At 45.8% G+C, this 72,089-nt stretch overlaps 1 protein-coding gene across 2 annotated transcripts; it reads right to left on the minus strand.

Moving 5' to 3' along the window:
* Positions 1–25,905: 25,905 nt before the first annotated feature.
* Positions 25,906–43,594, minus strand: ZFAND2A (zinc finger AN1-type containing 2A). 2 transcript variants are annotated; one of them, XM_088452019.1, is made up of 9 exons: positions 43,418–43,594; positions 42,741–42,821; positions 39,394–39,488; positions 34,778–34,900; positions 34,280–34,431; positions 34,051–34,167; positions 32,234–32,294; positions 30,845–30,921; positions 25,906–26,796 (listed from the first exon to the last, which is right to left on the minus strand). In XM_088452019.1, exons 2-9 carry the CDS (start codon positions 42,793–42,795, stop codon positions 26,757–26,759), a joined length of 720 nt encoding a protein of 239 aa, XP_088308145.1. In that variant the 5' UTR covers positions 42,796–42,821; positions 43,418–43,594; the 3' UTR covers positions 25,906–26,756. The 2 variants fall into 2 exon arrangements, with proteins under 2 accessions (XP_088308145.1, XP_088308144.1); XM_088452018.1 differs by having other exon boundaries at positions 43,399–43,594.
* Positions 43,595–72,089: the final 28,495 nt, after the last annotated feature.

The raw sequence follows: 72,089 nt of genomic DNA on the forward strand, positions 1-72,089 counted from the left end.
TCCCATGCAAGTGGCTCCCAAATGTTCGTACATCACACGCTCCAGAGTATCAGCATTTTTTCACAGCCAAAAAACCCCTAGGCCAAAAGTTTCTTATTGAGAACTTCTGCAAAAACGATTAAGCTAAACTCTCATCCCTAGGGTCAGTTATGTGGTGGTGGACAGCGTTGCACTTCTGTTTGTCCACATTTTATAATTGGCAGCCATCAGCACTGGTTTGGCCTACCACATGAACCATAAATAATTTGACTAGGTCCTGAACCACCAACCCATGGCATCCCTGCAAGTGCCCCGTGGCACCCAGTTTGGAACCACTGTCCTATGCAATACAAACAGCTGGATTTGTTGAAAATGCATGGAGTTCGTGGAAGCCCAGGGGCACGCCAGCACAGCACTCCACATCTCAGCCTGCAATGGATCTACATCAGCCTCCCAGCGCTGTCTGAGAATCGGCAGGTCATCAGCGTGATGGGCACACAGTATAAGAAAGTACAAACAGGAAAGAGCCTTACAAGAACTAAGTGTAAAAAGAAAATTAAGTGAGGATTCCGTATAATAGGGGGAGCGTCTGGGAATTGGGCCTGTTCAAGCTGTAATTATCTGTAAAACATCCCAGAAGGTGACCCAGATTCCTTCCGAAGATGTGTAAATGGTTTAAGTGTCCTAATCACAGCTGACCTAGTGAAACCACTCACCACTTTCTCCACAGAGTTCTCATTTGCAGCAAGTCAAGTTTACCCAAGCCTTTAGCATTCCACAGAGGGGTAGCCGGGTCAATAACGTTAATGCCTAATGCCCTAGACACTAACTGGGAGCTGTATCAAGTGGTGAAAAGAGTGGAGAAGTGGACCAGTGGAGAAGTTATCCACAGCAACCACTCAACTACCACCTATCAATTTATAGAATGTACCTGATAACTGCTGCCTCAAAGCTGATTGGTTGTATTGAGCAACTTCTCCTCTGACTCACTTCTCCCCTCTTTTCAATGCTTGATACTGTACATCAACCCCTAACTGCCAGATTTTCACAGCCTAATTAACTAATGGAATCTCCGACTGTAGCTTCCCACCACTCAGTACAAATCGGAAAGGGGTGTGACTCTGGGTCGCATGAGCCAACTTAAGAGTATGGACATAATCACCAACAATGTCTTGTAGCCAGGGGCGTAAGTGGGCTAGCTGAGCAGTGATAAAGTCTTAATAAAGTTCTTAGATAAGAACAAAAAGAAGAGCGCTCATCAAGCTGCACCCATCCTGCCCGAGTATTTTTCCTTCGGTATATACAGTGAATGGTATAAATTTTGTAACTACATTTTGTCAGAACAGATCGATCTATGCTAATAACAGCCCCTTCCACTGGAGGGTAAGCCGAGTGTCGTGTGTCCTGGCCACTCCACTTCATAAGTGCAGTATACTGTTGAAGGACTGCAGTGAGGCTACTTAACAGTTGGTTGTCTTTGCGTTCCCCACGGGAGCATACTGTATGTACCCTTATTAACTCACATTGTCGTCTTGGAGTCCTATACCCTACAATACATCACTGGACTGATCTGTTTGTAATGCACTGGTATCCTGTGCAATACAAACAGATCAGTCCAGTGATGTATTGTAGGGTATAGGACTCCAAGACGACAATGTGACAGACCGGTTTACAAATCAGTTCTAAACTTCTAATACCATCAGAGATAAAGAAGTTTGGTACCTGGTTATTACCTATTGGAGTTGCTCCCCCTAACCGCCAGACCCCCTCTGATTTCTGGACACAGGGCCTGATTCAGCAGTGCACTGCTAAACGCAGATTCCCGATGGTCGGGAATCTGCGTAGGCACCTGACCAGTTCTGCACATGTGCAGAACGGGTCTGTGATACCGCACGCAGACTAGCAGCGGACTGTGATTGATTGACAGTCTGCTGCCATTTGTGGGCGGTGAGGGGGCACTGACAGCCTCCTTTTCCAGAAACGGCGGCGTGTTGCCTCTGTTGACGGGGAGGGAAGAGGCCAGGATCTCCGTCGGCTGACAGAGATTTCCGGGTCTTTTTCTCTCATCTGTGGCAGCCAGCTTGCATGACCCCATGGGTCACTTAGCAGGCCATGGTTTCCTCAGATTATCCGATGCTGCGCTGTACAACGCAGCTCGGATAAGTAATGCATGCAGGAGGCGCGATGTCTCCTGCTGCATTACCATAATTGCAAGGACGGAATTGCAAAGCTGCCTGCGTGAAGAAATGTATTTGGATATGTATTCTGTGGCTTATTTCCACATCAATGTTTTTTACCATCACTTTTCACCAAACTCCATTGGTGGAAAGTTTGTTGAAGTTGCTTTCTGCCTGGGGTTCCTGTGTCCAGGAGGAGCTGCACCACTGATGAGGTTCTTGCAGGTGTACTGTTGAAAGTGGGAGTCTAATGCTGGGTACACGCTAAACATTGAGTGTACTCAGCGATGCGCCCGATTAAACCCCCACCCGGCACCAATGGGCCGACATATACGGCGGCCAGCACGTATAAGTCGATCTGGTGCCCGACCACCTAATATGTCAGACCCTGCCATATCCAGCTGCATGGGATCATCAGTCATATTGAGCTGCATGTAGGGCCAACCTGACGATGCGACTGACAACCCCGCGGGAGCGCACAATGGCTGTTCTTGTGGGTATACACTAGACAATTTTGACGATATGTCGGGCCGGTCCTTCGGATTGGGCTAAATATCGTCTAATGTGTACCCAGTTTAAGTCTTCACAGGTCCATGTTTTTATAAGCAAGTATGTATGTTCCTAGCCAATATGCATTTGATGACAATGACGTACCGTCAGCTCCTGCCAGAGCCCAGCTGTAGCTACTGAAAGAGAAGATTGGGGAGAGGATGCTGGAATGGGACAGGTGACTAAACCTCCCCATCTGTAGCTCATCTGTGGGAATTTATTATATAGGGGTTGTGTTCTTTCTCACCCACATGTTAGTATTGCATTTCTGGTATCAATATTTCTATGTTATTAGTTATTACCTGGCTAATTGGAATCTATCATGCATATATTGGCAGGCAGGTTTAAATACCAAGGCTTGGCCATCTAGATTGGTCATCTATGGTTATAATATGTATTGTGCAAGGTAATATCTGACAGGGCTATAGAACAATGTAATCTGTGGCATAAGGAATGGGACACTCATATGACTTACTGGGAAGGTCTAATCGGTTCACTCACCGTATACCCTTCACCATTATTATAGGATGATAGAAATTTATATTGACAACCATAATATCCATTGTGTTCAAATCATTTAATGGAAATCTTCTGCCTTTATCACATTTAACAAATCTATTTATCAAAGGCTGCTACAAAAGGACACCTTACAGAGTGACATGTTGGAAATTACATATAGGGGTGGTCAATGCATTTGCAGGGAACCTCCTTGCCAATAGGAACGATGCCCAGCAATGGTCACTCCATGTAGGAGCTTTGTGTTTTGTACCATCTCTGAGCTGGTGGAAATCAGTTGTTGTCCTATACTAATATTGGGGCGCGCTTTGCACCAGTAGGTTTGGCAGCTAAATTAAAGACATTTAAAAAACAATGCATTGCAAACTGTAATAACGATGGTCCCCATGTTTCCACACTCCCATAATTGATATGTGATATGAAGCTAAACCAACCAAACTTTATTTTAGGACATGATTGAAAAGTGGTAGGGGGTTAGACATCCATGTGAAGTTTATATTAAAACACACTAGGGGTGAGCGGGTTCGGTTCCCTGAGAACCGAACCCACCCGAACTTCGGGGATCCGGGGCGATCCGAGCCCAAGCTCGGATCTCCCTGTCTGCCCCGGATCCCTCTCCCGAGGCAAAACCTCGAGATCTGCTGTCGGATCTCGAGGTTTTGCCTCGAGCGGCCATTTAAAAAAAAATGCCTTTGCCTTTAATGGGCAAAGTGCTGATTGGCTGACAGAGCCGTCTGTCACGGCTCTCAGCCAATCAGCATTATGGTGCTCATTTGCATGTAGCACGGACTCGTGAGATCCGTGCTACATGCATCTGTGTGACTGACAGTGACACAGAGCACAGATGGGTCAGTGAGTCCCGTCTGTGCTGCTGTGTATTTCAATGACACAGATGCACGCACGGACCAGGAGATCCATGCTACTTGCATCTGTGTCATTGACACAGAGCACTGATGGGTCCGTGAGACCCGTCTGTGCTGCTGTGGTAAGAAAAAAAAAAAAAAACCTGTGTAAAAAAAGAAAAAAATGGCGTGCCCCCCCCCCCCAAAAAAAGAGCAACCAGCCCCGGGCATTAGTGACCCAGTGCTGGGTGTGCTTAAATACAGGGGACAAATGACATAGGGGTCCCCTGTACTTAAGCACAACCAGCACCGGGCTAGTCAGAACCAGCGCTGGTTGCCAAAATACGGGGGACAAATGACGTAGGGGTCCCCCGTATTCTGTGCAACCAGCTCTGGGCTCTGATCCGGTCCTGGTTCTGGAAATACAGGGGAAAAAATTAGTAGGGTTCCCCTGTATGTTCCAGAACCAGCACTGGACTTTTTCTAGCGGGGGGCTGATGCCACAGCCAGGGGAGCCCTTTCACCGGGCCCCCCAGCCGCAGCATCAGCCCTGACCGCTAGTCAGCCCAGGCCGGGGATCCCTGGAGAGCTGGGGACCCCCCCAATAAAGGGGTCACCCTCTCCAGGGCACCCCAGGCCCAGGCTGATAGCCCGGGGCTATCCCCGCCACCCCTGGTGGCGGTGGGTGGCGGGTTGATTGTGTGGTGTGGTGTAAATAAAGAATATCAAACATTGTCTTTACAAGTAGAACTGCAAGTCCCAGCTAGCCTGCCCCGCATGCTGGTACTTGGAGAACCACAAGTACCAGCATGCAGGGCATTAAGGGCCCACTAGTACCTGTAGTTCACCTGTAAAAAAAAATGTTTAAAAAAACACAGGGCACACACACCATGACAGTATAAGTTTATTAAACATACATACACACACACACACATGTACACATACTCACCTATGTAACATCGTCCACTTGTCCGGTAAAGTATCCATAGGGGACCTGTGAAAAAAAACATACTCACCATCTCCTATGCAAGGTTCTGTCCTCTTCGTTCCAAAGTAGGCATCCCCGGACTTGGCAAAAAAACAAAACGAAAACGCGATCCACGAACTTAGTACCGTTCTATAGAACGGTACTTCCCGAATGAGAGCTTAGCGGCGGGGTATCACCATGGAAACCCCGCTGCTAAGCGTTCATTGGCTGAGAGAGGTCATCTCCCGTCTCTCAGCCAATGAACGGCTCCCTCCATTGTAGTCAATGGTGGGAGCCGCAAGGTTATTAAAGTTTACCCTGCGGTTCCCACCATTGACTACAATGGAGGGAGCCGTTCATTGGAGACGGGTACTAAGTTCGTGGATCGCGTTTTCGTTTTGTTTTTTTGCCAAGTCCGGGGATGCCTACTTTAGACGAAGAGGACAAAACCTTGCATAGGAGATGGTGAGTATGTTTTTTTTCACAAGTCCCCTATGGATACTTTACCGGACAAGTGGACGATGTTACATAGGTGAGTATGTGTACATGTGTGTGTGTGTGTATGTATGTTTAATAAACTTATACTGTCACGATGTGTGTGTCCTGTGTTTTTTTTAAACATTTTTTTTACAGGTGAACTACAGGTACTAGTGGGCCCTTAATGCCCTGCATGCTGGTACTTGTGGTTCTCCAAGTACCAGCATGCGGGATAGGCTAGCTGGGACTTGCAGTTCTACTTGTAAAGACAATGTTTGATATTCTTTATTTACACCACACCACACAATCAACCCGCCAACCACCGCCACCAGGGGTGGCGGGGATAGCCCCGGGCTATCAGCCTGGGCCTGGGGTGCCCTGGAGAGGGTGACCCCTTTATTGGGGGGGGTCCCCAGCTCTCCAGGGATCCCCGGCCTGGGCTGACTAGCGGTCAGGGCTGAAGCTGCGGCTGGGGGGCCCGGTGAAAGGGCTCCCCTGGCTGTGGCATCAGCCCCCCGCTAGAAAAAGTCCAGTGCTGGTTCTGGAACATACAGGGGAACCCTACTAATTTTTTTCCCCTGTATTTCCAGAACCAGGACCGGATCAGAGCCCAGAGCTGATTGCGCAGAATACGGGGGACCCCTACGTCGTTTGTCGCCCGTATTTTGGCAACCAGCGCTGGTTCTGACTAGCCCGCTGCTGGTTGTGCTTAAGTACAGGGGACCCCTACGTCGTTTGTCCCCTGTATTTAAGCACACCCAGCACTGGGTTACTAATGCCCGGGGCTGGTTGCCCCATTGTTTGTGGGGGTTACACTTCATTTTTTTCTTTTTTTACACAGGTTTTTTTTTTTTTTTTTTACCACAGCAGCACAGACGGGTCTCACGGACCTGTCATTGCTCTGTGCCAATCACACAGATGCATGTAGCACGGATCTCCCGGGTTCGTGCTACATGCAAATGGGCACCATAATGCTGATTGGCTTCCTGTCTGCCACTGCAGTGCCACTCCTAGATGGGCCACGTGTTTGTGCCGCCCACTTGTGTCGCTTAGCATAGTCATCCAGCTACCTCGGTGCAACCTTTTGGCCTAAAAACAATATTGTGAGGTGTGAGGTGTTCAGAATAGAGTGGAAATGAGTGGAAATTAATGTTATTGGGGTTATTAATAGCGTAGGAACAAAAAAAGGCCCATTTTATGTGATTTTAGCGTTTTTTTTTATTTTTTAAGAAAAAATCCAGATCCAAAACACAAAACCCAGAACCCAAAACACGGAAGGGTGGTTTTGGCAAAACCAATCCAGATCCAAAACACGAAGAAAGATCCAGATCCAAAACCAAAACACAAAACACGAAAAGTGGCCGGTGCACACCCCTAAAACACACACACATGTTGTATTGGGTTCTTCTGAGAATGGGGAGGATATGAAATGGACCATCACAAGGAGATTTGTGGTCTGCTTCGGGTGCTGTTGTAATGACTTCTGGACACTGTGAAATTCACATTGTTTCATGTAGCTGTACCCAGGGTCACCGAGAAGTGAATGGGGCCCTGGTACTGAAGGGCCGCAAACCAAATCAGTGAGCTGTGGTCACGCCCCCTCCAAATAAAAGAACAAATACTATGTGCTGCGCTGCAAAGGAGGCCATTTGTCCCCCTCAGCAGCACTGGTCTGGGCACCTGCAACAAGCCACCCCCCCTGTCTGCGCCTCTGACTATATCAAACAGGAAATGGAAGTGTAATTGGAGAAAAAAATATATCAATCTGTCAAAGAACCTGTGATGTTAAACTGCAATTCATAACATAAAACAGGCACAGTACTCAAATGAGGACCTGACGAAGGTGAGCTGGACGGCAATTCCACCTTACAAATATGGTGCCTGATCTGTGGCATTTATTGCAAAGTGATAGTTTACTACATCATAAATATTATAAGCTTACAGAAGAGGCGTCACCACACTTCTCGGGGGGGAGGGGGGAATCAGACAGTTATGTGACAATCTCATTGTATTGTAGAGATTCCACTATTTAAAGAAAAGGGCCCTTCAGCTGTACTCTCGGTAAGTATCATCGTAGGGTACATATACAAGGATATAAGGATATACATATACAAGGATAATAAGAGGTTAAGGTCCTTAAACGAGCTGACCCCACAGATTGCAGAACGTTAAATCTTTATTAAAAAGAAGTAATTTTGTTTAGAAGATACTTTAGTGGCAAGGCTTGTCTGATTACATATTCTATTCATCAATGCAGTAACATGTTCAAATGTTTTCTTTAGAATCACCATGTTCATCCAGATGGAAAATCTAGTGCAACAAAATCCGGGTAAGTACCATTTTACTACATTACTTTTTAAGCAAGCAGCTTTTCAGCAATAAATGTACAGTGTTCGTTCTCTTGTTGGTGGTGTTTGTTTGAGCAGACCGGCTGAAGCACAAGATTTCATGGGAAAATCAGAGTTGAATAAAATAATTTTTGAACCTGAGGATGACATTGTTGAAAGCCATGTTGAAATGTATCCCAGAAACAATGAGGACAACAGCTCAAGCCAAGAAGACATACTAGAAGACAAAGAAGAAGATCACCTACTGGGTCCTGACTTCTCCATCAATAGGATGCTTTGTGATATTTTATACGGTTCCTCAGCACAAAAGTTGGAAACATTAGAAAACGTAAGTATCGGAGACACATTTGGGCACTTTGGTTGTCCTCTGTTCATGGACAGCTCTAATAAACACGAGACAAGCCTGTCACTTTCTGCTGTCTCCCCGGTGTCTGGATATTACAGTGATGATTCTGATGGATCTCCAGGGCATTCTCATTCATGGTGTGAATGGTCTGGTACTAAGAGAAACTTTTTGCCATATGCACCACCGGTCAGTCTTAATGAGAGCTGCTCACATGTTTGTAAAGGGGATACACACATGAACTCAGGCTACTGCAGCTTTGGTAGTGCTCTAGCAGAAGCTATATTGGACAATTGACATAACAGCAAGACATCACATATCAAACCTTTTGCTTGGATGAACGGCTACATATTCATACTGTGAATCTCCAATTTCACAACATTCCAAGGGTGCTCTAATAGATTGAGATCTGGTGACTGTGGAGATCATTAGAGTGCACTGAACTCATTGTCAGGTTTGTGGAACCAGACCGAGATGATGCGTGTTTTATCCTGCTGGAAGCAGCCATTAGTAGATGGGTAAACTATTGTCATAAAGAGGTGTACAAGGTCAGGAATAGTGCTATGGTAGGCTCTGGGACTTATATAATGCGCAATTATTATTACGGGGCCTAATGTGTTCCAAGAACATGTTCTCCAAACTATTACCCTGCCACCAGCCTGAACCATTGTCACAAGTCACAATAGACCCATGTATTCCTGTTGTTTACACCAAATTACTCTACCGCCTGCATGAAACTGAAATTCGGAAGATCAGATAACATTTTCCCAATCTTTAACTGCCCTGTATTGATGAGCCTGTGCCTACAGCAGCCTCAGGCCCTGTTCTTAGCTGACATGAGTGGAACCTGGTGTGTCCTTCTACTACTGTAGCCCGTCTATTCCAAGGTTCGATATGCTGAGCTTTCAGAGATGCTCTTCTTCATACCACTATTGTATCCTATAGTTAATTGAGTTACAATTGCCTTCCTGACACCTTGATTCAGTCTGGCCATTCTCCTCTGACCAATCTCTGTGTGTGTGTGTGTGTGTGTCCGCGAGCTTTCATAACCAGTATAGGCGTCTATCAGTTTTGGACGGCCATTCATCAATCAGTGTATGGATGTCCAGGCTGCTGGGAGCTGTCTACTGGGGATGATGGCATTCCAGAATCCTGAATGTTATGGAAGCATGTTTGTGGGACTGCAAGAATGGTCATTTTTTTGGTGGTCACCAGACATATTGTCGGAAATTCCTTCAATATGTGCTATATTGTGTCTTAAGATGCTCTCTATTGTATAGCTGTATCTAGGATTCTGTCTGAATTGTATATTTGTTATGAATGCCGAATGATCATAAGTGCCTGTACATCAAATTGATACATATATGATCTATGTTTATTCTGATGACAGTTTCTGCTGGAACTCACAGGGGGTATTTGCAATCCAGAATAACTTCAAAGCATTGTTCTGCTCCTAGATAGGTTTGCCACCTAGGGGTTATGTACTAAGGTCGGTTTTGCAACCCACTCATTTACTAAAGGCCCAACCAAGGAGAAATCGATCAAATGACTGACTTCAGAAGACATCACTGGCTTACTAGCGATGATTTCTTAGTTTTACTAATAAGCTTTTCATATACCAGATATTTAAAAAACTTTTTTCAAACAAATATCTCCTATGATCGATATTAGAAGTAGTTAAACATCTATTTATAAATAGGAAGGCATATTGCAGAGAATGGGAGGAAATGCCTAGTGTCACATAGCTCTGGTTGATATATATATATATATATATATATATATATATATATATTGGACAATTTACACTAGGTTGATTGAGGATAAAATTGGTTCTGTAGGATGATCACAAGAAAGGATCTGTAACATTTTACAATTTTCATGCTTAATATTCAACTGAAATGAAAGATATTGTAAAAGCTGTTCTCTGCCCAGCTGACCCCTCACAAGGTTCTGTGCATGACATCGCTCAGAGGCATCACCAAGTCTTTACGTGGCCCTGTAGCTGTTTGCTCAGGGTCAGTCTTTTTGGGAACTGACCACCTTCCATGCTAGTCCTAGGCACAGTATAGAGAACTAATTGTCACAAGAAGAGTATGTCCACAAATTAACCTCCCTCTAACCCCTGCTTTCTTTTGTATCTCCCAAATGGATATATAGTAATCTGTTTTTGTTATAAAATATCCAGATCACAGGATCTTTAGAGTATAATTTTACACCTTAATAATAGTCAGGAAAAAGGTCAAGATTACATCCTTATGTAGTGGTTATAATTACCGTCCTTAGCCCAGAGCTGTAAATAACAGGACCCCGTCTGGCTGACTGGTAAGTATACATGGTGATCCGGAGCGTCCTCCGATTAATCTCATGGCCCCAGTGTATACAGCTCTTACCAACCACGCTCAGGGGCAATAACCGGCATTTGAGAACCACTCACAGACACCAACGTTTACCTGGATTCTGGTCGCACCATGAGCCACATAAAGGGCCGTATTCAATTTGCCTGCGATAAGCCGTTTTCAGTGAAAAGTTTCTGCTGATGACGTAATTTCGATAGGCGAGAACTTATCTCCGTATTCAATGCCGAAAGACTTTTCGCCGGTGCGAAAAGTCTGCGCCTTGTAACCAGAGGAAAAGATTTGCCCCTGAATGCAGGCGAAAAAAAGTGCAGAATTGGGGGTTTGGGGTGCAAAGTTGCGGGAACACCCCTGCAGCCTTGGGACAGTCCCCCAAAGGTAAACTGCATCAAAAAAGTTTTTAAAAAACTTTAGATCACCCCAAAAAAGTACTTTTGTTTTGGGGGCGAAAAAGTTCAAAGTTGGGGGGACAAACTTAAAATCTAGCGAAATAGACTCCAGAGGTTTATTGATTGCAGGTGCATGCCGAAGGTGCATTTTTTACGTTTTTTAAAACCTCACTTCAGCGATTTTTAACCATGCTTAAACCAATTTTCATGTACCCCAAATTTGCTGGGACTACTTATTTTTGCAAAATAAACTGCTAAATGCTATTCTTCACCACTTGTGCAAAGACGCTAAATAGCAGCTATTTAGAGCATTTAAGCACAACAAATACCTTCAGCAGGTCTATTCGGGGGTATCCATAGTGATCCCCCATGTCAGTACATCTTTTGGGGGTATCAGGCTGATTTCCCCAAATCTGACAGCACTTTTTGCCTGTTTGAGTTTCGGTGGGACGCGTTTCCGCATCCTTTGGAATTGAATAGGGCGAAAAGCGGGCGCGCTTACGAAAAGTGTTTTCTCCAAAAACACGCAATGTCGGCGGAAAGTCCGGCAGGCGAAAAGGACGGGACTTTTCGTGGCTAATTGAATATGGCCCCAAGTCGGAGAAAGGACCGACGGCAGGTGTTAGTAGATGAGCTTGGCAACTTGCTTACATTTGCCCCCAAGCTAGAAGGTGCCAGTAGAATGGTAGTAGACGTTCTGTCTTTCCTCTCTGGGAGAAGCCTGCAGAGGAGATGCAGATGACCACTCCAGGCACGGAGCCGAGGCCTTCTTGTTGTTAGACTCAACGATTCCTGGTATTATCTCCCCATCCTGCCCGCTTCATGTGGAAGTGGGCAAGATGCGGGAGATCTTCCGGGGGTCTTCCGTGGGTCTGGGAGACTACCCAATCACAGCTTGCAGACTGGCAATCAGGGGCGGCTGCGTGGTCTCCACAAATTGGCTGCTGGTCCGCGAGCTGTCATTGACTCGCGGCCGGCGCTAAATTCAAAATATCGCCAAGAAGTGAGGGGAAGGTGGCAGTGACCGGTGCGCAGCAGAGTGCAGCGTTGTGTGGTGTGGTGACTGTTGTGAGGGGAAGAAGGGGGGTATGAAAATATCAGGGGGGCCCAGGATATGGGCCTACTTAAGTAAAGCCCCCTGATATTTCCATACCACCACTACAAAATTTCCACTTCGACCACTGGTCTCATGCATGTCTCGCCCCCATTGTCATCATGCTGGGGGCTTGACCAGCGGTCCGGGAGCTGCTGGGAAGCCCCCAACCTCTCTGGCCACCGGGGGGGGGGGGTGTAACAGATGATGTGCGCATAGCCACTCGGCATACTTGCCAACCCTCCCTCATTGTGCAGGAGACTCCCTGAAATAGTAGCAATCTCCCTGAAGAGTCTACCAATCTCCCTCATTTCATCCTTACCCCCATTATGAAGCTGTTATATTAAAAAACAGAGATATATACATTCAAATGGGATCATTAGTGTAATTTCCTCCTTGCATTGGTTATTAGAAGGCACAATGATCCCTATGAATTTCTGATAAGTATTAGTGTGTTTTCATCAACAAACAGATCTTTTGGGCTGGTTTACATGTGGATGTAAGTCAGGTTTAGGACACGCCTCTCAGATTTATCAGTACACGCCCACTGTAACACGCGCTCATAGGTGCTGCTTTCACAATCTCCCTGAAATGCTTTTTCAAAAGTAGGTAAGTATGCCACTCGGTGACAGCATTCGAGGGGGTGAAACCCAAATAGCAAAGTGGCTCTGCTATTTGAGTGTCACCCCCTCGGATGGTGCCATCTGGTGTAGCCAGCACTCCCCTAGTGACGCCACTGGGGCAGAGCTTCCCAAACTCCGCCATAAATCCTGATGGTTAAATAAAATTGACTGTTGTACTAAATAAGTCATCTGTGCTCAAGCATGGATATTCTTAAAACCTGGAATGGCGGAGTTTGGGAACCTCTGAAGTAGGGAATAAAGTAAGAAAGAGCAAGTATCTGTGTTGGCAAAACCATGTTACATTGCAGGTTGGGATAGATTAAAATGGGGAGAGAGATTTAGATGTGATAAAGGGGGTGTTCAAACTGAAAATAAAGCTGTCCAGCATTTGTGGGCTATTTGCAACAGCAGCCAGTATTTACCCTGCATGCAAGCAAATGTATATATTTCTACTAGGGGTGTGCACCGGCCACTTTTCGTGTTTTGTGTTTTGGTTTTGGATCTGGATCTTTCTTTGTGTTTTGGATCTGGATTGGTTTTGCCAAAACCACCCTTCCGTGTTTTGGGTTCTGGGTTTTGTGTTTTGGATCTGTATTTTTTTTTAAAAAAGCATAAAAACAGCTAAAATCACAGAATTTGTGTTTTTTTCTGCTCCTATGCTATTATTAACCTCAATAACCTTAATTTCCACTCATTTCCAGTCTATTCTGAACACCTCACACCTCACAATAGTGTTTTTATATCCAAAAGGTTGCACCGAGGTAGCTGGATGACTATGCTAAGCGACACGAGTGGGCGGCACAAACACGTGGTCCATCTAGGAGTGACACTGCAGTGCCAGACTGGATGGCAGTTTGAAAACTAGGCCCCAAACAGTACATAATTCAAAGAAAAAAAAGAGGTGCAAGATGGAATTGTCCTTGGGCCCTCCCACCCACCCTTATGTTGTATAAACAGGACATGCACACTTTAACAAACCAAACATTTCAGCGCCAGGGTCTGCCACACTATGGCTGAAATGATTGGTTCGTTTAGGCCCCCACAAAACAAGCTGGCAATTAATCTGTCCCTGCACAAACTGGCTCTACGGAGGCAAGATGTCGTCCTCATCCTCCTCATCCACCGATTCCTCACCCTCTTCAGTGTTGTGTACATCCTCATCCTCACAGAGTATTAATTCGTCCCCGCTGGAATCCACAACCACAGGTCCCTCTGTACGTTCTGGAGGCTGGTCTCCTTGGAAGAGTTGATAATTCATTTTATGAACATCATCTTCTCCACATTTTGTGGAAGCAACCTCCTACGCCTTTCGCTGACAAGGTTCCCGGCTGCACTAAACACTCTTTCGGAGTACACACTGGAGGGGGGGCAACTCAGGTAAAATAGAGCCAGTTTGTACAGGGACTTCCAAATTGCTTCTTTTTCCTGCCAGTACAGGTACGGACTGTCTGACATGCCTACTTGGATGCTGTCACCGATGTAATCCTTTAACAGACAGACGCACGCTTGTCGCTGCTGCTTTGAGGATGCAAGTGCGGCTACAGCCCACACAATTCACAAAGACAGAAAAAAAAGAATTTTTTTATTGTTTGTGGAGCGCACTTTGAGGGTTACACCGCCCTTTAACAGACAGACAGACGCACGCTTGTCGCTGCTGCTTTAAGGATGCAGGTGCGGCTACAGCCCACACATTTCACAAAGACAGAAAAAAAAAGAAGAATATTTTTATTGTTTGTGGAGCGCACTTTGAGGGTTACACCACCCTTTAACAGACAGACGCACGCTTGTCGCTGCAACTTTGAGGACAGTATCATATGCAGTGACAGTAGACTTGTCAGAAATTGTTGGCACGTCCTTCAGTCCGGACCAGATGTCCAAACCGGCCCTTGACTTATTACACAGGTGCACGCTTGGCGCTGCTACTGTGTTGATGCACGTGCGGCTACATCGCACACAAGTCACAAACACATAAAAAAATAGTTTTTTATTTTTTGGAGCACTTTGAGGGTTACACCACCCTTTAACAGACAGACGCATGGTTGTCGCTGCTTTGAGGATGCAAGTGCGGCTACAGCCCACACAATTCACAAAGACAGAAAAAAAAAGAAGAATATTTTTATTGTTTGTGGAGCGCACTTTGAGGGTTACACCACCCTTTAACAGACAGACGCACGCTTGTCGCTGCTGCTTTGAGGATGCAGGTGGAATCTAGACGGGATTTGGAACCGGGGACACACTACCTCCATCAATTGTCTAAATCCCACTGCACTAATGGCGGATACCGGACGCACGTCTAACACCAACATAGCAGTCAAGGCCTCAGTTATACGTTTTGCTTCAGGATGACTGCTGTCGTACTTCATCCTCATCGCTAGGGACTGTTGGAGGGTCAATTGTTTAGTAAAACTAGTGGTGTTCCTACTTCCTCTCTGGGATGATGAACAACTCCCAGCAGCAGCAACAGCACTAGGAGGAAGTGGTTCTTGATCTTTCCCTATTTTATTTTTATCGGAGAAAGTTTGGTCCTCCATTTATGTTATATTGATATATACGTGCGGCTAAGGCGCACACAAACACAGAAAATATTTTTTTTATTTTTGCTGGAGAGTAGTGCACTTTGTGGGTTACACCACCCTTTAAGAAATGAGCCAGCCGGCTCTTTACTTATGGGATACAGGTGCACGCTTGGCGCTGCTCCTTTGTTGATGCACGTGCAGCCACAGTGCACACAATTCACAAACACAGAAAATATTTTTTTATTTGGTTTGGAGTGTACTTTGGGGGTTACAGCACCCTTTAACGGTCAAGCCAGCCGGCCCTTTACTTATGACACAGGCGCACGCTTGGCACTACTTTGTTGATGCATGTGCGGCTACTGCGCACACAATTCACAAACACAGAAAATATTTTTTTATTTGGTTTGGACTGGAGTGTACTTTGGGGGTTACAGCACCCTTTAACGGTCAAGCCAGCCGGCCCTTTACTTATGACACAGGCGCACGCTTGGCACTACTTTGTTGATGCACGTGCGGCTACTGCGCACACAATTCACAAACACAGAAAATATTTTTTTATTTGGTTTGGACTGGAGTGTACTTTGGGGGTTACAGCACCCTTTAACGGTCAAGCCAGCCGGCCCTTTACTTATGACACAGGCGCACGCTTGGCACTACTTTGTTGATGCACGTGCGGCTACTGCGCACACAATTCACAAACACAGAATTTTTTTTTTAATTTGGTTTGGACTGGAGTGTACTTTGGGGGTTACAGCACCCTTTAACGGTCAAGCCAGCCGGCCCTTTACTTATGACACAGGCGCACGCTTGGCACTACTTTGTTGATGCATGTGCGGCTACTGCGCACACAATTCACAAACACAGAAAAAATATGTTTTTTTTTAGCACTTGGGGGGAGCACCCTTGATGGACAGAGCACCCCCTGGACAACACTACAGCACCCCTTTAGGACTGGGACACTGCACAGGACTTTGGAGTGGACACAGCCCCTTTGGAGAACTGACTGCACAACACAGTCCAGCCAGCCCCTATGGACTTTGAAGTAGTGGACACAGCCCCTATGGACAACAGCAGCACAGCGCAGCACAGCGCAGCACAGCACAACACTACTCTGCACTACACTACACTACACTGCCCAGCCAGCCCTAACTCCCACCCTCCCTCTTCACTGTCCACAGCCGAGTGAGAAAATGGCGCCGACGCGGGTACCTTATATAGGATCCAAAACCCGCGAGACCCGGAAGGCGGGATGATGACGTTTTGCCTCGATTTCAGATCCGAGTCAGGCGGGAAAAGTCGAGCCTGACTCGGATCGGCCTCGGATCGGGGGGGCTCGGGGGGGTTCGGATTTCAGAAATCCGAACCCGCTCACCCCTAATTTCTACTAGAGATGAGCGGGTTCGGATCTCAGAGATCTGAACCCACCCGAATTTTGTAGATCCAAATCGGATCCAAGCCGGCTCGGGGTTTCCCGCCTGACTCGGATCTCTCAAATCGAGACAAAACCATAGACGAAATCTCGCGGCTCACGAGCTTTCGTCTCTATATATAAGGGACACGGCGGGCGCCATTTCACTCCGGCTGTGTAGACTGAACAGAGAGGGTGGGTAGTGTAGGACTGGGCAGAGGTGCTGTGCTGTCTGCTGTGTCCTGGGCTGTTGCTGATCCATCTGGGCTGGTGCTGTGCTGTCTGCTGCGTCCATCTGGGCTGGTGCTGTGCTGTCTGCTGCATCCATCTGGGCCCAAGTTCTGGACCCGCCCTAAAATTATATATATATATATATATATTATATTGTCAATTTATTTTCTATGTGTGTGTGTGTTAGGCTTAGCCGCACAATATATAGCAAGTTGCAACCTAGTGCTGCCCGACTCCAGTCGTCATCAATCTGTGCTCTGGGCCCAAGTTCTGGAGCTGAAATAAATAAAAATAAATTGTCTTTTTTTGTCTAATAATTGTCTGTGTGTGTTAGGCTTAGCAGCACAAGATCTAGCAAGTCGGCAACGCAATCTAGTGCTGCCCGACTCCAGTCGTCATCAATATGTGCTCTGGGCCCAAGTTCTGGAGCTGAAATTTTTTTTTTTTAAATTGTCTTTTTTTGTCTAATTTTTTTCTGTGTGCGCACGACTGCACGTGTGTTAATTTTGTAACCGCACCTTGGCTACACTATTGGTGCTTGTGACAAAAAGCACATGTTGTAGCTGCCGCCAGCAGTGCAAGGCCGTCAACTTCCTTGTCCTCTATGAAGGCCCATGCCCCAGGGCTTAAGTCACGCCATCGATATGGTAAAGCTACTTTTACTGAAGTTAAGAAAAAAAAATTGAAAGGAAATTTGTCTTTAGATAAAAAACAATTGGCAATATGACATTCACTACACGAAGTGGCAAGGAAAGGATAAGGCCTTGGCCTTTCTTTATGAAGACTGCTGGTTCTGATTCTGATAGCACTTTGGAAAAAAAAAACTGTGTGTCCTGAGAAATCGAAACTACAAATCCCCGAGGAGAGTGCAAGTGTGTCCGCGGTTGCCATGTGTGAGCCAGACCTAAATTCTAGTGTACTGGAGGGTCCTCCAAGTTCCAACATTTCTGTGCCCTCTGTAAATGTTGGGAAGGGCAGTCAACATCTTGCAGACGTAGTCATCGAGGATGCTTCTGTGGAATTGCACATGGAGGAGGATATTTTGGTAGTTGAAGATGATAAGGATGATGAGGATGTTGATGATGAAGATGCTGGTGATGAGGATGTCCTTTGTGTAAGTAAGGCAACAGCTGTTGCCCATGGATTGAAAAAGCCAAAGCCCACTGTTGTCATGCAGGGACAAAAGACAAAAAAATCCACTTCTCACGTGTGGTATTATTTCCACCCCGATTCGGACAACAGTTATCAAGCCATATGTGACCGTTGCCAAGCAAGAGTGAGTAGAGGGAGGGACCTAAAACACCTAGGAACCTCCTCCTTGTTACGTAACTTGGAGCACATTCATCAAATATCAAAGTGTACGTCGCCAAGTTCCAAAACTGAAAATGTAACAAGTCCAGTGTCACCTTCCTGCTCCCTCTCTGTGGATCCAAGCGCCTTCGAACTCCAACACCAACACCTGCATCATCAACATCCTCATTCGTCATCGGGAGTAGTCCTACTGCATCCAATGTTGGTATTCAAAGCATGATTGACTCCTCTCCTATCTGTGATTCCTCAGAAGGATCTTTGATGACTACGCCTGTTGCTGCTGCTGTGAGTGGATTTTCATCCCAGAAGGGGACTGGGAGGACGACTACTTGTAGCGTATCCTCCAAAAAACAAACATTTGCAAGGGCAAACAATTATGACAGCAATCATCCATTTGCACAGCAGATTACGGATGCCATAACAGCTATTCTGGTATTAGATGTGCATCCACTATCCGCCATTACTGCAGTGGGTTTTTCAACAGTGTCCTTGCTACCAGATCCCTTCTAGATTCCACTTTGCTAGAAAGCAATTCCAAGTCTGTACAAGGACATAAAAAAAAAACCTTATTAATGTCCTCAGAAATGCCGTTGTACCCACTGTCCACTTGACCACTGTTATGTGGACAAGTGGGACAGGGCAAACTAAGGATTACATGACTGTGACAGCCCACTGGGTAGGTGTATTGCCTACAACAGCAGCAGCAACATCTACCAAAAGACAGTTGATATAGAGGCAGGATACTCTTTGTATAACTGGTTTCACTAAGAGGCATACCGCTGAAAACCTCTTAGAAAACCTCAGGGAAATCTTTGCTAAATGGCTTACCCCACTTGGACTCTCCTTGGGATTTGTGATTTTGGATAATGCCACCAATATTGTGAGAGCATTACATGTGGGCGAATTCCAACACGTCCCATGTTTTGCTCACACAATTAATTTGGTGGTGCAACATTTTTTAAAAACTGACACGGACGTGCAGGAGATGCTCTCGGTGGCCCGCAAAATATCAGGACATTTTAGACATTCGGTGACCGCTTGTCGAAGATTGCATGACCAGCAGGTACTGTTAAATTTGCCCTGCCATCAGCTGAAGCAAGAGGTAGTAACTCGGTGGAATTCTACCCTCTATATGCTTCAGCGGATGGAGGAACAGCAAAAGGCCATCCAGGGCTATACAACGGCCTATGACATAGGCTGTGGAGGGGGAATGCACCTTACTCAAGTGCATTGGAAAATAATTTCCGTTTTGTGCAAGGTTCTCAAACCCTTTGAACTTGCCACACGTGAAGTTAGTTCAGACACTGCCAGCTTGAGTCAAGTCATTCCCCTCATCAGACTTTTGTAAAAACAGCTGGAGAAACTGAAGGAGGAGGTGAAACGGAGCAATTGCGCAAAGTATATCGGACTGGTGGATCAAGCCCTTGATTCACTTCACCAGGATCCAAGAGTCGTCAATCTATTGAAATCTGAAAAATATATTTTGGCGACCATTCTGGATCCTAGGTTTAAGTCCTACCTTGTGAGTTTTTTTCCAACATACCGAAATCTAAAACTACGCTGTTGGTAAAAAAATTGTCAGCTGCAGCCGCACGTGAAACACCATCATCTCCTCCTTCAGTTTCTGCAGCTGCCAGGAAAAAACTTAATTTTACTTACAGAATGCCTGCTGGTCATGCAGATTGTTCATCAAAAATGACATCTGGTCAGGCCTGAGAGAACTACCTACTAGTGACATGTCTTCTACCGTGACTATGTGTGATGCGGTCTTCATTCACAGAATGGTGGAGGACTATTTCAGAGATAACATCCTAATAGGCATGTCAGACAGTCCATTTCAGTACTGGCAGGAAAAAGAGGCAATTTGGAGTCCCATACACAAACTGGCTTTGCATTACTTAAGTTGCCCACCTTCCAGTGTGTACTCCGAAAGAGTTTTCAGTGCAGCTGGCAACCTTGTCAGTGATCGGCATAGGAGGTTACTTCCTCAAAATGTGGAAAAGATGATGTTCACTACAACGAATTACAAATTCCACGAGGAAGACCTCTACCAACAATTACATAAAAAAAATTACAGAGGCACCGCTATGGTGGATTCCAGTGGGGATGAATTCATATTGTGTGAAGGAGAGGATGTACACACTGATGGGGATGACGAGGACGATGACAACTTGTAATATAAAGCCAGTTTGTGTATGGGATCATTTTCATTTCCATGTCCAATGCACATTGGCAGCTTGTTTTATGGGGTTCCAAACAAACCAATCATTTCAGCCACAATTGGCAGTCCTTGTCGCTGAAATGATTGGTTTGTTAAACTGTCCTGTTTCGTATACAACATAAGGATGGGAGGGCCCAAGGACTATTCCATTTTGCACCTTTTTCCTTTCCATTATGTGCTGGTTGGAGCATTGCTGCCTGACATTTTAAATTAATGTTATGGTTGGTTTAGGAACCAATGATTTATTTTGAAATTAATTTATGATCAATTTTACAGCAAGAGGCTGTACCAATGAATTGCTTTTTATTAATTATTCAGCCAGGGGCTGCACCCAATGAATTGTTTTTTTAATTAATTCATTATCAATTTTACAGCCAGGGGCTGCACCAATGAATTGTTTTATAATTAATTTATTATCAATTTTACAGCCAGGGTCTGCACCAACTATCAATTCTTCAATCCTCAAGGGTATCTCAACCATCATGTTTGCACAGTCCTCAACTCTATTATTAATTATATCTGCTATGAAGAGAACAATGACAGAGCTTCCTCCCAACCCTTGGCCTGCGTTTGGACAGTGCCCGAAAAGTGGGACAGTACCATACCTCACAACTTTCTTGTAGCTGAGAACGGGACTTATGAGCGCACCCGGAAAAAGGGGGGAAGCATCGCGGCAAGGGGCCATAGCCTGATGGGAAATGATGTTCTGCGAACCCCCCCCATTTTTTGTCAAGCTGGGGGCATGCCCAGTGCTCTGGGAGCTGCTGTGCATGCCCCTACTCCACACAGTGGGCCTGATTCAGAGCCGGACGCTTAGAACGAGCGCCCGCTCTGAATCAGGGCGTTTTTTTTTTTGAAGCGTCCTCCTGGACGCTCGCATAGCTGTGGGTTACCACCCACAGCTTATGCGAGCGTCCATGATGATGGCCGCGATGGTCAAGACCATCGCGACCATCGGGCTTGCGATGAGACCCTGCGGTAGGGTCTCGTTGCCGCAAGCCCTGGAGTGATTTTGGCTCTATCAGAGCCCAAATCACTCCGACTGACATCACTAGTGATGTCAGTGGGGCCGTACCCAGACGGTAGGCGTTCCCATGGAAACGCCTCCATCTGGCAGCCACGCCCCCGGCACACCCACCAAAGGGGGTGTGCTGTCACTCACCATCGACAGCACGCCCGCTTAGGTGCAAGACCCGGAGTGACAGCTTGGCTGTCGCTATCCGGGTCTCGCGCATGCGCACGATGGAGCGCATGCGCATTTGGATACCATCAACCCACTTGCGAGCGTCCTGCGCTCGCGAGCGGGTCTGAATGAGACCCAGTATCTGTTCACTACTTGCTCTGTTAAGCAGAGCAGCATGTGAGAGAGGGTCTTCCAACCTGTCCCCACACCAACGCGGGACACTGCAGACAGGATGGCGCAGAGTGTTGAAAGCGGGCCTACTCCGCCAAATTCGGTACAGCTGGGAGGTATGCAGGTCCACTAAAATCAAGACAGCTGGGAGGTATGCTGTTATACACTTGATTACAGTTTAAGGTGCGTATCCACTACACAAGAGTGGAAAGACTATACGATTACAAAATTGTAATCGTGCAATCGTTCCTTATATTGTGTCATGGATAATGTGGCCACACTGAACGATATATTGTTCAGTGCAGTCACCCTCCCTCATCCCCGAACATGCACAACCTGTCGATATCGGGAGGTTGAACTGCATGTTCAGGCGATGATAGATGCCAACAACGACCAGCGGGAGCGCGCATCACTGGTCGTTGCCGGCATTTTACTGCACGATTAATGAACAATTAATGAGCGATTGAACGATTATGATGTCATAATCGTTCATATTTCTCATCTAGTGGATACGCACCTTAAGACTCCTTTATGACTCAGACTCTTGCACAGGGTGCACTTAACTGGTCTACTGATGCTCTTATAGGCCAGTCGGTCTCCCTTTTGCGGGATTATCAGCAATTTTTTCACGGCACCCCTTGTCCAAAATTTTCTTATTGAGAAATTCAGAAAAATTATTAAATTAAGTAAATTGTGCTTATCGGTCATCCTTAGGGTCAGTTATGTGGTGGGGGACAGGATTACAAACTGTTTGTCCACATATTTCATGATTAGCAGCCACCAGCACTGATTTTGCCGTTGGTCACCTTGACCATAAATAATTTCATTTGGGCCTGGACCACCAACCTGTGCACCCAGTTTGGGAACCACCATACTAATACTATATTTACTGTACATTTTCTCTGCTTCTGCTCAATTTCAAGTCTCTACTGCCCCCCAGTGGTCATGTTAAAAATGAAAATGCTTTACATTCTGTATTTTTTCACTTTGAACTACTAGATATATTGATGTGCTGATTTGGGATTATAGCCCTTACTACCAGACACTGCCAATGGCCATCTGAGCTTCTTCATGGGGGAAAGTGGCCAGCGATTACTGATGAACACTACCTGCAGTTTTATACAGCATAGAGAGTGACTGTGGAGCTGATTCAGAGATGGACACTAATGTGCCACTGTGTCCTTGTACGTAGCAGCTGTGGGACAATATGTAAATGCTGAGGCATCTTGTGTAAAAAGGTGGCTCCTGTGATTCGCTGCTGAATCCCAAAATGCAGCATTCAACTGAGTGAACATGGGACATCTGAGAAACCCTCAGGTTACTCGGGATGTCAGAGTACATAACGCTGCTGGGGGTCAATGAAGAGGTTTCCAAGGGTGCAGGCACTGGCTTCAGCCGCCCTCAAACGCCAGCAGCGTGTCAATCAGGCTGCGACTTTTGGAGCACTGCAATCAACATCGCAGAAACAAATTTGCGCATGCTCAGTGCAGCTCCTGTGCATGAGCAGATCTGCAAACATTGGGTGTGTGTGTATATATATATATACACACACACACACACACACACATTTAATTAGGCCTCTGGGAGCTAATACTAGCCTCCCTTATTCCTGCACAATGAGCAAGGATAAAAAAAAATTCCTCTTAAAAAAACAAAACCTGTGTAAAGGCGGCAGCCCAGAGTTTGGATCTGCACCAACTTCTGAAAGTCTCTGGCTCCTTCTACGTGATGGAGAGTGATATTCTCCAGACCACTTCTCCAACTCACTCTGAAACTCTCAGTAGAGAGCCAGGCGTGCAGCTCCATCGTGCCTGAGCATGACCAGTGTGGATATATTGCAGCTACTACGCACTATACCAGCTAAATAAGATCTACCAGATCTTGAAGATTTTGAAATGTTGGAAATAAAATTACAGGAGACAATCCGCAATGAGGTGGCTAACCATCCAGCAGATATTTACTGACAAAATAACAGCTCTTGAGGACAGCAAGGAGACCATCAATGACTGCCACCATGGCCCATCAGGCGGTGGAATTGAAGTGGCTACAAAAACAGGACGGAAGACTTGGATAATAGGGGTCGGAGGAATAATTTGAGAATCTGTGGTGTACTGGAGGATATCCCCAACCAGTGTGCCTCACAGATATTTTAACACAAATCTTCAAGGAAATTCTGGAGTGAGGCCCTAACGAGCGCATGACCTTTGACAGAGTACACAGAGGTCTATGTCTGAGAGGTGAGTCTACAGCCTGACTAGGAGGTAATTTGTTCAATACATTATTCTCCCAGAAGGAAGAAACACTGAATGAGACGCCTGGATCATGTGGATTTTGAGGGCCACAGAATCCATATATTCCAAGACCTCTTATGGCATGGCATACCCCTCCTGCTGCAGGCGGTTTTCACCTCCATTCTCTACAGGAGAGATTTAGATCATTTAGATCTTTCTCCAGCTTTATTTATGTTTCATGTTGCCTACCACCTTTTCCCTACTTTCCTTTCCTCCAGTCATTTTCCAACTCCCACGAGCCCAATAAGGTCTGCTGAAAAGGTAACTCGCATAACAGTAATCCTGGCCACAGACAGTTCTGTATCCAAGATCTCACAAACCTACTGCACTCTTCTTTTAATGCCTATACCAGGTAGGTTTTGTTCTAAATATCTGTGCAATTTGGGAGATTTAGCAGAACCATTGGAGTTAGGTCAGCCCTTATACGAAGGTCTTTAATTATAAGTTTCCTCCTCCGAGTACAGCGATTATTAGTATGCAGTTACATTATATACATGTAATTCCACCATTTACATTCATCTATGGTTGTATAAACCAGTATATATCCTCTGAACATTGTGTGTGCCTTTACATGCAGAACTGTACACTCTTACCCTTCAGTACCCAGTAACAATACACTGCATTAATCTATACTAACATAATAAGAACGTGGTGTCTGTCTGTTCCAAGTTGGCACACTGTACTGATTTTCATGTAAACTGTATAATTTTGTAGTGGAAACTCCTACAAATAATCTGCACTTTGTTTCATCTTGGATCCATCAATTTAAAGCTAAGCAATAACAAAAAGTTATTGACATCAATGAAGGAGGAGAGAGGTCGAGAGAGGGAGAGGGATTAGCTGCCGCCCCCAGTCTGAATAGCGCTGCAGGTCACATGGACCATTGCCGGGACAGGGCCCCTATGCAAAGCAATACAACTAACTAGAACACCTCAAATTGAAAGATAAATAAATTATATATATATATATGCAGAAGTGATTCATCGTGGGGGAAGCTGCGGGCAAGAGCTAGTAAAAAGATTATTAATCTAGACCGATAATACCCACAGCAGAAATTGAAACAAAGTAACTGAGGTATAGAGGACTCAGAAGATCTGTTCTTTGCCATTTATATATTTGCACATGTACCAGGCTGAAGCGCTCCATTACACATGTATTAAGCTTATTACCAAGGTGAGATATATGGATTATGGGGAAAGAGACACAAACAATGGCACCGTCACAGATCGTTCTGCCATCAGATTTTGTGATAACAAAAATGCAACAAAGTCCTACATCATGAGTATTTCTATGTATTAAAGGCCCGTTTCATCACGGATTGCAACTGCAACAGCGTACGCAGATTGCCCGATGGTGCGTACTGAGCATGCACTGAAGTGCGCGAGTTAGAAATTCGATCACCTACGCAGATACAAAGCCATTTGCAGGCCGAGTGACGGGAGGTCAGAATTTGGGGGTGGTGACGGGGGAGTGGTCGGAAAAACGTAGGCGTGCCTGTCCATTTGAACGCCGTTGCATGAGCGTGCATAAATTAGCCACTGCGTCGGCATACGCTGCTAGAGTACTCACTGCGTGTGACAAGGTTAGCAATTTCTGAGTAAAGTCAGACCTGTTGTAATTTTGGGAGAGCGGTAAAATGTTACGCGATGTTCCTGATGTATACGCAGGATTACAAGGTATTACGGGTGTGAGATAGCGGTAGTGGGAGTCTCTATGCTGGCTGTGCGATGGCATTGCGATTGCAATCATTAGCATATTTTGCAGCAGACCTGCGTGTGTAATCACAGCTGCGATCGCATTAGTGATCCATAGTGAATCAGGCCCTAAGACTGCAAATTAATTTACAGCATGAACACTGGAACTGATCAGTAGTATTATGCCTCTGCTGCTGGTAAAGCTACAAAAGACAGCAAAAGAAAGATCTAAAAATATTTATTGTATATTTGAAAGACATATTTACAGCCTCAAAGTTCCTAGAAATATATACATGTAATAAATAGATATAGCACATGCAGTAACAATGCATGGATAAGAACGGAACAAACAAAACAGTTGCCATTTCAGATTTCTCCGGCACTTGAGCTACCGCAGGTTGAAGGATCTCTTCGGTAGATTTAAGTTGGCTGCAGAAGAACCTGTAGACCAGGGATGGGAAACCTCCTGCCCGGGGGCCATATAAGGCCCTCGGAATAATTCGGTATGGCCTCGGAGCTTTTTTCCCCCGCTAGTCTCATCTGGCTAGCCGGGTGCCTAGAATGGCACACTGCAGCCAGAATATGCAGCAGTGCCGCCTGGAGAGTCCTTAGGACGCTTCAGACAGTTACACCGCTGCCCTTACAGCTCGCCGGAACATCCTCAGGATGCTCCGGGCATTTCTGTAATCACTTCCATTGTCGCCCTGCCCCCATTTGATGTAATGCTGAGGGACGTGGCCTGCACCGTGCCCGCAAACAATGTTATATATATCAAAATGGCCCTCGGCAGAAAAAAGGTTTCCCACCCCTGCTTTAGAGTATCATCTGGAATCCGCCCTAATCTAAAACTTCGACTGCTCCAAGGTGTAATATGTCAAAAGTATCTGTTCTAATAAAGGTCAGTGTGATTTAGCAAATTGCTGCAAATCTTTACAAGCTCTAAGGAAAGGACATGCCCCATCGACACCAGGACAATAATCAGACGTAATCTGAAAAGTTAAAACCATTTGATAACATTGTGCCTAAAATGTAATTAAGTTCATGTTGATGATCAGGATAGACTTCATAAGCTTTCATTTTCCGGTGGTTTTTATTGTGTTAATTCCCGGATTTCTGTGGGGAAAACAAATAAAATAAGAATATAGTAAAATGCAGTTTGCATTTAAACATCCAATATAGAATGGTAAGACAGGACAGGCTTAGGACAAGACAGGTTGTGGCATCAGACACAAGCGGCCAATGGTTACCGATGGGAAAAGCAAAACAAATTACGACGTAGAGAGGCAATTTCAGAGGCCGTCCCTGGGTGATAACGGGGTGGTGGCTAGCCAGACGCAGGCGTGTCGTGGTCAGCCACTGCAACTTTTTCCGCTGTTGCGCTGATTTTGGAGGACATGTTGAGAAGGGCATTCTGCCCCTCTATAGGGCTGGTGCAATGTCTGGTGGTGTAACCGGTGTGTACAATGGTGCGACTTTTTACACAAAGCACCAGACCTGCGAAGCAGCCGGAATGAGTTTCTGTATGAATTCCATATGGCATTAGCACTGTGTAAAAAGTCGCAGTCACGCCGGCATTAGCACCCACCCCTGAATCAGCCCTTATTTTCTATACATTTAGGTGCTCAGCAGTTGACTTTGTTATTTTGGGTCAGGTGGATGCAGCCCCTCATGTGTACTGTACCACAGGATGACCAAAACTATCAAGCTGGCGGCTTCCTACCAGAAATAAATGGCAAATGACTACCCCTCTGAGGTAGAGGCGCAGCGCCTTACACAACAGTTTAGGTTCCAGTATCTCCCAAACCCTCAGCAGAATACACCAGGTGAGAGGACTCAGAGCACGTACATAGCCGCAGGCATGTGAGCTACACAAAGCTTTAGTACATTGCTGAGTCAACAGTTTAAATAATTAACTACCTTATATTTTGCATCTCAATATAGGTGATGATTCTACTCCCAACCCTAAAGCAATAGGCGTACACCAAGGCAGCTGCTGCTGATAACACGCCAGGGCAGGGGCAGTTCCCAGCAATCAGTCAGATAAGGACAATTTTCAGAGACTATGGGGGGGGGGGGGGGGGGCAATGGGGAAGGTGTCCATATCAGCCAAACAGCTTCAACCTATCATTTTATAGGATGTACCTGAGTGATAGCTAGACGTCAGTAGCGTAACTACTGCCCCCGCAGCCCCCGCGGTGGCTTGGAGGCGCTGGGTAGCTTGGGGGCGACGAGGGCAGTAGTTACGTCACTCAGTGGCGGAACTCCCACGACTACGGAGGGTGCGACCCCCATCTGCCGGGCGCCCGCTGAGTGTGTTACCAGCGGTCGCCCGGCTCCTATTCAAAACCCCGGCGGCAGCTGGTCGATGGAGCTCCCTCCGTCTTCCGGGTCCCGCAGGGCACTATGGGAGTGACGTCACTCCCATAGTGCCGAGGAGCGGACGCCGGGGACGGAGCTCAGGAGTGAGCTCCGTCTTCCGGGTCCCGCAGAGCACTATGGGAGTGACGTCATGACGTCACTCACATAGTGCCGAGGAGCGGACGCCAGGGTATGGGCGGCAGCAGCACTGGAGCGGGGATAAAGGTAAGTGTTTGTGTTTTTTTCCTTTTGTGTGTGTTTGTGTGCGCTTGGGGGGGAGAGAAACTACAGGGGGCAACTACATGGGGCTCACTACAGGGGGCTCACTACTGGGATCAACTAGGTGCAACTACAGGGGGTTCACTACAGGGGGCAACTACTGGGGGCTCACTACTGAGGGCAACTACAGGGGCAACTACTGGGCACAACTACAGGGGGCACTACTGGAAGGGGCACAACTACAGGGGGCACTATTTGAAGGGGCAAAACTACAAGGGGCACTGCATATGGGCACAACTACAGGGGGCACTACTTTAATGGGCACAATTACAGGGGGCCCTGCATAATGGGCACTACTACAGGTGGGATTGCATAAGGGGCACTATTACAGGGGGCATTGCATAAGGGACACTAGTATAGGGGGCATTCAATATAGGGCACAAGGAATTAGTATGAAATACAGTCGGCCGCATGGTTCGATTCCCGTCAGCAGCAGCCCGATAGAAGCAGAGTGCGACGAAGCGGAAGCCCGACAGCGCTGGAAATCCCGATTGTGGATAGGTAAGTATCCACTAACCTAACCCCCCTAACCCTCCTTAGGGGTGCCTAACCCTAACTTCCCCCCCAAGTGCCTAACCCTAATCCCCCCTCTAAGTGCCTAACCACCCCCTTCCCCGCTGCCTAAACCTAAGTCCCCCGGGGGGGTGCCTAACCCTAAGTCCCCCCCGGGGGTGCCTAACCCTAACCCTCCCTCCCCCTAGCCTAACCCTAACCCTCCCGGGGGGGTGCCTAACCCTAAGTCCCCCCCGGGAGCCCTAAACCTAACCCTCCCCCGCTGCGGCTGTCCGCTCGGGGCGCCCGGCATCATTACGATCGTGATGCCGGGCGCCGGCCTTCCAGCGTCGGGGAAATGCGGGCGTCTACATCTAGACGCCCGGCATTTCACCCTTGCCGGGATAAGACAGTCGGGAAGCCGGCTGCCAGTATTTAGGCAGTCGGCTTCCCGATTGCCTCCCGGGCACAACTACAGGGGGCCCTGCATAATGGGCACTACTACAGGGGACATTGCATAAGGGGCACTAGTATAGGGGGCATTGCATTTTGGGGTACAACTACAGGGTGCACTGTATAAGGGGCACTAACTTGATACACACAGTTTACAGGTTATAAACCAAGTCACAGCCGGACGCTAGTTCAGAAAAAGGGGCTGGATATTTAAATTGAGCGCTCGCCGGTCTGTTGATGCCTCTATGTCTGAACGAGCGTCCGAAACATGCGCTCGCTATTTTGTAAAGACGCCCCTTGGCCGCTCGCATCATACGTCATCTCCGCTATTTATTAGATTAATCGAGGACATAGAAAGGCGTATGAACTGCTCGCTATTCTTATGGTAGCATTTTCCTACCGCAATCATGCGAGCAGTTCAGGCTAAAAGACAGCCAAGTGACATGGTCGATGACGGTGCTTTACTAATTATGCACACCCATAAAACGCCCATTTGACCGTTTGGCACGCCTGCGTTCGGATCTCCACTCCCCGTTTTCAAGCACCTTCCCCTGTTACCACCCACAAACGCCTCATCCTGTCACTCAAATTAGCAGGCATTCGCTATTTTGCGAGCACACGATTTCCGACCGCACTGACTTGTTGGCGCATGTGCATTACAACCCATACGCAGATGTGCGAACATCGCTCGGAGCGAACGAGCGGCCGCTTACGAGCGGCTCTGAATTAGGCCCTATGTTCCCAATAATCTGGTTCTACACGGACATAAAAACTGTGCAACCTGTCTTGAGCTGAGGTGGCAGGAGCAGAGTGGAGGGTTGGTGAAGTAGATCTGTCATTACTATGTGCATAATGTGCTATTAGGGGCATTACTGTGTGGCATAATGTGTAAGAGGCATTACTGTGTGGCATAATGTGTTGTGTGTGGCATAATGTGTTGTATGTGGCATTACAGTGTGGCATAATGTGAAATAGGGGCATTACAGCATGGCATACATTTGTTATAAGGTCTTTACTGTATGTCATTTTGTGTTATACGTGGCATTATTGTGTGGCATGTGTAAGGGGCATTGCTGTGTAGCATAATGTGTTGTAAGGGACTTTAAGGGTGTGGCATAAGGTGTTGTAAGGGGCTTTAAGGGTGTGGCATAAAGTGTTGTAAGGGGCATTCCGGTGTGGCACTTTGTTATAAGTGGCATTACTTAGTGTGTCACAATGTGTAGGGCACGTTGCTGTATCATGTAACCACACACCTTAAACGTCGTCTTTTGGGTGTGTTTGATCTTTGGGCGGGTGGGGGGGCGCCTGAAACTTTTTTGGCATGGGGGAGCAAAATTTATAGTTATGCCACTGCTAGACGTTAATTGATTGCTTTGGGCAACATCCCCACTTCTGCACTCTTTAGAAGGTTTGATACATTTCCCCCTAGTGACACACAAAAGTATCCAAGACACTCAACATAGTTGTAAATGATGTTGCTAGTTCTTGAAGGCAAAATATATACAAGAACTGTGACAGGTCTCAGGCAGAACAAGGCTAAAACCAAGTGGTGACAGACTGAACTCTATATTGCCCTTACCCGAGAGTGAGCAGGTTATTTATCCCAGCCTCCAGCAAGGAGAGCTCCAGCGCCCTCTGTAGGGCTTCATCTTCACTCTAGTGGGGGAAAATGTAACAGTGAGGACTCTAGACACTTTCTAGGTATAATATAAAATATAACTAAAATGGGTAAATACATTTTAAGAAGATGTTCTTGACTTATTAAAAAAAAAGTTTTTTGTTGACACGAGTTTTAAAAATAAATAAATCAAACAAAATTGGGTAGAAGAAATAATTGTGCAATCAGAAAACATAATGCTGCTTCTTTTGCTTACCTCCACAAGTGTAACACCAGATTACGCTCTGTTATGGGTAAGCTGTTTTACTACATATGTACTTGGAACACTTGAATAAAAACACTCTGTTTTATGGGGATGACTGTAAAACGTATTTTAAGGGAAATACACTTTAATAAATTTACTGTAATACACAGTTGATAAAACAGTGTATTTATATGTATGTATGTATGTATGTATGTATGTATTTTCCCTAAGTGTTCCAAGTACATATGTACTAAAACAGCTAAAGAAATAGTCAATCAAGTGGCTGATATATGACATGTACTGAATGACCTTTGTATCTTAGATAAAAAGGATAACATTACTCTCACACATCACTATTTAAAAAATGAGGAAGAAAACATCAAACCAGACGTAGATTTTAATGTAACTTTGCCATAAACACTTAAAAGTATTCATAGAGGTCTCAGCATATAAAAAGCAATTTGCATTGTTACATATATTTTTTACAGAACATGAGAAGAGATTCTATTCAACACACTGTGGGCCTGATTCAGCAAGGATTGCAATAGCAAAGATGCACGCAATTGGTCGATTAATTCGCATTGCGCATGCGTATTCATCGCAGTGCGAGAACTAGCAATTGCGATGGGAAATGCATTTACACCGAGCACAGTAATTGACGGGAAGTGCCGTTTGTGGGTGGTGACTTCAGGCGAACGCAGGCGTGCCAGTGCGTTGCAATGCCATTGCAGAGGCGTGCATAAATTATCCACTGCAATACCATACGCAGCCTCATTGCGTGCGCTGAAGTTAGCAATTCCTGAGTGAGGTCTGACCTGCCTTACCTGTGCATATGGGTCTGATGTTACCAACCTGCCTTACCTGTGCATATGGGTCTGATGTTACCAATTAATTAATGCATATGGGTCTGATGTTACCAATATATCCAAGTATATGGATGTGTGTAAGGATAAGTGGGCGTAAATATGGTAAGCTGTGATCGCAATGCGATTGGAAACATTTGCATTTAACCGCTAATATTAGCACATGCAGTGCGTGCGTTCCAGCAAAATAGCGATCCTTGCTGAATAAGGCAGAGACTGTAACGGGAATGAGAAGTTTCTTACCAATCCATTGTGAAGGTCAAAAGCAGATACGACTGGTCCTCCGGAAGCCACAAAGGTATCTCTGCAGAACAAACATGAAGTTAGAGCAGGCATGCCTTCACTGCAGGAGAGGAGTCGTCAGTAGACAGGCAGAGTTTATATTTTATTTACTCTCCAATGACTGAGAAGTATATACATAAAAGCTGCTGAAAAGGTTGATGTCTATACACCAGATTAAACTAAATTCCACCAAGAGTTATGAGCCAGCAATCTTATATGAAACCATTAAGGGGATGTGCATGCCACACTGCCTCACAGCACTGAGGTCATGGGTTTGTATATTCTCCCTGTGCTTGCGTGGGTTTCCTCCGGGTGCTCCGGTTTCCTCCCACACTCCAAAAATATACTGGTAGGTTAATTGGCTCCCCACAAAACTGACCATAGTGTGTATGTTTGTGAGCATGTGATAGGGAATATAGATTGTAAGCTCCACTGGGGCAGGGACTGATGTGAATGGTAAGATAATTATGATCTCTGTACAGCGCTGCGGAATATGTGTGTGCTATATAAATAACTGGTAATAAATAAATAATGCCTCTTTAGGAGGTGGGTGGTTTATACTGGCACCACATTTTGCCTCCAAGCGTTACACGGCAGTACATCATCCAGAGCCCAGAATAGGCTATCGCTAATTACAGATCTAAAATAACAGTGTCAGGTACAATGAAGCCCCCACTTAGTGTTTACATTACAGTGTTTATCTGGTTACAGTAACATTACAGAGTGTTCTAACTGTTCTGAAGACAACTGTGTACTAATAGTACCTGGCAAATGTACTGGAGAATAGTTCTCCAATGCCAAGTGAAATGAAACGAGAAACACCAGGGCACATTTCTAAATAGACATAGCAAATGGGTTTTGTCCAGATCTACAGTATATCAGATGTAGATATCCTTTAGCATTAGGTGAGTCAGTAGCCTACTGTTCCAGCACATCTTAGGTGAAATCATTTAACATTAAGGGGTTTATTTACGCGGTGTCGGGTTGTAAAACCCAACACTTGTTCGTGCTCATGCCCAATATTTAAAAGGGCAATGCTTTTACTAGCAAAACACAGCTACAACCCGATACTTAGTAAATAAACCCCTAAGTCACTACAGTTTCATTAAAAGCAACAGTAAAAGACTTAAAAGAGCAGTAATAGAGGCTACGTTTCAGGCAATGATGAAATTTAACGTGATGTGGGACTTAAGCTGGGCACACACATAGCGATATTTTACCCGATCTGGCCGATTCCGACACATTGGAACGACAGATCGTGTAAAATATGGCCAAATTGAGAGTAAATCGTGAGTCCCCACTCACGATCACGATGCGATGCGCGTCCCCGCTGGTCGCACATCGCATCGTCAGATCTGCCGTGTAGTAGGGCGGATCTGACAATCTGGGACACAATGCACTGGAAAAAAAAAAGTTAAGGTGCAAGATAGATCTTAAGTCAGATTGGATGCTTTTTGCTCCAAATAGTGTGTAGGATTGCCGGGAAGCTGCCGGGGGAGAGTTCAGGGGAAATCGCACACATCGTGGGATCGTGTGCAGATCGCTGTATGTGTGGGCAACTTTAGTGTTTAATTTAGCATAGCTCCTAAGGTGTCTTCTTATGCTAATGGCTGCTAGTCTATACATTACATAGGTACAAAAACTTTGGACAGTTATGGTGGATCTGTCACAGAAGAAAGCCACAGTACTCTTAGAATCTCAGCCAACAGCCGGTGAGGAATGAAGGCCAAAGAACTGCAAGCTGAAGGGCACAGTCATAAGTAGCATTAATTCCTTACATTTTATCTTGAGCTCTGCAACATCCAGACCGGTCTGTCTTCTGCGGCTTCATGGGAGGGTTATCAGCAGGTTTATTTTGCTCCGAAGACTTCTGAGATCTCATCAAAGCAGCATATCTGCAAGACGAAGACAAGTACTGAAACTAATGACATTATGAGAAGAGTTGTAATAAGACTGATAGCAGGAAAATACATCAGCTCCCCCAAAGGATTCGTGAAAAGAAATTACCCAGCTTTAGATAGAGCCAGTCCTTTGGTCTTGCAGTCATGATCCAACGGATGTCTGTGGGAGAGGCAGAAATGACTGTGACACTGGACACATTCTATCTTCATCAGCTCTTTCTTCCTGCATCCTGCTTTGCAGCACCGGTTAGTGAATATCTACAAATACAAAGAAGAACAAATACGCTTATTTTTATTTCCAGGGTTATTAAACCTTTATCACACGCTCCTAAATAATCATAACAGCAATTTGTAAGTTAGAACAACATAAGTGTTCATAGAAATACACAAAAAGAAGAATCTGCATTTTGTTGCCCATATAGGGAACTGAACACTTACTAGTGTTTATCCATGAAAAGGAATAGGAAAACAGGCAGGCTTCCTTAATTGCTCTTAATGGTTTTAGAAGCCAGGTTATAATCCAAACATTATACAACAAAGCATGAGAACAGTGTATGAATAACTTGAAGAGTATTAATCAAGGAGGGAAAAAAAAAAAAAATACCTTCTGTTTACACACATAACTGCAGTTCCTGGCAATGTGCAGCTCAACAGCTACGTCAGGCAGCTCTCCTCTCTTTACTGGTACAGGAGCATCACACAGTGGACAGACTGGAACCTGCACATCCTGAAAACAGGCACGCAGAGAGAATTAGTACAGATGCCACTACAGAGCAGTTACAAATACATGCATTAATTTCCAGACAACTGTTTAATATCATCACTGACCCCGAAATACAATGCCACTACTAGGTTTGAGGAAAACACACACACACACACACACACACATATATATGCACTGGTAAAGTGGTCAATGGCAGGTACATTTGTCCTAGGTGTTTGGCCTATGTGTTCTAAAAACACATAGAAGTCTGTTTGTAAGCAGTTTGGGTCCTGGGGTGTGGATGTGAGGAGAGGCTCCATCCACAGGCCACTCCAGGTTTTGGGCCTTTCAGCCTGGTAGCAGGCTCATTAGGGCTTACAGCTGGAACTGGCTGATATAAGCTGTGTTCAGTTGTAGCTGAGTGTCTCACACCTGGGGAAGTAGGCATGCAGGCTAGCATGTCCAGAGACACTGTTATGACAACTCTGTAAGTACTGTGCACGTGCTGTTGTTAATGGTGTGGGCAGTAGGCCCTACCGTCCTGGTAGTGGGGTAACCTACTGTTTAGTTATTGCGCAGACGGGCTAAGATTTTGGTTTAAGATTTGTTATATTCATTTAGCTCAATAAAGACTGGCACCGACCAGTTTGTACGAGAACCCCAGACTTGTGTCCTGTTTGTTACGGCTGCTGTGTGTGTAAAGAGGGAGTCCATCTACCTCAGGACCCCTATCCTGACTCTGTTATACACTTAAGCTGGGTACATAACTGGTCACAATCACAACTGGGCGGGCATTTAAATTCGCCCACCCAGTGGAGAGGTCAGATACCCTGCAGCAAGTGTATGGGCGGTCAGCCCACACACACAGCCAGGTGTGCTGACATATCTGCAAGCTATATCAGCATTGGCTGTGCAGCAGAGCAGGTGTGATGCATCTGTGAATGATGTCGTCGGTCACACACAGATAGTCTGTACACACCTGACAAATCACTATTGGCCGTTCAATGGAGCAGGCGACCTGACAGTGTGTACCCAGCATAAGAAAGATAAACACAGCTTTAAACATAATTTAAGAGACCTCAAGACAATCTAAGACCCCTAACCAACCTTTGTCACTGGCACAAGAAAAACAAATGTGATAAATGTGAACCCAATGACAGGAATCTTAAGTACAATGGCTTAATGACCACATGACTTTTATACTAGTCTTACCCTAGATTTATACAGATTTCAGGTATTCATTTACATACTGTTTGAGATATGTAATCTGAAAGCCAGAAGGAAGAAGCCTAATTTTTTTGCGAGTACATGAACATATTTAAAAACAAGCTAATGACATTTCTTTGTCATTTGTGCCATCTCTTACATAAGCCATTTCCTTAGAGCCATGACATTATCTAGATCTCTCTTACAGGCTGTTATCTTTCATAAAGGTTTCCAACACCTGCTTAGACTAAAGAACGCAGATCAGATCGGCTGCTATCAATTACAGCTACTCTTCCCCCACCCCCAATCCTCTCCAACCTCATTGCTACCTACACTCGATTCCCGTGCCTTCTGCTCTGTCAAAGGCCACTATCTGCCTACAACACGTTTAAACTCTTCACACTCCAGCCTCAAGGATTTTGTGGTTAATGCAAGAAGCGCTTTTTTTGGATTTGTATGTACTAACTACTATTGATACCTGCTGGTTAGATATATAGATGATGTACTAATGATATGGGATGGCAATCAAGAGGACCTAGAAAAATTCCTGCTGTATATAAACTCCAATGATCTAAATTTGGAATTTACATCTACTCACAGTAAACACTCCATCAAATTCTTGGATCTGGAAATCTTTATAGAAAACCGAAAGATTGAAACTAAAACATATTTGAAACCAGTGGACTGTAACAATTTTCTGCTAGCAACAAGCAATCATCATCCAAAATGGATTGCCATTTAAGAAAACAGTCTTAAAGCTATACATAGAAAAAATTAAAGTGACCTCATTAAATATAAGACATCCAAAAAGGATGTCACATCACAGATGACTTTCATAACCAGATATAATAGTAATACAAAAGCATTGTAAAATATTCTACACAAACATTGGCATATCCACAAAACAGACCCATTGTTAGAAGGAATAATTCCTCCAAAATCGAGAATAATTTACAGAAGAGCCAACACATTGCAAACATCTCTTACTGCAAGCTACATCCCGCTAGCAGAACCCAGCACAAACAATGGCAGCAAGGGATTCTTCCATTGTAACCACTGCAAAGGATGTACAACATTGGAAAAGGTAACAACTAAAGGGATACACAGTTTCCTATCAAAAGTAACAAATAAGGAATATACGGTGAAAGAACATCTAACTTGCAATACAGAAGGAGTCATATATTTGCTACAATGTGACTGTGGACTTCAGTATGTGGGCCGCACGAAAAGAAAGTTGAAAATTAGAATGTGTGAATATATCAATAACATCAGGAAAGGCTTAAGAACACACAGCGTCTCTGACCATTTCTTCATTAAACACAACAGTAATCCTAAGGGGTTAAGATTCATGGCTATACAGAAAATAGAAGATTGGAGAGGGGGGAATTTTATACAACGAATGTCCAAAAAAGAAACACAATGGATTTATGAACTGAAAACTTTGCATCCCGGAGTTCATTTTTAACTAGTGCTTAACCTGTTTTTATACATCCTGTGGTCCACTATTTATTATTTTTACTTAATTCTATTTTATTTTATTTCATTTTTTTATATGTATGTCCAAATTTTTATTTTCCATTTTTCTATTTATTTTAATTTTTACATAAATATCTTATTTTTTATCTATACCATTATCAAACTTTTCGTTACCAATTTATTTATCTATAGAAGCATTATGCTATTTTTAATTATTAGTTTCATTTAGTCAGCAATTATGCTGATATAGTTTTTTTCTAATAAAGTTTTTTTCTAAAATACAAAAAAAAAAAAAAAATCTATCACACAGCTGCATTAACTTGCAGTAATTGGTGCAATCAGCATAGTATAAATTAGAGCAACGAGCAACAGCCTGGCTTCCTTGAAAAAGTCCGCCACGTGGACGAAACATGTTGGAGCCCAGACCACTACACAAGCCACCAGCCACCTTTCATCAATAGAGCCAGAGGCCAGAAAGATTGCCGGAGGCACAACGGAGATCGCTGCATACTGAGCTGCAACCCCCGCTAACAGACTGGGTACAGTCCGCTGACAGCAGAGTGGGAGAGAGTACAGCATCAAGCGGCACATGTTCACCAGCAACAAAGGACAACGCCGCTTTTAGGGTAAGATAGGGACAGTTACCCATTTGCACTGCACCAAAGCAGCGGGCACCTATCATTCCCACAAAAGGAGTGTAAACATTAATGCTTAAATATCACTGGTACTTTATCATTTTCATTTAATTTTGCACTAGCCACATTTCATTTTTGTTGTTTGATTTTATTTTATCTCCATTTCCATTCAAAGTAACTCATCCTCTTTTCTTCTTTTTTATTTTATTTAATTATTTACATACCTCCTTTTTATTGTTCGTTTGGTTTGCAGTTTGATTTATTTATTTATTCACTTTTCTGTGGACCAGCAGGTATCAATAGTAATTAGTACATACAAATCCAAAAAAAGCGCTTCTTGCATTAACCACTTTTACACTATTTCGAGTAGTGACAACAGAAGCAGCTGTAAATTTCACAGGTGCGCTACTAGATTATCAACCAGGACTATCAAGGATTTTGTGCAGACTGCATCTGACCTGTGGAACACACTACCATGTCCTTTTACATCAGCCATTAGTCTCAAAGGCTTCAGACGTGCCCTCAGAAAACGCACCTCTTCATTGAAGCCTATCAGGCACTCCTAACTAGTCTAGCTTTGTTCCCACCTCTACTCCCCACTTAGTGCCACTATCTGTATCTTCCTTTTCCCTATAGAATGTAGGCTCTCACAAGCAGGGCCCTCTTCCCTTGTGTATTCCTTCCCAATACAGCACCAATCTCCCCGTTTCCCAAGCTCCTGGGCACTGGTGCTACTTATCACTGATGCTCACTGTCTTGTCATTAGCTGGATCTGCAATTATATGTTCTGTTTATACTGTTTTACTTTATTGTGGACTGGTCATTATATAAAATGTTGTATTGTGTAATTAATGATTATTTGTTGTTGTCAGTGCAGTGTTCTGTGTTCACCCCCTATGTATGGCACTGCATGTCATTTGTGGGACCTTACAAATAATGATATTACTTTATACAACGGACACTACTCTATTACATAGGCCCATCAGTATCTGATTTGAAGACACAACATATGCTCTGTGATGAGACACACACAGAGAGAGGTAGTGTGTAACTTACTATGTTTTCCAATGGACAGTAAATGAACAGAAAATAAATAGAACTAAAATATATTCCCATTTCAGAGTGATGCTTTGGCTACAGGTTACTACTTACTAATATCATTATTATCTGCTCACACCCTGAACAAGATGGCAGACATACCTTTGTGTATGCAGAAGAACACTTATGATGGTCATACGTTATGTGTTCCTTGCAGAAAAGTTCCTCGCATGCATCACATGTCAGTGGAAGGAAATCTGCAGACAAGCATGTAAGGGCGGAGAAGACAGCGTTATAGACACCAAAATATTCTTATAGGCAACATTGTAGCACCAAAGGATTGCTTATTGGAGAGCCAATAATCACAGACTGGAAGGACTTTGAATTTATTATTGCCAACACAGATCCAAGACAGATTTTATATTACTAGACTGTCATAAGAAAACAGACAGCAAAAGGAGGGGAATGGGACAAGACACAACTAACTTACTTACCATCTCCCTCCCCAGCACACATTGGGACTGATGCAGAGCTGAACACAAGCCTATTTTACGGATGTATATTGAGTGTATTCGCACTGCGCATGCTCCTGAGCTGAGCGTATGTAACCACAGGCTGACTGTGCATAACTGGGTGGTAATATGGTGATGGTGAGCGTAAGTAACCACCACAGGCTGACTGTGCATAACTGGGTTGTAATATGGTGATGGTGAGCGTAAGTAACCACAGGCTGAGTGTGCATAACTGGGTGGTAATATGGTGATGGTGAGCGTAAGTAACCACAGGCTGAGTGTGCATAACTGGGTGGTAATATGGTGCATGCGTGCATATGTAACCACAGGCTGACTGTGCATAATTGGGTGGTAATATGGTGCATGCGTGCATATGTAACCACAGGCTGAATGTGCATAACTGGGTGAAAATATGGTGATGGTGCGTGTACGTAACCACAGGTTGAACGTGCATAACTGGGTGGTAATATGCCGTTTGCGTGCATATATAACCACAGGCTGACTGTGCATAACTGGGTGGTAATATGGTGATGGTTCGCGTAAGTAACCACAGGCTGACTGTGCATAATAGGGTGGTAATATGGTGCATGCATGCATATGTAACCACAGGCTGACTGTGCATAATTGGGTGGTAATATGGTGATGGTTCGCGTAAGTAACCACAGGCTGACTGTGCATAATTGGGTGGTAATATGGCGTTTGCGTGCATATGTAACCACAGGTTGACTGTGCAGAATTGGGTGGTAATATGGTGCATGCGTGCATATGTAACCACAGGCTGAATGTGCATAACTGGGTGGTAATATGGCGATGGTGCGCGTACGTAACCACGTGCATAACTGGGTGGTAATATGCCGTTTGCGTGCATATATAACCACAGGCTGTCTGTGCATAACTGGGTGGTAACATGGTGATGGTGCGCATACATAACCACAGGTTGAGTGTACATAACTGGGTGGAAACATGGTGTTTGCAGGCGTACGTAACCACGTGCATAACTGGGTGGTAATATGCCGTTTGCGTGCATATATAACCACAGGCTGTCTGTGCATAACTGGGTGGTAACATGGTGATGGTGCGCATACATAACCACAGGTTGAGTGTACATAACTGGGTGGAAACATGGTGTTTGCAGGCGTACGTAACCACAGGTTGATTGTGCATAACTGGGTGGTAATATGGCGTTTGCATGTATACTAAGTTTAGCAAGTGTGTGTCAAATAAATTTAGGCAATGGAGAAGTGTATGGGAATGCAAATACAATAGTTATCAGATGGATCTTATACACCTGGGCTGGGACAAGTGCTCACTAATAATAATAGCTATGAAACCAAGTGTACAGATTGGGGGGGGTCAGATATTCAGAATTAGTTTTGGGTGCACAGTGTAGTTACAGCAAACAAACTGGGTACACACTGGAGCGATATGGGCCCGATAAGTCGTCTTTGGACGAATTTGAACGACATATTGGCCGAATCGTTCAGTGTGTACAGCCAATATGCCTGTTCCCGTGGCCATTAGCGTTATCTTCCGGTTGGCCGTGCTGCACGTCCAATCAGACAATATCACATGTGGCACCATGTAAGGTAATGGTTCCATCCTTCATTACATCATTCTGATGTGTACCGTTGATACAATATGTCGGCCGCCATATCCTCCGTGTACACATCGCTCCAGTGTGTACCCAAGCTTTAAGCTCAACTCTACATTGGTCCCTTGTTTGTGACATTTGTGAACCCCATTTTGTTTTGCCAAGGCTCCTCCATAGAGTTGGAGAAGAGAAAGACAAATGATAAGCAAACGGTAATAACCTTAAAACTAAAACGTATGCAGTGGCGATTATAACTGTCCAGTATCCTTATACTCTTGATAACTAGTTGCCAATATTTCAGGGTGAATATTTGTAACTCCATTAATTGATCAAAAGTGACTATGTGAAGAATCATGGAAGGGTGAATGTGTATTTGCCTTATGTTTTCCTCCTTATAAATAAAGGTCCATAACAAAGATTTTTATTCTACTACACAAAGAAATACATTGCGAAAAGAAATATAAAAAAAAATTTACTTGTTTAGTCTAAAAAATAAAAGACAAGAAAAGGTTTTTATTATTAAATAATAATTCAACTGATAAAATATTAATGTGTACAGCAGAGAAAGGAATATAGCCATCCTCATGCAATATAATATATACAAAGCATTAAGATAATATGCACAAGGTAAATATTCGCTAAAGGTCGATTTTAAATGGATGAAAATCGAAATTGTGTTTCTGGGGACAAATTACACATTTACTAATACTTACAAAAATTAATAATCAAAAGTTGTAAATATATGTGTGATTTAGCCCCAGAAACACAGCATCGATGTTGATCGATTTTCATACATTTTAAATCGATCTAAATCAATCTTTATTATATGTACCCCAATATTTCTTCAACAAAATTGTTGCCGTTGTCAACGGGATTTGCCTCTTATGATGGTCTGGATGATCCAGGGGCAACGATAATGTACATTAAATGGTTAAATCTAACAAGACACCATTAGTGACCACAGATGCAGTCCAATGTGGACAGAATTTGAAATCTATGGTACCACACCATATATTGATCAGGCTATGAAGGCAAGTGTTTTTGTTCCCACATACTCAGATTTGCAGTCTATGGTGTCTAAAACATCCTATTATGACAATCAATATGGCACCTTTACAAAACCCAATATAACTAGATCTGCATTTGAAAATTCCGTAAACTGGCCACAAGCACAGATGGCAGCAAACCGGACTGACTTGAGCGCACATGTGTAGCCGGTATAACATGCAGCAACACACTCAGTAGCTGGGAACAGAGGCTGTCAGACTGGATACTGCTATGAACATTAAAAACAAACTGTCCACTGTTTTATGTTTTAAGAGTCAAACGTGTCATTTCACTGTGTGTATATATTTTATTTGTCACTATAGACTGGGCTGAATGAACAGTAAATATTGTTAACTCACCTAGTTGTTTGCATGTGACTTCCGAGCAATGCTTTCCTAAATCTGGAAGCTCCATTTAAGTATTTTGCAATGTTAAATAACCTTTAGACAGAGGAAAACTAGGCATTATTACTGTGTATATGCAATGTTATTACTGAGTACACAGAATAAACATTACTACTGCATACATAAGGGGTGAATAACAGTGTAGCACATTTATACTGGGGTTATTGAAAGAGATTCTGAAAACACCAGAAATTTGCTTTTGTCAACAAACATGGATATTCCTACATGACCGGCTGTGACAACATCCTATTAGCCAATGATTAGTAGTATTCAGGCATAGTATATATGGCCAGGTGCTAAGCTTTGCCTATTTACATATGTGCTCTGTGGAAGAGCACATATTTGTTCTAAAACAAATTGTTGCTTTCATTGTTATATAAGAATATATAAATGAGATTCTATCTACAGAGCAGAGGTTTCAGTGATCATTTGCTTTGTACATACCGTGTAGAAGAGGCATGCACAGGCAGACTGTTGTTGAACTACAAGTCCCAGCACGTCAGTGTGGCTGCCAGGACATGCTGGACCTTGTAGTTCCAGAGCTCAGTTGCACGGTATGTACAGATAGTGTGATAAAAACATACACGACACTATAGTAGCAGGAAAGCCTCACCTATATACAGCGCTCTCACCTCGTCGTCCTGCTGCTCCTGCGGTCCCCGGTCCTAGCCTCCGCCAGGGGTTATATATCCGTCCCTCCTCATGCTGACTCACTGGCCTAAGTTGCCGAGTCATCCTCCGTGTCCTCCTCCCCCGGGCCCAGAACGTTCCAGGCCGGTCTCCCCGTGCAGTGCGCTGTGTCATCCTGAGTCCGGCGCCGCAAGATGACATCACGGTTGTTGCTGATAAACACGGAAGTGTAACCATGGTGAGTTGGTGACCATGACCCAAAAAACAGGTAATGTCTAAATCCCCTTCACCGAGAGGACCCTGACGTCATCAGCCAGTGTCCAGCGTCATTCCCTGCCATCCAAGTGGACACAGAGTGAGAGGAGGATTAGGGCACAGTGTTTGTAAATATTGCTGAAATCTGTGAAGTGCAGGTCCATCCCACACTCATATGCATAGTATGTACCCGTTATTCTGCCAGACTTTCTCACCACTACTGCTTTCCAATTTACTTGACTAATGTCAGCGATGGACAGCCTCGTACTAATGTCAGCGATGGACAGCCTCGTACCACTGTCAGCGATGGACAGCCTCGTACCACTGTCAGCGATGGACAGCCTCGTACTAATGTCAGCGATGGACAGCCTCGTACTAATGTCAGCGATGGACAGCCTCGTACTACTGTCAGCGATGGACAGCCTCGTACTACTGTCAGCGATGGACAGCCTCGTACTACTGTCAGCGATGGACAGCCTCGTACTACTGTCAGCGATGGACAGCCTCGTACTACTGTCAGCGATGGACAGCCTCGTACTACTGTCAGCGATGGACAGCCTCGTACTACTGTCAGCGATGGACAGCCTCGTACTACTGTCAGCGATGGACAGCCTCGTACTACTGTCAGCGATGGACAGCCTCGTACTAGTGTCAGCGATGAACAGCCTCGTACTAGTGTCAGCGATGGACAGCCTCGTACTAGTGTCAGCGATGGACAGCCTCGTACCAATGTCAGCGATGGACAGCCTCGTACCACTGTCAGCGATGGACAGCCTCGTACTAACGTCTGCAATGGACAGCCTCGTACCACTGTCAGCGATGGACAGCCTCGTACTAACGTCTGCAATGGACAGCCTCGTACCACTGTCAGCGATGGACAGCCTCGTACTAATGTCAGCGATGGACAGCCTCGTACTACTGTCAGCGATGGACAGCCTCGTACTACTGTCAGCGATGGACAGCCTCGTACTACTGTCAGCGATGGACAGCCTCGTACTACTGTCAGCGATGGACAGCCTCGTACTACTGTCAGCGATGGACAGCCTCGTACTACTGTCAGCGATGGACAGCCTCGTACTACTGTCAGCGATGGACAGCCTCGTACTAATGTCAGCGATGGACAGCCTCGTACTACTGTCAGCGATGGACAGCCTCGTACTACTGTCAGCGATGGACAGCCTCGTACTACTGTCAGCGATGGACAGCCTCGTACTACTGTCAGCGATGGACAGCCTCGTACTACTGTCAGCGATGGACAGCCTCGTACTACTGTCAGCGATGGACAGCCTCGTACTACTGTCAGCGATGGACAGCCTCGTACTACTGTCAGCGATGGACAGCCTCGTACTACTGTCAGCGATGGACAGCCTCGTACTACTGTCAGCGATGGACAGCCTCGTACTACTGTCAGCGATGGACAGCCTCGTACTACTGTCAGCGATGGACAGCCTCGTACTACTGTCAGCGATGGACAGCCTCGTACTACTGTCAGCGATGGACAGCCTCGTACTACTGTCAGCGATGGACAGCCTCGTACTACTGTCAGCGATGGACAGCCTCGTACTACTGTCAGCGATGGACAGCCTCGTACTACTGTCTGCGATGGACAGCCTCGTACTACTGTCTGCGATGGACAGCCTCGTACTAATGTCTGCGATGGACAGCCTCGTACTAATGTCTGCGATGGACAGCCTCGTACTAATGTCTGCGATGGACAGCCTCGTACTAATGTCAGCGATGGACAGCCTCGTACTAACGTCAGTGATGGACAGCCTCGTACTAACGTCAGTGATGGACAGCCTCGTACTAATGTCTGCGATGGACAGCCTTGTACGAAAGTACCACACATTGCTCTTAATCTCAGCTATAAATAAAACAATCAAATAAACAACTGTGTGTAATAACATATAGACAGGCATTTTAAACAAGCGTTAAAAGTTAAAACAGACACACTTTTGCACATCGTTTGTCCACCCTCCCCAAAACACACACCATTTACATTGTCTCTACAGCTCTTTCTAATACACCCTTCTACAGTGCTCGAAGTGGAGGTATGGAAATTTGAATTAGAACAGACGGGGGTCGGGGGCTGCCTTAGGTCCCCAGTAGCTTTCGGGATTTTGATAATATGAGATTAATCCCCAGGCCCCCGGCAGGTACAGGCCAATGGCATAAGCATACCTCCCAACATTTCAATATATTGAGGCCGAAAATAAGGACGTGGCCTATTGACAAAAGGGCGTGGCCTAGCGGGAAATGCCGTACCCACGAGCCACGCCCCCATTTACGTCATGCTGGGGGCTTGCCCAGCGCTCCAGGACAGCAACTGCTGTACAGGCCCCCAGCCTCTTCCACCGCTGGCAATGGGTATATTGACAACGCTTGGATGCGCACGCCTTGCAGTTAATGCTGCTCAACTATGCATGCAGAGCAGCAGTGTGAGGGTGTCCTCTCCAACATCCCCCTTCCCGCGGAACACTGCGACTCCCGGGTGGGACAGCGGGACAGTGGCTGTAAAATGGGACTGTCCCGCTGAAATCTAAACAGTTGGGAGGTATGCTTAAGAGTCTTCCTTACCTATATGTGGCTTCTCTGCAACAGGGAACCTCTGAAGAAATTTTTCCCCCCTGGACAGATGGTGACAGCAGTCGGTATTCACTATTCATGTCATCCTCTGTCTCTCTTCATCACATATAAATCTCTCAACTGCATCTCCCACAACTCCAGTATTATTCACTTCTCTTCCACCATGGTCCTGCTGCACCACCACTAAACCCTGCACCCTCTCTTTTCTCCAAGTTACCTATCCTCTCCCCCCCCCCCCCCACACCACACTAAACCTCCACCTGACCCACCACCTGCTGTCACCCTTCCTCATTCAGAAGCCAGCCACATAACCCCACACTCCTTATTCCCCTTCTCTAGATCAGTATCACCTCCACACTGCATCAACCCTAATAATCTCATTCTCCTCTCACCTCTTAACTCTGTCCCTCTCTCCTGTTCCCTCTGGAAAGCCAGTTTTGTCTATAATAAACTGGTCTCCGTTCATGAGCACTTCATCTGCAATGCCTTGATTCTCCTAGCCATCACCAAACCCTGGATTTACCCCTGACACCACTGCTCCTGCAAAATTCCTCCATCACTTGGCTTCCTGGCTCTTAATCTTCAAATGGGCCATCAAGACCCATTTCTTCCTCAATGCTTTCCAGCGCTCATCCTAACCCACTACTCTATGCTCCTTCCTCACTATCTAGCCCATCTGTGTCACCCCTGTTTGTCTGACCCTCCCCTCAGAATGTAAGCTCTCGCGAGCAGGGCCCTCTTTCCTCACGTGCTTCTTCTTGCCATACTTTTACTTTCATTCACAATGGCACCTAAAACTGCTTACTGACACCCTGCTGCTTATTTAGGTGTTATGCAGCATTGTTTATAAATCATGTACTTGCACTGCATTGTCTGTACTGTTAATAGCTGTTGTCTTGTGTGCTCATTTGTTTCTGTACTTTGTAAGGCGCTGCGGAACCCTTGTGGCGCCATATAAATAAAGAATAATAATAATAGATCACATGGTCCAGCAGATGCATGTTTGCGTAGGAATATACAGAGGCGCCGAGAGGGGGGGTGCGGGTACTAATTACCCGGGTCCTGTGCCACGCCACCTCCCTCTTAAATCACAGCAGCCCAGCACACGCTGCTGTGTGCTGGGCTGCAGTGGGAGACTGTTCCCAGCCGCCGCGCAGTCTCCTATGGCTGTGGGGAGGAGTGGTTACACTGATCGCACCCCCCATGGCTTTGCGCCAAGCTGAGGGGCTCACAGCGCCCCCTCCCAAGCGCGGAGCCAAAATATTGTTTTGTTTTTTTCAATCCTAAGGGGCGTGATCACACCTCCCCCGATTAGGCCACGCCCACTTCACCTGGGCCTGGCAGGCCTCTCTACGGCCCTGGGAATATAACCAATGTCATCATCATATAGCAGAGGTTTAACCATATAATATAGTGGTTCTCAAACTCTGTCCTCAGGGCCATACACAGTTCATGTTTTCCAGGTCGCCTAGCAGGTGCATAGGTGCAGTCATTACTCACTGACCCATTTTAAAAGATCCACAGGTGGAGCTAATTATTTCACTTTTGATTGTGAGTAGACAAGGAAAGCATGCACTGTTTGGGGTCCTGAGGACCGAGTTTGAGAACCTGTGATATAATACATAGTAACAGAAGTTTTGATGCAAGGCAAAATATGAACTTCCCTGATCAAACAATTTTATATTATTAAATTGTCTTTGCTAATGTGGTACCATTTGTATCAGTAATGTTTCTTTAGAAATGGTGCCTTAATGAAGATTACTGTCCTATAGCCTTTTCCTTCTAATATTGCCAGTTGTTGATCATCTTCAGTCACCCCCCCCCATTCTTCAGCCTCATCCCCCATTGTGTCTCTCCAGCCCTGTCTCTCCAGCTGCAGTGCCATTTCTCTTCAGCCCCAGAGTGTCTCTCCTGCTGCAGCCAGCCCCCCTCCCTAACCCCCCTTTCTGTCTCTCCAGGCACCCAGCCCTGTCATTTCTCCAGCTGCAGTTTTCCAGTGTCTCTGCAGACCCCCAGAGTCTCTCCAGCTCCAGCCCCCTTCTGTTTCTATAACTGCACCCAAAGTGTCATTCCAGCTGCATCACCCAGTGTCATTCCAGCTGTAGTCCCCCAGTGTCTCTCCAGCGTCCTGCTGTCTCTCCAGTTGCAGCCCGCTAGTGTCTATACAACTCCCTTATGTCTCTCAGGCAAAGCCCATAGACACTTACCCTTTACTGTGTCTTCTGGCTGCTCCTCATCTTCTCTAAACAGCTAAATTGCACTGTACTGAACACAATGTGTTTTTCAGGCGGAGGTTGCAGTAGTGATGGAGATGAGTAGAGAATGGATCAGAGTTTTGGTTTATTTGATTTATTAGCCTATGTCTCCCCAGTCCCCTTAGCATATGTAAAAGGGAAGCAGCTGAGTGGAAGAGAGGGTTGGAAGGGGGTAGTGGATCTGATAAAGAAGCCTTTAAAGTGAGTGACAAAGTCATGAGTGGTGAGGACAGGTGAGGCAGGTGGTAGGTGAGGGAAGAGAAGCGAGTTGACGTTAGCATCCCCAGTTATTGGGAATCTGCACATGTGCAGAACGGGCCCTGCAAGATCACCATCATGTCCCGCTATACCTCTGCCTGAGTTACAGGAAGAGCTGTTTGTAGGGCGGTGCAGAGATGGCCTTCATTACCAGAAATGGGCTGTGTCACCCGCGTTAGGATACATAGTCGTTCCCCTTATACACATAATGCCACAGTATTAGAGCCCCTTATACACATGTCACAGTAGTACTGATAGGAAACCAGACCCCAGCTGTATCCAAATAAATGTAGAGGGCTCAGATATCAATGGGGCTTCATCCTAGGGCAGAATTTAAGCAAATCATGTGATACGCGCTTTCAGTCATGTGATCTAATTCTATTACCACATTGCAGCCTTTCCTACCATTTACATGTTTGTTGTCCATGGTGTCTAGATTACCAAATAAAAATACTTAGAATAAATGTGTCAAAGCAATACAGGAGGACAATTAGGTAACATTGGTAATAAAAATTTGGGAGCAGGGTGTTTGGTGGTCAGTCTAGTAGAGTTTTACTGGGGCTCATAGACCTCAACTTACACCCCTAGGAAGCTTCTTCCATTATCAGCAAAAGGTTACAAATCGGTAATGGGGGGGATAGTCTCCATTTGGATCTTGGTGGGATGGCTGCTACCTACAGTGACGCAAACACCAGGAACATTTGTATCAGTAACACATACAAAATAACATAATGATTGCTACATTATTATTCCATTCACCAACATGGCAGAAACCATTTACAACTTTGCAGCTAATAAAGTAGCAGTGACCGTCAGATAATACAGGGAACATCCCAGTGACCACCATATAATGCAGGGAACATCACAGTGGCTGTCAGATAATGCAGGGAACATTGCAGTGGCCACCAGATAATGCAGGGAACATTGCAGCGACTGCCAGATAATGCAGGGAACATTGCAGTGGCCACCAGATAATGCATAGAGTGTAACAGTGACCGCCAGATAATGCATAGAGCGTTATAGTGACCTCTTGATAATGCATAGAGCGTACCAGTTAACAGTGACCACCAAATAATTCATAGATCATAACAGTGACCGCCAGATAATGCATAGAGCGTTATAGTGACCTCTAGATAATGCATAGAGCGTACCCGTTAACAGTGACCACCAAATAATTCATAGAGTGTAACAGTGACCACCAGATAATGCACAGAGCTTAACAGTGACTCCCAAATAATGAATAGAGCCCCAGTAGTGGTCCCCATTATGCAGTGCCCCCAGTAGTAGTCCCCTCCTATGCAGTGCCCCTTATATAGTTGCCCCAGTAGTAGTCCCACGTATGTAGTGCCCCCAGTAGTGCACCTTATATAATGCCCCCAGTAGTAGTCCCACCTATGCAGTGCCCCTTATACAGTGCCCACAGTAGTGGGCCTCCCTATGCAGTGCTCTTTATGCAGTGCCCCCAGTAATAGTCCACCTATGCAGTGCCCCCAGCAATAGTCCCCACTATGCAGTGCCCCTAGTAGTGCCCTTTATATAGTACCCCCAGTAGTAGTCCACCTATGCAATGCCCTTTATATAGTGCCCCCAGTAGTCTCCCTATGCAGTGCCCCCAGTAGTGCCCCTTATATAATGGCCCAGTAGTAGTCCCACCTATGCAGTTCCCCTAGTGGTCCCCCCTATGCAGTGCCCCTAGTAGTAGTCCCCCCAATGCATTGCCCCTTATACAGTGCTCCCAGTAATAGTCCCCCTATGCAGTGCCCCCTGTAGTAGTCTCCCCTATGCAGTGCCCCTAGTAGTGCCCTTTATATAGTGCCACCAGTAGTAGTCCCTCTATGAAGTGCCACCAGTAGTTTCCTTTATATAGTGCCCACAGTAGTAGTCCCCCTATGCAGTGCCCCCAGTAGTGCCCTTTATATAGTGCCTCAGTAGTAGTCTTCCTAAGCAGTGCCCCTTATATAGTGCCCCCAGTAGTAGTCCCCCCTATGCAGTGTCCCTTATATAATGCCCCCAGTCGTAGTCCCCCCTATGCTGTGCCCACAGTAGTAGTTACCCCCATGCAGTGACCCCAGTCGTAGTCCCCCCTATGTAGTGCCACCAGTAGTAGTCACCCATATGCAGTGCCCTTTATACAGTGCCCCCAGTAGTAGTCTCCCCATGCAGTGCTCCCAGTAGTAGTCCCCCTATGCAGTGTCCCTTATATAGTGCCCCTAGTAGTACTCTCCCTATGCAGTGCTCCCAGTAGTGCCCCTTATATAGTGCCCCCAGTATTAGCCCCCCTAATGCAGTGCCCCTTTCATATATAGGACAAAGAAACGAAAAATAAAAAAAACACCTAAATCCCCGCTCTTGCGCCCGCCGCCTTCCGCTCCTCCGTCCTCCCAGCCCTGCTCTGTGGAGCTGATGAGTTAGTTCCAGCCTGGCTCCCTCCGTGGGTGCAGCAGCCAATGAGAGTCTGTCTGACTCTCATTGGCTTCTAAAACAAACACACCACCACCGGGTAGTACGAGTCTACTACCCGGCGCTGGCGGCGATGTGATTGTTTCTGTGTAGTGTGGACCGCACTCAGGGCCTGATTCTGTAAGGATCGCTATTCAGCTAGAACGCACGCACTGTAGTTGCTAATATTAGCGGTTAAATGCAAATGTTTGCAATCGCATTGTGATCACACCTTACCATAAGGACGCCCACTTCCCCTTACACACATCCGTATACTTGGGCAACATAGCGAAATAATCGGTAACATCGGACCCATACGCACAGTTAAAGCAGGTCCGACCTCACTCAAGAATTGCTAACTTCAGGTCACGCTATGAGGCCTCAGGCTGCGTATGGTATTGCAGTGGATAATTTATGCACGCCCCTGCAACGACATCCTAACGCACTCGCACGCCTGCGTTCGCCCGACCACCCCCCCGTCACCACCCACAAATCGCTCTGTCAATCAATGTGCTCGGGGACTACATAGCCTCTGCAAACGCATTTCCCATCGCAATTGCTAGTTCTCGCACTGCGATGCATGCGCAATGCGAATTAATCGACCGATTGCGTGCGTCTTTGCTACTGCAATCCTTTCTGAATCAGGACCGCACTACACTAACCACGGTGTTCCCCGACAGCTGCAAGAACTGACAGGGAGAGCCAATAAGCTTCAGAATTTTCTTCCTGCACGGTCAGAAGGCCACATTGTCAGTGGTCAGAATAACCCTGTCTTTTCCCCAGTAAATATCCATGGTCCCAGTGTCTGCTTCATTGTCCTCTGGGTTTAAACATGTAATGATAAAATGGTCCCCAACAGCCCGGGTGTATCCAGCTGGTCATACTCCACTGCCACCTTCTCCCAGTCACTCTGGATGTCTTATCAACTGTGCATTGTATCAGTAGCCTTCTTCCGAGCCCGCAGGTTGTATTACACTTTGTGCTCTCTATCACCTTCTTCAGTATAGCCGGTACTGTCACCATCTTCTTGTTCCAGCGCTGTGTCCTGGGGACTGTACAGCCCAAAGATGAGGAATGAAACATAAACCACCAACATATCTTTCCCTCTGATTTCCACTTAGGTCATTACTTAATACTTACAGAAACACTGTAAGGAGCCAAGTAACTTGTATCTGAGCCTCACATGTTGAGTCACCAGCACTGTTGTACAGAAATCCATTTATTACATTACAATGGCAGATGGAATTTTTAGCCCAACTTACAAGGATTTACAGTATTTACATAGAGAGGTGCCAAGAGAGGGCGGATACAAATTACTCCCGTGCTAGCATGGAAGGTTTAATCCCACCAAGATGGCATGGCCGCACCCCTCTTGGCATGAGAAAGACACCAAATAGGGCATAATAACAATGGAACATATAAATGACACACTCACTACTCTGTTTGGTGGAAAGAACACAGCCCCCTTTATTGTTCATGTTTTATATTAACAAATCACATCATAAATCATCCGCTCAGCCATACTGACCCAATAAGCCCATTTAACCATAACAGTATAACTGCATAACTTTATTAACTCATATACAGTATGTATAACTGTAATCCATCGAAATTGTACACAGGACAAACCCTATTAATCCAAACATAAAGCACTTCCAATGCCATTTGTAACCCACATTAAAAATATCTAACCCCAAGAAAGCCAACCTCCAGGTCAGGGGCGTAGCCAGAACATTGATGGCCCCATAGGAACATTTTGAAGGTGCCCCTCCCCAATGCTTCTAGAGAGAAGCCTCTCTCCACAGTGGTGGTTCATTTTATGTCCCATAATATTGCCTTAGTTCATTTTATGCACCATACAGTAATAGTGCCCTAGTTCATTTTATGCCCCATAGTAGTGCCCTAGTTCACATGCCCCATAATAGTGCCCTAGTTCATTTTATGCCCCATAGTAGTGCCCTAGTTCTTATGCCCCATAGTAGTGCCCTAGTTCACATGCCCCATAGTAGGGCCCTAGATCATTTTATGTTCCATAGTAGTGCCCTAGTTAAGTTTAAGCCCCATAGTAGTGCCCTAGTTCATTTTAAGCCCCATAGTAGAGCCCTAGTTTATATGCACCATAGTAGTGCCCTAGTTCATTTTATGCCCCACAGAAGTTCCCTAGTTCACAATATACTACACAGTGCCACCAGTTCAAAATATGCCACTTTGTAGTGCTACCAGTTCACATTATGCCCCATAATGCCTCCATTTTACATTATGCCACACAGGGAGCGGGGACCAACCAACTCCTACCTGAGGGGATACGTTCTAATGCAGGAAAACACACTTTAAGTAAGGAGAAGCCTACTCTCTGAGTGCTGGGCTTACTGACTAGCTTAGCTGTGTCTGTGAGTGTGAAACAGGATTGTTGTAGGAGATAGAGAGGCAGAGATCGCCATGGACAAGTACCTCTTTTGAGGCCTGGGCAGTGGGCTGGACTCAATTTCTTAGCAGGTAATTTCATGAACTTGATTGACAACTACATGAGCTGGGTGTCAGATCTCAGCCTGGGTTCGACTGTTACTCACTACGGAGCCGGCTTCCGCTGACTAGCAGTGCAGTCAGACGCCTGGTGCGGCGGCGGGTGACACGCTGAGTATTCTGCACGGGGCCCAGCTGACTTCCACACAATCCTTATTGGAGTTCCTGCGGCGGCGGTCATTGGTGCAGTCATGTTTGTTTGTATCACCTGACAGTCTCTCATCCAACGGTAGCCTTGGCAACTCAGCTGACTCCACCAATGGACAGCTACCTAAGGGTATATAGCCAGACTCCAGGAGCAGGAAGTTGCCTGAACAACTTCGCTACTTCCTGTGACTGTTTGCTGTGGCATCATTCCAGGCTCCACGCTGTATCTACCAATGATTACTCCCAGCGATATTCACTAGCGTTACTTCCGTGACTTTTCCTAAGTACTTTCTCTAGTGTTACTCTGACACTATTCTACGTCTGATTCTTCAGTGCGTACTTCAATACATCCTCTGAAATTGATTCCTAGTGTTCTACTCCGACGCTATCCTGCGTCTGGTTCATCAGTGTATACTCCAGCTAGTCCTCAGCGCATAGTCCGTGAGCCAGTCTCCAAGACTACACCCCAGTACTTATCATGCATCTGGATACTTCAGCACACCTCAGTGCATAGTCCGTGAGCCAGTCTCCAAGACTACACCCCAGTACTTATCCTGCGTCTGGATACTTCACTACACCTCAGTGCATAGTCATTGAGCCAGTCTCCAGTACTACTCTACAGTGCTTTCCCTGCCTCTGTATACTTCAGAGCTTACTTCAGTCTTCTTGCTAGTTCCGGGTACCTGACCAAGGGGTCACGACCTGCTTGCTGGGTGCAGCATAAGCCCATATCCCAATTGGAGGGGTCACTGGGGTCAGGTCTCGCCAACATCTGGATCTAGCTGATGAGGAAGACTTATATACAACCCCCTTGGTTATTGTTTTCACCACATCCTAGTACCCCGACTTCCTGCCCTCCGGCTGAAGACCCCAGAGTCTGGTCCTGACACCCCCTAAAATTCTGGGCCCCATAGCAATGGCACCCGTTGCACCCACTGTAGCTGCACCCATGGTCCAGATGCCCCAGGTGATGGATGAAAGGGGGGCACCGGCTGGTGGGGTGCTGCAGCCAGGTGATTGTTTGAAATGAGTGATGATGATCAATCATCATCGACCTACAGTAGACCACGAACTGTAGCTGTCTGTCTTCTGGCTCAGGCCTGCTCTGCTTCACATCGCAGCTACAGGCTTATTCTGGATACACACTAGACAATAAGTCAGATCAATCTGATGGATCAGAGCGACATACCGGGCACTATGAAGCTGATGATGCTCGCTCTGGCTCGTCGTCAGCGGCATCCTCCGTCGCCCCTACGTGCAGGTCCGATGGGGGATGTTGTTAGCGAGGGCCATTCTGCCGAATACAGCATGGCCCCCGCTGTTGCTCTATTGCTGCCGGAATCGGCAAGTGTGTATGCAGTTGCTGATTGCAGTTTCCTCGCTAGTTCCCGAAGCTGAAGTTATCAGGCACACTAGAGATCGTCTAATGTGTACCCGGCTTTGGTGTTTCTGTGTTGATACACTGTATTATGTCGGGAGCTGGGAGGAGGTAGGCAGGAGGCGGGGATGTATCTGATGTGCTGTTTAGTCAGGTATTCTTCTGGTGAGGAGCCTGACTGTAGCCAGCACCCAGCACTCCGTGAAGACACCAATGGTTTGTGAGACAATGAGCCAAATGACTGACCAGAGAGATCACTGGGACCACATTAAACAGCAAGACTGTACCTTGCACAGTGCTGTTACCCCATTCCAGGAGCCAGGTAAGTATACCTTGTATGCAGGATGCATGGTGCACTGCACAACCTGCTCCCATTATAAATACACCTATGCTAGACAAACACTGAAAAGTGCCTCCAAAACACTGCAGGTTAAGCAATATTTGTTGGATGAGGAGCGCTCCTGCTTTGCCTCCATCCACATTGCATCCAGGTAACTGAGCCAGCGGTTTCTAGGACATGCCAGAACTAAGAAGGCCCATCCCCTGACATGCATTACTGCCCATGCAGGCCAGTTTGGTGCTTCTTTCCTCTCCGATATTCCATGTCAATGGATGTGCCCTCCGAGTCTCCCATTACTACAGAGCCATACAGAGCCAGCAGAGTACTGCAAGTATACTATATCACCACCACTATCATAGAGAGGCATAGCAACAGATGGGTTGTTACATCTTCCTGAAAGACTGGTCTTCTCTGAGACAGATTTTTTGGATTGTATTTGTGAAGATACTGAATTTATGTGTGCCTTACTGCACAAATGTGGCTGTTTATAACAAGCACCTGGAAAAATGTGAGAAAGTGGCCCACGTTGGCTAACGGAAAGATTAACAGAAGTACTTTTCTGCGAGCCACAAGCGTGCGACCGAAAAAAGGGGCATGTTCTTATGAGAAGGGACGTGTCATGTGAAATACTGTGACAGCGAGCCGCTCCCCTTGTTTTTGTCACACTTGGGGCATGCCCAGCGCACCAGGAGCTGCTGAGCATGTCCCCAGTCTCTCTCTCTCTCCAGTGAATAGACACCTTGCGCATGTGCACAGTATCTATTCAGTGGGTGAGAGGGGGGCTTCCTAACCTTCCCCCACCGCAAGGGGAGCTCTATCTCACAAGACAAGGATGGTATCGTCTTGCAATGTGTAGAGCTCCTCCGTGGGCCACTTTGCTTGCTATGACAGACGTCAGTAAGCTGTCTGTCATGCAAGTTACGAGCCTAGACCAAGAAGAGGAAAATGTCTAGAAAAAAAAATCTATACTATTTTTTGTGTGTACTAAATAAAAATACACCTTACCTTTTTGTGGTTTCTCTGTAATGGGGAACCTCTGAAGAAACTGATGCTTCCTGGACAGGCAATGCCGGTATTCACTATTAATGCAGGAGAACACATGGTCCGGAAGCCACCTGATTGCCTAGGAATAAAGCCAACATCATCATCTTGAAATAGAGGTTCAACCAGATAATACATAGTAACAGACGTTTTGGGGCAGGGCAAAATGTGAGTTTCTCTGATCTAACAATTTTATATTAATAAAATATATATGCTAATTTGGTACCATTTGTATCAATAATATGGTTTCTAGAATTAGTATTTTATTGAAGATTATTGTCCCCCATCCTTTTCTTCTAATTTTAGCAGTGGTTCGGGATGCGGTCATAATATCGACCGTGGGGATTCCAGTGGTCAGAATGCCGGCGCCGGAATCCCAACACCTGTCATAATCCCAGTAACGGCATCCCAGCTGCCAGAATCCTGAAGGTAAGTAGTCTGGTAAGGGGGAGGGTTAGGAGCTAGATTTGGCACTAGGGGGAGGGTTAGGCACTAAGAGGGAATGGTTAGTTTTAGGGTGCAGGGAAAGGGAGGTTAGGTTAGGCACTAAGGGTGGAGGTTTAGGCACTAGGAATGGTGGGTTTGGGGTACGGAAAGGGGGGTACCGACCGACAGGTGCCGGTATCTAACCCTGCCTGCATGACAGCATCGGGATTTTGACCGCTGGGATCCTGAGCACTGATATCCCGTACAGTATGTACCCAACCCAGTGGTCATAATGAAGGGGGTTACAAAGAGGTGGCTGCATTGTTCACAGGGAGGGAGAACACTGGCCTGGATGGGTGGGGGAGGGGGCTGAAGGAAAGAGGGAGTGACATTTGAGAGGGGCACTGGGCTAGATAAAGGTACAGTGAGATGGGGGTGCACTGGGCTGGATGGGAAGGAATAACACTGGTCTCAATGAGGTGGGCACTGTTACTGGGCTGGCTGGGGGTTTTTAAGAGGTGGAGCAGTGGGAAGGGGGCTGGTTATGGAGGGAAGGCACTGAGACACTGATGGGGGAGGGGGGCAGTGAGATTGTGGGGGTTTGAGGGACACTGGGCTGAATAACGGGGTGACACAGGGATGGGAGCACAGGAATGGGGGCACTTACCGTGGTTTGTTCCATGCCCAGGCCCCCACACACTCACTGGTGCAGCATCCAAAGCCACAGCAGCACCTCAGCTCCAGCTGCTGCTGGGATCTGGGAGGTAGGAGCTGAGGACGGTCCAGGAGCCGGAGAGTGGCGTTTTATGTGTTTAGCAATGCGCATGCTCTGGAATTACACTATGAGTCGCGCATTCGAACTACAGGTGATGCAGAATCGTAAGTAATCTGAATGCATCTCCACTTGCGAATGAAGGAGTGTAATTGGGTTCAGATAAGGTGTGTTGCTGGAAATCCGGGTTATGCCTGTTTTCAGATGGATCTTTAGCACCGGAGATAGGACTGGTGTAAGTGCCCTCTGATAATGATGACCGCTACAGTATGAAACAGCCGTAGCAATGCAATTAGGCAAGGGGTGTGCCGCGCAGCTAAAAGCAGCGTATTGCTAGCATGGCCCCCTACAAGAGGATGGTAAAGTATCTTTTGAAGAAAAGTGCTGAGGATTCCTACCTAGAATATTGCTGAAATAGCCCCCCTACCTGAATCCAACCCCTGCATGCACCCTGTGCTCAGATGGACACCTGCTCCCCCCCTCCCCATGCTCCGCCCAGTACCTTTAAAAGAAGATTAGTCTTGGTAAGGCCATTGGCCAGTGCACTCTGGGCTCAATGAGATGTGTGACCAAGTCTCTGATTCCCACAAGCGAAACACACTTATCTTTTGAAATGCCATGAGACAATATGGTTTTATAGTGGTTAGCATTGATACCTCACTGAATTTAATTAATGGGTTTGAATACAAATAAGCAGGGCCGGCTCTAGGGGTGTTCGACCAGTGCGGTCGCACAGGGGCGCCACCCGTAGAGGGCGCACCCTTCCCCAGCATCCCAATTTCAGGGGGACAGTACTGTGGCCCGCGGGTGGTCAAATCGGGAGGCTGGGGACCCCCACCGCCGCAGCTGTGCGGCGGTGCTGGACCCCCGGAGTGTGAATAGATGATGCGCGCGGTTACCATTCACTGATGGGAGAGGGCTGGGGGAAGCCCAGCCAGTGACGGAGTGCTGGGCTTTACCCCCAGCCTGATGTTATTTGCATGGCACGCCTCCAAATAACGTCACTTAGGGGGCGTTGCCTATGGTAATTAGACCACGCCCCCAAATTCGGTGTAAGGTCGCCTTCTCATGGGCCAGCACAGGGTGCTCAAACGCCTGGAGCCGGCCCTGCAAATAAGGCCCTATTTGTGTGGAGTTTGTTTGTTCTTCCCATGCTTGTGTGGGTTTCCTTCCACACTCCAAAGACATACTGTTAAGTTAATTAGTTTCTGTGTGTGTGCCCAGGCAATATGGAATACAGATTGTGAGCTCCATTGGCACAGTGCTTGCTGTGAATTACTAAATATTCTCTGTAAGGTGAAGGCACTATCTAAGGCCACAAAAAAAGGATTTTTTTTAGAACTGCACATATTTTTTAGCTCATCATTCCCCCCACCCAGTGTCACACTGGGAACGGTAAGCATCAATGCAGATTTTGCAATCAGACCCTATGAAAATTATGTTTCTGAGGTTTGGCCACTTATATGCACCAAGCTCCAGAATGCAATACATTCCGGGGCTTGGATTTGGTGGGAAACACCATCTTTAGATGGCTTGGCCCAGTAGAAGTCTATGCCTTCTATTCGCAATTTCCCCTGAGAGAGATCCAAATGAATCCCTCCCAGCACCCCCCGCGGCGTGTACATCACTCAACACATGCGCAGAAGGACTCCTGGTTCCTAAACACGTCCATGTCATACCGGGAGAGTTGTCCTTTGTGATTATTTTCAAACATACGGCATTAATAAATGCTGCTATGCTAGTGATGGGTGGCGGGATGCACTGACCAGGGAGGCACCATCACAGCCCCTCAGCCCCTGCATCTGGCTAGCAGGGTGCCTGGAATGGCACCGTGCACCCACTATCGGTGCTGCAGTGCTGGTCAAAGCATTCTTCAAGCACTTACGGCCATGCACCCTGCAGCCTGAGGATGCTCAGACTAGTGCTGTGGTGCTCCGGTACTGTCGCTCTCGTCCACCCAACCCTTGGGGTGAAGTCTTATAATGCCATGCGCTCAAGGGAGGGCGCTGCAGCACCCAGTATATAAAATAACCTGTTAATACTGTACATAAATACTCTGTTCAGCTGTGAACATTCCCAGCCTGATTCAGAACCGGACGCTCTGAACGAGCGCCCGCTCTGAATCAGGGCGTTTTTTTTTTTTTTTGGAGCGTCCTCCTGGACGCTCGCATAGCTGTGGGTTGCCACCCACAGCTTATGCGAGCGTCCATGATGATGGTCGCGATGGTCAAGACCATCGCGACCATCGGTCTTGCGACAAGACCCTGCGGTAGGGTCTCGGTGACCGCAAGCCCTGGAGTGATTTTGGCTCTATCAGAGCCAAAATCACTCCCACTGACATCACTAGTGATGTCAGTGGGGCCGGACCCAGACGGTAGGTGTTCCCATGGGAACGCCTCCATCTGGCAGCCACGCCCCCGGCATGCCCACCAAAGGGGGCGTGCTGTCACTCAACATCGACAGCGCGCCCCCTTTGGTGCGAGACCCGGAGCGACAGCTTGCCTGTCGCTAGCTGGGTCTCGCGCATGCGCATGACGGAGCTCCCTCTGTCGTGCGCATGCGCACTAGGGCACCATCGACCCGCCTGCGAGCGCTCGCGAGCGGGTCTGAATCAGGCCCTCTAGGCAATCACACCTTACACATAAAATATAAACCTACAGCAACAACAAGTGCTTTGATCACATGCCCCAATATAATTAGTATGGAAATCTTTATTTTACAAGCCATGCGACCATTGTTTCTTCCACATATGTTCTCGAGAATTGAAAACAATTTAAATCTAAATATGTTTTGCACATACTGTAATTTTAATATGAACAGATTATCTTGACTGCTGCAGGGTAAGGTAAGTGTTATGAAAAAACAGTTGGAAAAATGTGTCAAACTGTAGACAGATTACAGTTTTGTCTGCATTTGTAATTCTATTTTCTAAACAGTTACAAAACAATTAGCAACATAATTAATTTTGCCTTCGCAACTGCATAAAATATCTGTTTCCTTGGAAAACGTCTGAGACTAAAGGTGCCTACACACATGGCGATATTTTACACGATTTGCCCGATTCTGATGCATCGTGATGACAAATCATGTAAAATATGCCCAAATCGTGAGTGTCCGCTCACAATCACGATGCCGATGCGTGTCCCCGCAGGTCGTACATCGCATCTTCAGATCTGCCATGCTGTAGGGCAGATTTGCCGATCTCGTACACGATGTGGTGAAGATTGCGAGTACTTTTTACTCACGATCTATAGCACGATCTATCGCACATCCCGTAACTTCACTGACAGATCCCTGTACACGTCTAATTGCCATCAATTCCAAAATTTGCGGACGGTGTACGTGAAGGAACGGAAGAAAGTGGAGGAATCCAAGTGTTACGGAGTGGCCACCGATGACCTCTATCAGCCCATGCTGTGGTACTACAACCTGATGACCTTTATAAGCGAGCAGGAGCCACAACGGCAGTCTCTGGTCTTGATGGCCGAGCGAGAAGCAGAAGAGGAGGCGGCAGAAGTGAGTGGACTGTCTGAGGCTGTTTTAGTAAGTAGAGACACAGCTCATATGCCAAAATTATTATTCTTTTTTTTTAAACAAAACATTTTAGAGAAATCAGAAATGTCCATTTAGTCAGTTATCTCAGACAGTCCTCCTGCCATGGCACTGCACCTAGTCCATTGAAAAAGGCCATATACTCACTTCTTTGGAATGTGCTGTCGATGTTGTTTGAATTGGTGGTGCAGACACTGGAGTAAACTGGGCAATCTCCTCTGGATGTCCTGCATCTTCTGGTCTAGCTGTGACTGGTCCCCGTTGTGTAGTTTTTTCTTCGCAAAAAGTTATGCAGCACACAGCACGCCATCATGACCCAGTCTATCTTGTCCACACGTAGGTTTATGGTGGTGTGGAAAAATGCGGATCCGGTTACTCAGTATTCCAAATGCATTTTCCACAATGCGCCATGCCCAGGATAGACAATAGTTGTAGATCCTCTTCTCTCTGTGCAAATGGCTTCATCACATGTTCATGTAAAGCAAAAGCCTTGTCTGCGATGAAAACGTAATTTAGGCCGTGTTTTGTTTCGTCCAGTGACGGCAAGTTGAGGGTTTTGTTGGTGAGTCTCTGGTAGAATGTCGTCTGTTTGAAGGACCCACCATCCGAAGCATGGCCATTCTTGCCAATATCCACAAGCAAAAATTCATAGTTGGCATTCACCACTGCCATGAGAACGATGCTGAAGAAGCCTTTATAGTTGTAGTAATATGATCCGGTGCTGGCAGGTGGGTTGATGCGTATATGTTATCCATCGATGGCCCCTCGAAGTTAGGGAAATTCCAACGTTGTTCAAACTCTTCAGCGATGGTCTTCCACTCATCCACAGTGTTTGGAAACTAGAAAAATAGTAAAAAATGGGTTAAAACAGGACCATAATATTTTTTCTCCATTTTTTTCCTATACCATCCAAGACCCTGATTTGTCCACAACTTCAGACATCAGTCTGATCGGGGACAGCGAGGTGGATACCTCATCCCCATGCCCACCGACCATTGAACCCCCTCCCAACATCTTTTGCACTTCCCCAAAGGAAATAAAAACAGCAGGGGAGAAAGCAGCAGCAACAGCAACCCACCGAGCCGGAGGACATATTCCTGCAGCAGGCGGAATGAATCCTCCAAAGAAAACATCATATTGATGACTTTACGTCACATATAAATAGTGCAATGTGCCAAATGATGGGGCAAACACAAAAGGAGTTCCAGAGGCTGGTCTATGAGCTGCTGATTGAGGCTTTTAATCTGCATGATTCCATATATATAGCAGACCCTCTTATGTACTCACCTGCTCCAACCGCCTCTGTGAGGCCCCCCCAGCCCAATTGGAGGCTACTCCCCCACCTAGTACTCCATCCACAAGCCAGGCAATTTACAGTGCCATGATGGAGGCAGAGGATGATTTGCCACATTTTTTGAATATGTAATGTCTTTTTTTATTATTGTTTCCTGTACTATCACCAAATTGTATCACTCCCAATAGCTACTGTATGGTATACGGTGGTGATGACGCTGATTGGACAAGGTCTCTACACACATGGCGCAAGTACAGATTGATGGAAGCCGGGGCCACAATCTGTACTTGTACCATGTGTGTATTGGCCTGTTCAATCTGGCATCTGACCCACTGTATACCATATAGCAGCCTCGCTATTGGGACTGGTAAAATTTGGTGATAATGCTATTTTCTACATTTTATATGCATACTTTAAAATTTATATATAAAAAAACCCTTCAAAAAATGTTATTTATTATTGTGCAGTGTTGTTGGCACAGTGTTGTTAATGCAGCCTTATTGGCTGACAATATTGTTCTTTAAAGAGTGAAAACAAAAAAAGATAAAAAGTTTTTCTTTCACAAGAAACAAATGTGTAGTGTTTTTTTTTCTTACCTTGCAATACTGGATCTGCAGCACTTTTGCAGGTCTCCGGGATGCTGATGCCCAAGGACTGAGGGGAGATGAGGGTCCCAAACTTCAGGTCTCCCAGTGACCTTCCTGTAGCCAGGTACCTCAGGGTAGCCACCAGCCTCTCTTCAGCAGGGATTGCCCGCCGCCACTTTGTGTCCTGCCTCCGGATGTGGGGGGGGGGTCACTATACTCAGCAACTACTAGAAGGTGGCATCATCCATGCGCAGGTAGTTGCGGTAGTCGTCCAGGTTGTTCTCCTTGATCACTTCGCTGGGCCCTCTCCTTCATCACCTTGACCCCAGCATAAGCGACCAACACTCTATACCGATAGGGATCCATCAGCACAGAATTCAGGAACAGGATAGAATGCAGGTAGCACACGCTTGCAGGTAGAACATACTTTGTTAAAAGCAAGCCAAATACAAAGCAGAGCACAGTAGCAATGTACAGGGTTCAGCAGGTATACACCTAGCCTCACTAGTAGCAGAGCAGAATGTGCACAAAGTTAAAATGGCACCTGATTTTTATACCCCCTAGCTAGCCCCGTCCATTATTTTAATTTCCATCCAATCGTGAAGCTCCTCGTGTGTTGTTTGGTAAGCTCGCGATTTATCATGCACGATCTCACAATTTGAACATCTGACACAATGAACGATAGATTGCGAGATCGTGTATCAAATTGGCAGCTTTTTGCACCAAATCGTGTGTATGGCTGCCGCGGAGAGTTCAGGGGAAATCGTACACGATGTTGGATCGTGAGCACATCGCCAAGTGTGTAGGCACCTTAACAAATAGAAGGAATGAAACGAGCACCTATTTATTAATGCCTGAGCTGGAAGCCTGCCTTTGTACACAACATCTTTATGCTAAAGCAAATTATGTTAAAGAACTAAAATAGTGAGTTTACGTAATTGTTGGCAACTGAGTAATACAAACATAGTGAAAACAGAATTAGTTTGTATTGTAACAGACATTCAATTCAACCCTGCTGTTCTGTTCATGTCTACTATAAGGATGTACTGTTCAGGTCAGTATATCCATATGATAAAATTACGCTTTTCATTGATATTAAATCAAAGGGCTATTCTATAAACTTTTATTTGGCTAAAAATAATATTGTTCTATAAAAAACAAACAAAATAAAACAAAATTAAAAACAAAATACAAAAATTGTTTAATATTAGTCATTTGTACAATTTGGGAAGTAATATGTAAAATGGGATTTACAAATACGTTTGTTGCACTTGGTAAATGTAATGTTTTTTTATTATCATTTTTCGACGGACACAATTTGCATCTGGCACGTTTGACAGCTCCAACTCTCCTCGCAGAAGTTCCTGGTTGAGGATCATGAAGAATGTATATTCTTCACAATGTTACATGGCTCTTCTGTCCGTGGCATAAATTGCCTCGATGAGTGCTTCTCCAAACGCTTCCAAAAATATTCTCCTCTTGGTAAGTTTCTTATCATTCCAGTTGGGGTTTATGGAAGTCCACAGGACTAAGGTTATATTATAAAATATTATCATTGGTCTAGGGTATCCACTGCGCCTTTTGTCACGTTATAGTCCAAAATAGTTTGGCTTCTTGCCTGGCCTATCACTAACTCCCTTGTCATTATGTAAGGTGCTCACAAGAATGACATTCTTAATTTTTTTTCGGGAACATATTTCATTACCATTGTGTTTTCAGTTAAATAAAAAGATGAACTATGCACCTGCGTAGTTGTGATTTGCCGAGGTAGTTCCGGTTTATTTTTTCGTATGTTTATGAGCAGAAGTTGTGCCAGTTTGTACGAGATGAAAAAGGTGTCGCACGTACGTTGTGCCCTCTTCGTTCACTTGTTAGGCATGCCACAACTCTGATCCAGTCTTGCTTCTGGTTCTCTTCCAGCATAAACTTGCAACTTCAGAACATACAGTATGATGCTCTATCACACAAGGGGCCTCATTCAGACCCGCTCGCAAGTGGGTCGATGGTGGGGCACTGCGCACACGCAGCGTGCGCGAGCCCCGGAGCGAGTGAGAAATTCACTCGCTTCGGGGCTCGCTACAAATGGGGCGGCTGTCAATGTTGATCGACAGCTCGCCCCATATTGTAGGCGGGTCATGGGGGTGGCTGGCCAAACGGAGGCATTCCCGAAGGAACGCCTGCCTTTTGGGGGCGGCCCTACTGACATCACTCGTGATGTCAGTAGTGAGCTTCCTGCTCTATTAGAGCAGGAAGTTCACTGGGGCTTGCGGCAGACGAGACCCTACCACGGGTCTTGTCGCAAGCCCGATGGTCGCGATGGTTGCGACCATCACCTGGCCGCTCGCAAAAGCTGTGTGTGGTCACCCACAGCTTAGTGAGCGTCCAGGAGGCCGGTTTATTAAAAAAAAAGCAGCTGCCCTGATTTTGCGAGCGGCTCTAAATCAGGGCCAAAGTCCAGATTTTTATACCATATTTCGCTGGCTTGAACGGAATGTATTGTTTGAAAGGACAGCACCTTCAAAATCCAACTAATTGTTCATTTAAGGTCACATTTTCAAATGGGTTATATCAAGTTGGAATAACTTTGACCCATTTTTCCCAGTTTTCTCTTACAACAGCAGGTTTGTCCGTGCACCTTCTTTCACGATGGCTAGATTTGTCATCAAAATGAATTAGATACAGAATGTGTCAAGTGACATGGATGAAAATATTACAACCAGTGTCACTATTCCACAAGCTTTTCGTTGACTCCCCATTAAATTTATATACTCCAGCGATAATAATAGTCAAACGTAAGCTGAAAACATTGCACTGTCCAAATTTTGCCACAATTTGCCATAAACACGTTGTCCTTCAATATGTGTGTGTTTTATTATATAATTTTAGATTAAACTAAATATAACATTGAAAGCATCTTGTTACACCATGCGTATTCCTGATAACATTGGCTTTAGAGAGCCTACCAGCAGGATGTTGAGGAGGATCGAGTTCCCATTTTATTTGACCATACTTGGAAAGAACATATGGAGTTGTAGCAACAAGTTGATCTAAAATGTCATCCTCATTGTCGGAATCATCACCTTTACTTTCATCACTTGTATGATTTTCTTCCCTAGATACATCTTCGCTATCAGATGCTTCCACAAGCACTTGAATTTCAGCCTTGGTCAAAGGTTTTCATTTAGTCATGAAAACCTTTCATTTAGTCAACCGCTCCTCTCTGATACACCAGCACAACGTCATGACATCACATGCGCTGTGCCGGCACAAAAAAACTTTATTGTTCCAGGCTGACAGCCCCCCTCTCTTTGCCTGTAGATGTGCCCTGCTGAACATAGCAGTGGCAGAGGTAAGGGGGACACATGAACTGGACTTCCGAGATTACTGAGGGGCTGGGGTACCTTAGAATCTCAGGGCCATGTACAAGTGTCCACTGTCGTCGGGCCTGGCTGCACCCCATCATGTTGCATATTCCTATGGTGCACACTGTGTGTGTGATGAGGTGAGTGTGATGGTTGTGTTAGGATGATGGGGATAGTGGTATATGTGTGTGTGATGAGGTGAGTGTGATGGTGCTGTTAGGGTGATGGGGATAGTGGTATATCTGTGTGTGATGAGGTGAGTGTGATGGTGGTGTTAGGGTGGTGGGGATAGTGTTATATCTGGGTGTGATGAGGTGAGTGTGATGGTGGTGTTAGGGTGAAGAGGATAGTGGTATATCTTGGTGTGATGAGGTGAGTGTGATGGTGGTGCTAGGTTGAAGAAGATAGTGGTATATCTGTGTGTGATGAGGTGAGTGTGATGGTGGTGTTAGGGTGATGGGGATAATGATATATCTCTGTGTGATGAGGTGAGTGTGATGGTGTTAGGGTAATGGGGATAGTGGTATATCTGTGGGTGAGGAGGTTAGTGTGATGGTGGTATTAGGGTGATGGGGACAGTGGTATATCTATGTGTGTGATGGGGTGAGTGTGATGGTGGTGTTAGGTTGATGTGGATAGTGGTATATCTCTGTGTGATGTGGTGAGTGTTATAGGGATAGTGTTATATCTGTGTGTGTTATCAGGTGAGTGTGATGGTGGTGTTAGGTTGCTAGGGATAGTGGTATATCTGTGTGTGTGATGGTGCTATTAGGGTGATGGGGATAGTGGTATATCTGTGTGTGTGATGAGTAGTGTGATGGTGGTGTTAGGGTGAAGGGGATAGTGCTATATCTGGGTGTGATGAGGTGAGTGTGATGGTGGTGTTAGGGTGATGGGGATAGTAGTCTATCTTTGTGTGATGAGGTGAGTATGATGGTGGCGCTAGGGTGAAGAAGATAGTGGTATATCTGTGTGTGATGGTGGTGTTAGGGTGATGGGGATAGTGGTATATCTTGGTGTGATGAGGTGAGTGTGATGGTGGTGCTAGGGTGAAGAAGATAGTGGTATATCTGTGTGTGATGAGGTGAGTGTGATGGTGGTGTTAGGGTGATGGGGATAATGGTATATCTGTAAGTGATGAGGTGATTGTGATGGTGGTGTTAAGGTAATGGGGATAGTGGTATATCTGTGTGTGTGTGATGAGGTGAGTGTGATGTTGGTGTTAGGGTGGTAGGGATAGTGGTATATCTGTGTGTGTGATGAGTGTGATGGTGGTGTTAGGGTGATGGGGATAGTGTTATATCTGTGTGTGATGAGGTGAATGTGATGGTGGTGTTAGGGTGATGGGGATAATGGTATATCTCTGTGTGATGAGGTGAGTGTGATGGTGGTGCTAGGGTGATGTGGAGAGTCGTATATCTATGTGTGTGATGAGGTGAGTTTGATGGTTGTGTTAGGATGAAGGGGATAGTGGTATATCTGTGTGTGATTAGGTGAGTTTGATGGTTGTGTTAGGATGAAGGGGATAGTGGTATATCTGTGTGTGATTAGGTGAGTGTGATGGTGGTGTTAGGGTGATGGGGATAGTGGTATATCTGTGTGTGAACAGGTGAGTCTGATGGTGATATGGATAGTGGTATATCTGTGTGTGATGTGGTGAGTGTTATAGGGAGAATGGTATATCTCTGTGTGATGAGGTGAGTGTGATGGTGTTAGGGTAATGGGGATAGTGGTATATCTGTGTGTGATGTTAGTGTGATGGTGGTGCTAGGGTGATGTGGATAGTCGTATATCAGTGTGTGTGATGAGGTGAGTGTTATAGTGGTGTTAGGGTTATGGGGATAGTGGTATATCTGTGTGTGTGATGTGGTGAGAGCTATAGGGATAGTGGTATATCTATGTGTGTGATGAGGTGAGTGTGATGGTGGTGTTAGGGTGATGGGGATAATGGTAAATCTGTGTGTGATGAGGTGATTGTGATGGTGGTGCTAGGGTGATGTGGATAGTCGTATATATGTGTGTGTGATGAGGTGAGTGTGATGGTGGTGCTAGGGTGAATAAGATAGTGGTATATCTGTGTGTGATGTGGTGAGTGTGATGGTGGTGTTAGGGCGATAGAGAAAGTGGTATATCTATGTGTGTGATGAGGTGAGTGTGATGGTGGTATTAGGATAATGGGGACAGTGGTATATCTATATGTGTGATGAGGTGAGTGTGATGGTGGTGCTAGGATGATGGGGATAGTGGTATATCTGTGCGTGTGATCAGGTGAGTGTGATGGTGGTGTTAGGGTGATGGGGATATCTGTGTGTGATGAGGTGAGTGTGATGCAAGTGCTAGGGTGATGTGGATAGTCGTATAGCTGTGTGTGTGATGAGGTGAGTGTGATGGTTGTGTTAGGATGATGGGGATAGTGGTATATCTGAGTGTGATTAGGTGAGTGTGATGGTGGTGTTAGGGTGATGGGGATAATGGTATATCTGTGTGTGATGAGGTTATTGTGTTGGTAGTGTTAAGGTGATGGGGACAGTGGTATATCTGTGTGTGTTATGAGATGAGTGTGATGTTGGTGGTAGGGTGATGGGGATAGTGGTATATCTGTGTGTGATGAGGTGAGTGTGATTGTGGTGTTAGGGTGATGGGGATAGTGTTGTATCTGTGTGTGATGAGGTGTGTGTGATGGTGGTGTTAGAGTAATGGGGATAGTGTTATATCTGTGTGTGATGAGGAGAGTGTGATGGTGGTGTTAGGGTGATGGGGATAGTGTTATATCTGTGTGTGATGAGGTGAGTGAGATGGTGGTCTTAGGGTGATGGGGATAATGGTATATCTTTTTGTGATGAGGTGAGTGTGATGGTGGTGCTAGGGTGAAGAAGATAGTGGTATATCTGTGTGTGATGAGGCGAGTGTGATGGTGGTGTTAGGTTGATGGGGATAGTGGTATATCTATGGGTGTGTTGAGGTGAGTGCGATTGTGGTGTTAGGGTGCTGGGGATAAAGGTAAATCTGTGTGTGATGAGGTGAGTGCGATGTTGGTGTTAGGGCGATATAGAAAGTGGTATATCTATATGTGTGATGAGGCGAGTGTGATGGTGGTGTTAGGATAATGGGGATAGTGGTATATCTATGTGTGTGATGAGGTGAGTGTGATGGTGGTATTAGGGTGATGGGGACAGTGGTATATCTATATGTGTGATGAGGCGAGTGTGATGGTGGTGTTAGGGTGATAGGGATAGTGATATATCTGTGTGTGTGATGGTGGTGTTAGGGTGATGGGGATAATGGTATATCTCTGTGTGATGAGGTGAGTGTGATGGTGTTAGGGTAATGGGGATAGTGGTATATCTGTGTGTGAGGAGGTTAATGTGATGGTGGTATTAGGGTGGTGGGGACAGTGGTATATCTATGTGTGTGATGGGGTGATTGTGATGGTGGTGTTAGGGTGATGTGGATAGTCGTATATCTGTGTGTGTGATGAGGTGAGTGTGATGGTGGTGTTAGGATGATGGGGATAGTGGTATATCTGTGTGTGATGAGGTGAGTGTGATGGTGGTGTTAGGGTGATGGGGATAGTGGTATATCTGTGTGTGATAAGGTGAGTTTGATGATGATAGGGATAGTGGTATATCTGTGTGTGATGAGGTGAGTGTGATGGTGGTGTTAGGGTGATGGGGATAATGGTATATCTGTAAGTGATGAGGTGATTGTGATGGTGGTGTTAAGGTAATGGGGATAGTGGTATATCTGTGTGTGAACAGGTGAGTGTGATGGTGATAGGGATAGTGGTATATCTGTGTGTGATGGTGGTGTTAAGGTGATGGGGATAGTGGTATATATGTGTGTGATGTGGTGAGTGTTATAGGGATAATGGTATATCTCTGTGTGATGAGGTGAGTGTGATGGTGTTAGGGTAATGGGGATAGTGGTATATCTGTGTGTGAGGAGGTTAATGTGATGGTGGTATTAGGGTGGTGGGGACAGTGGTATATCTATGTGTGTGATGGGGTGAGTGTGATGGTGGTGTTAGGGTGATGGGGATAGTGGTATATTTGTATGTGTGATGAGTGTGATGGTGGTGCTAGGGTGATGTGGATAGTCGTATATCTGTGTGTGTGATGAGGTGAGTGTGATGGTGGTGTTAGGGTGATGTGGATAGTCGTATATCTGTGTGTGATGAGGTGAGTGTGATGGTGGTGTTAGGGTGATGGGGATAATGGTATATCTCTGTGTGATCAGTTTAGTGTGATGGTGGTGTTAGGGTGATGTGGATAGTCGTATATCTGTGTGTGTGATGAGGTGAGTGTGATGGTGGTGTTAGGATGATGGGGATAGTGGTATATCTGTGTGTGATGAGGTGAGTGTGATGGTGGTGTTAGGGTGATGGGGATAGTGGTATATCTGTGTGTGATAAGGTGAGTTTGATGATGATAGGGATAGTGGTATATCTGTGTGTGATGAGGTGAGTGTGATGGTGGTGTTAGGGTGATGGGGATAATGGTATATCTGTAAGTGATGAGGTGAGTGTGATGTTGGTGTTAGGGATAGTGGTATATCTGTGTGTGTGATGAGTGTGATGGTGGTGTTAGGGTGATGGGGATAGTGTTATATCTGTGTGTGATGAGGTGAGTGTGATGGTGGTGTTAGGGTGATGGGGATAATGGTATATCTCTATGTGATGAGTTGATTGTGATGGTGGTGCTAGGGTGATGTGGATAGTCGTATATCTGTGTGTGTGATGAGGTGAGTGTGATGGTTGTTTTAGGATGATGGGGATAGTGGTATATCTGTGTGTGATTAGGTGAGTGTGATGGTGGTGCTAGGGTGAAGAAGATAGTGGTATATCTGTGTGTGATGAGGTGAGTGTGATGGTGGTTAGGGTGATGGGGATAGTGGTATATCTGTGTGTGATGTGGTGAGTGTTACAGGGATAGTGGTATATCTATGTGTGTGATGAGGTGATTGTGATGGTAGTGTTAAGGTGATGGGGATAGTGGTATATCTGTGTGTGTAATGAGATGAGTGTGATGTTGGTGTTAGGGCGATAGAGAAAGTGGTATATCTGTGTGTGATGAGGTGAGTGTGATGGTGGTGTTAGGATAATGGGGATAGTATGTGTGAGGAGGTGAGTGTGACACTGGTGTAAGGGTGATGTGGGTAGTGGTATATCTGTGTGTGATGAGGTGAGAAATAAACCATTAGATTTTATTCATTTCTATGCAGTCATTGAGGCCATTCGTAAATAGGGAACCAAGTGAAAATATTCAAATGCCTCACGTCTGCACAATTGATTGAAGCGATCTCCACCTATTGTTGTTTTTTGATATGCTCAATCCTTTGAAGGGTAAGTACACCTACACCTATGTTTGAATTTTACATGTTGGGAATGGCTATGTGTTCTAATTCCCTTAACAGCATTTCTCCTATGTTCTAAAAACGCGTGTGGAGCATACGAGTTGTTC

The sequence above is a fragment of the Taudactylus pleione genome, unplaced genomic scaffold, assembly GCF_031769625.1.
Source record: "Taudactylus pleione unplaced genomic scaffold, aTauple2 ptg000032l, whole genome shotgun sequence".
NCBI classification, from domain to species: domain Eukaryota; kingdom Metazoa; phylum Chordata; class Amphibia; order Anura; family Myobatrachidae; genus Taudactylus; species Taudactylus pleione.

What these genes read in the sequence shown, in the direction of transcription:
- ZFAND2A (XM_088452019.1), bottom strand. Translation starts at nt 42,795, where the DNA reads ATGGAGCTTCCAGATTTAGGAAAGCATTGCTCGGAAGTCACATGCAAA. An exon ending in TTGACCTTCACAATGGATTG is followed by an intron (nt 30,922 to 32,233) that starts GTAAGAAACTTC and finishes TTCCCCCACTAG; the next exon opens with AGTGAAGATGAAGCCCTACA. An exon ending in AATAACCTGCTCACTCTCGG is followed by an intron (nt 26,797 to 30,844) that starts GTAAGGGCAATA and finishes TTTTCCCCACAG; the next exon opens with AAATCCGGGAATTAACACAA.